General features: G+C 37.8%; 2 protein-coding genes and 1 pseudogene across 4 annotated transcripts; 2 read left to right on the plus strand and 1 right to left on the minus strand.

Moving 5' to 3' along the window:
• Positions 1-2,588: 2,588 nt before the first annotated feature.
• EMB2016 (mRNA methyltransferase EMB2016) lies at positions 2,589-39,472 on the plus strand. Of its 3 annotated transcripts, none has more exons than XM_059606225.2 (28): positions 2,589-2,852; positions 3,081-3,169; positions 3,510-3,633; positions 5,415-6,074; positions 6,200-6,568; positions 6,650-6,754; positions 6,892-7,074; positions 8,378-8,519; positions 8,596-8,777; positions 8,891-8,976; positions 9,065-9,113; positions 9,735-9,801; positions 10,653-11,131; positions 11,208-11,307; positions 11,738-11,871; positions 15,819-15,886; positions 15,967-16,183; positions 16,651-16,866; positions 16,979-17,134; positions 17,214-17,267; positions 17,413-17,627; positions 17,720-17,789; positions 18,138-18,460; positions 35,721-35,904; positions 35,994-37,394; positions 37,498-38,247; positions 38,343-38,414; positions 38,995-39,472. In XM_059606225.2, exons 1-28 carry the CDS (start codon positions 2,778-2,780, stop codon positions 39,016-39,018), a joined length of 6,594 nt encoding a protein of 2,197 aa, XP_059462208.2. In that variant the 5' UTR covers positions 2,589-2,777; the 3' UTR covers positions 39,019-39,472. The 3 variants fall into 3 exon arrangements, with proteins under 3 accessions (XP_059462208.2, XP_059462209.2, XP_059462211.2); XM_059606226.2 differs by having other exon boundaries at positions 35,736-35,904; XM_059606228.2 differs by lacking the exons at positions 2,589-2,852; positions 3,081-3,169; positions 3,510-3,633 and adding an exon at positions 5,031-5,048.
• Positions 39,473-42,110: 2,638 nt separating this feature from the next.
• On the plus strand, positions 42,111-42,905 carry LOC132162246 (dof zinc finger protein DOF3.5-like). Its single transcript, XM_059572507.2, has one exon. It carries the CDS (start codon positions 42,111-42,113, stop codon positions 42,903-42,905), a length of 795 nt encoding a protein of 264 aa, XP_059428490.2.
• A 7,689-nt stretch (positions 42,906-50,594) lies between these two features.
• LOC132162110 (E3 ubiquitin-protein ligase PUB23 pseudogene) lies at positions 50,595-51,797 on the minus strand (annotated as a pseudogene).
• Positions 51,798-71,446: the final 19,649 nt, after the last annotated feature.

The raw sequence follows: 71,446 nt of genomic DNA on the forward strand, positions 1-71,446 counted from the left end.
AAAAAAAGAAAAAAAATTTGGGGGTGGCTCTTGGCCATTTGGGGGGTGGCCGTGCCACCCGTAAACCTACTAGGGTGGTTTCGGCCACCCCTTGAGCTCAAGTAAGCAAAATTTGCAATGGAGGAGCTCAAGGCACCCAAATTTTTTCACAAAAATCCCAAACCCCACAAACCCAATTCTCTTAATTTTAGCACATATTTCTTGGCCTCACCAAATTCTTGGACTTTGAAGCACAAGAATGTGAGCATGGTGGGTAGTCGTAGAGTTGGTGCGGTTAGGGTTTCAACTACGGTTGCTGCAGTAGAGAAGTCATCTACGGTACCGGAGATCGTGTTGCAACCCATCAAAGAGATCTTCGATGCTATCACACTGTCGGGGTCCAAGTCCCTGTCGAGTCAGATTCTGCTTCTGGCTGCTCTCTCTGAGGTAGACAATCAATTGAATGCTTGTGTGTAACTCTAGTTTTCTTGTTCTGTAGTCAAGGAACTTGGTTTGGGTATATCTGGGTTTTTTGGGTGCCCTAGATAGTGTAGAAAAATGCAGGAGAGTTTGAAAATTTGATTGCATTTTAGGTTCTTCTAGCTCTTCTCCCCTCTCCCATGGCTAAAAAGGGTGTCGGCCACCCCCTAAATGGCCTAGCCACCCCCAAATTTTGTTTTTTTTTTTCTTTTGAAAAAAGATAATTTTTTAATCTTTTTAATTTTTTTTTAAAAAATTTATTATATAATACGTAACGACATTTTATTGTCGCTGACTTGACATTCCGTTAAGTTTTTGACAGAATTTTAACGGAGGTACCATCTTGGTATTTATGAAATCTACAAGTACCTATTGTTATAAAAATGAAACCTTAAGGGGAAAAAAATGAACTGTTGAAATCCTAAGAAGCAAAAGAGTATTTAACCCTTATATTTATTGTTTGGTATTTGATTCAATTGTTTTATAATTTACCATTGCAACCATATTTGATTGGTGGTCATTACAAATGGCATTGCTAGTAATATGGGCTACCCGAGGTCGGACGCAGTCAAGTGACTAGTTAATGATGGTATGAGCGCTTAACCAGAGCATCAATTCTGTATTACACATTTCATAAGACAAGACAAACTTTGTCAAAATGGGTTTAAGGGCTCAAATAGACTAAGAACGTACATGTTAATAACTGCTAACCGCATAACTGTTTTGGTGTGCAATTTTTGGGGTATGTAGAGGGAGTAATGCTACAAGTCTCTCTTGTGTGCCTCGTGAGTCCCTCAAAGAATGATGTGGCTATTAAAATTACCATTGAGTTTGTGATTGATTATTATTGGATTTTGATCAAATTGTGATTTTAATAGCTATATCATTCTTGGAGAGACTTAAGAGGGACTTATAAAATTACTCATGTAGAGGTGGTTGATAACCACTAACAACATCGCCGAATGCTTTTATAATGCATAATTTATATAGAAAATATTCCGAAAACAAAATAGGCACAAAAGGCTAATACGTACCCAACATGCTTATTAATTGATTATGTTTTCATCTAAAACACTCAAACTTTTTTTTTTAAAGGCCTGGACACAGTCCCAAAATCATCTAAAATATGCCCCTAAAGGGAGGCCAAAGGAAGGCTTAAAACACCAAAATAGACCCAAAATGCCCATACTTGAAAGCCAGTTGTGATATTTGGGTTTTGAATATGACATAGTTTTCTTTCAAACTTGGTCAGAAGAATTTATTCCAACATATTTTTATAATAATAACATGTGTCCTTTTTGTGAGTATTTTTTGAAAAGTGTGTTAGTTGTAGGAGTAAATCTGAAAATATGTTTGAACATATGAATCGGGAGTGTTTGGCAAATCCCTCAATCCTCTTGTTACTGTCCACACATCATTTTCTCAAAAAAATTAATATCAAAACATTGTAATTTTTTTTTAAATTTTTTTTATCATATAATTTACTTTTTATTACTATTCAAAGAAAAAGATCACTATTAAACAAAACTTTTGCACTTTTCAATACGAAAAATTCATAACTTTATACCATCACATCAATCATTTTCAGCTGCACTAACAAACGGAAAAAGGGTTGCCAAACACACCTAATATTTGATAAGAGTTTTGAACATTTGAGAAATGAAAATAATTTTTAAAAAAGTTTTCAAAACATAACATATGAGATAAGATAACACAATTTAAAATATCAAAATTTTATCTTGAGAATTAAGAGTTTTTTTTTTTTTTTTTGGTTTCTAAATTCATAGAGTAAAAATAATTTAAAGTAGCATTTTAAGTTCATTTCGTAAAACATGGTGCTTAATAGTTTGAATCTTATGCTCAAAAATCCCCGCACAATGACATTGATTTGTAATTAAGTTTTTTTTTTTTGTTGGTATAGAAAAATAACAAATAAGTTTATACAATTATACTATCAATTTTTGAATAGATTTGGCCGAGTAGGGACTTATTTATTATTTTTTCATTATAGAAAAGTTTTTAAAATATTTTTATACTAAAAAATAAATAAGAGTAACCACGAAACTGATATTGCATTTTGCACCCCCACAAAGAAAAAAAAAAAAAAACATAATTGTAGACGTAAAAAAGGGGAGACAAATTGTTTCTTCCCTCTCAGAGTCCACTCTTTTCTTTCTTCTTCGTTCGGGGTCGGCAAACAAAACCTGTAAAACCCCCCAAAAACATGAGTCTCAGAGTGAGACACTCGAAACCCTAGAATTCAAATCCAACGCTTGCTTGCTCGGAGAACCCGATTCCAAGACACGCAAAAGCACCAAATGGGTCGACCCGAACCCTACGTCTTGTTCTCCCAGACCTTCAACCACCCCCATCTCGACGAGTACGTCGACGAGGTAACCTACTCCCACTTTCTCAGAGTTTCGTTTCCTTAGTTTCCAAATTAAAATTAAATTATACGGAATCGTCTTTTGTTGTTGTTGTTGAATTTTTATATGTTTTGTGTGATGCTTATGTGGCTCCCTAATGAGCAATTTAGCATAGGTAATTACTTAGCGCACTCTGTTTTACGGGCATGTTAATAGTTGAATGCTGCCTTTTGCTAATGCATTGTTCTTATCCAGGTATTGTTTTCTGAACCCATTGTAATAACTGCGTGCGAGTTCCTTGAACAAAATGCTTCCTCGGCTGCTCAAGCCGTAACGCTTCTTGGGTACGCGGCGCTTCTAACCTATATGATTGTTTTAACTTATCCGCTTTAATGAGTTAAACTATTATAAATTTGGTCCGAACTAACAAACTATTGATTTTTTGAAATAATTGTCCAAATGGGTTTATGTTAAATGTGGTGGTATGTATACTCCGGGTAAAAAAAGCTCCAGTTGTATTACAACATTAATATTGGGCTTAAGAAGTTGGGAATATAATTCAATTTTAGAAGTTTTTTTGTGATGTTTGAAGTATTGGCTATTGGAACAAACTTGCTCCTAGTCAGTATTTGATGATGCATGATAGGGATTTTGTTTGTAGTGACTATTTGAATTATTTTACAGGGCTACTTCGCCTCCTTCATTTGCTTTGGAAGTATTTGTTAAATGTGAGGGGGAGACAAGGTTTAGGCGTCTCTGCCAGCCTTTTCTTTATTCTCATTCTTCATCAAATGTTCTAGAAGTTGAGGTAATCTGATTTTTGTTGCCATTTTGCTAACTCATTTGTCTATTTATTCGAAACGTCATATTGCCTGCAAATTTCAGTAAATTTATGTCGAGTTCTATTTGTCTCTTATATTATTTTTACTTCGTGTGATATGTTTTTATTCTTTTTAATCATACTTATATGAATTTTGATTCAATGGGTCATTTGTATGTGATGGGAAAAGTTTAGGAAAAGGCTTTAACCACCTGCCTCTTTTCTGGGCGTCTGAAGAGTACGGACATGGTTATACTCTTGTTTTGTGGGAAATTTGAATACAGTATTGATCCACCCAGGTAGAGAGAAAAAGAGAGATCAAAGTGGCAGGAAGGCTGTATGAGATTAACATGCTTTCTGTGATGAACTTTGAACTGACCTTTCAGTGGTCAGTGGTGAGAGAGAGAGAGATCAAAGTGGCTGGAAGGCTGTATGAGATTAACATGCTTTCTGTGATGAACTTTGAACCGAGCTCCCAGTGGTCACTGGTGAGTAGATGGAATGATGGATTCCAGCTGCTGAGTTAAGGCTGTGAAGTTGGAATTGATGACAGGCAAATGGAGCAGATTGGACATTTCTTGGGAGTTAAGAGAAGTAAACTTATTGGGGGATTCGTGTGCAAGAATGTGCTAGCGAGTGTTGTGGGATCTGCATTTTCTTCTCTAAATGAAGTTTTACTTGTATTTAATTTGTGACATGGATGATATGTGTTCTTTATCCCAAACAGCATAAAAGATGTTAAGCCTCATATGTTGTATAACCTAAGCCAAATTGGTCATCAAGGTCATTGAAGGTTTTATCCTTTTTTGGGGATACAATAATGATGAACTACACCTGATCCCTGGATATCACTCCTTGCGATGGCCTTGGGATGGTAATAGAGAGTTTTTATTTATAAAAAGAGAAGGGTTACGTGAGTTTGGGGTGTAGGGATAATATATATGCTTTGGGGCTTTTTACCATATGCTGAAATTTTCAGAGGTGATGTTTGGATTTTCTCAGGCTTTTGCAACTCTTGAGATGGGTATTAGAAAGATGACTTTTTTTTTTTCCGAGGAGTTTAGTTTGTTAGGAATTCTAAGGAATGACTGGTTAGGAGTTTTGGACTTCGTGTGTAGTTGCTTTTTTTTTTTCAACATTAAATTTTATAAGGGTGTAAATGAAGTTTAATTATCCACCACCACGTGACTTATCAAAAAAAAAAAAAAAAAAAAAAAGAATTATCCACAGCACGTGAGAACTTAGAATTATAAAATAATTAAATCTAGTTGGAGATTGGGAATTTGTTTGAGTAGAGGTTCTTTGATAATCTTTTTAATGAATGTTATTCCTCGCATTACAGTTTTTTGTAGATGTGGACTGCATATAAAGTCATCTCGGAAGACTATTTTTCTTTATAAATGGTATAGTTGTTTTCAATGAAGATGCATTGTATTATTATTATTATTTTTTTTAATTTCATAATTTTTTAATTCACAACTATTGTTGATGTCTGTTGATCAAAAGAACATATATTATCTTAGTGATATAGTCACTAAAAGCTGTAGACAAGCTGTATAGCTTGAAAATTGAATAGAAATCCATTTTGGTATAGGTGCGATAGAGTTCCCAATCAGGGGTCAATTTAGGCATTCCTTTCGATGGACTATCCCCTCAGTTTGCCTAGATATTTTGATTAATTTCTATTGTTGTTTGCCCTGTTAGACCCTTTTACATTTGTATTTTGGTGGATTTAATCACATATTAAAGAAGTCATAACTTTTTTACAGGCTGTTGTAACTAATCATCTGGTTGTAAGGGGCAGCTACCGCAGTCTAAGTTTGGTCATTTATGGAAACACGGCAGAGGATTTGGGGCAGTTCAATATCGAATTTGATGATAACTCGCTGAGAAATTTAGTTGGTTCTGCTGAGGGGAAGCTTGAAGACCTCCCACTGGCTTTGCACTCAACTAACCTTACAATTGAGGAATCTATATCCTCTTTGAATGCGTTATCCATTCCAGTTGCTCCATTGGATATAGCTATTGAGGTGAAGAGGTTTTTACAGCTATTGTTCAAGATTTTGGAGTTGTCGAATCTTGGGGATGCAGTACATGAAGTTGTAAGTACTGTGGTTTCAGCAAGCTCTTCATTTGTTACCAGTGAGTTACATTATGCTGCAGACAGTGAGAATAATCTTACATGGGGCAAGTCAAAAAGTGGTGAGGAGTTGCATGGTGTTATTGGTGAGGCCAGAGAAGAGCTTCTTCAGTTGTATAAAGTGTTTCAACATGAATTAGGGAATGGATTTGCTGACTTGTCGGCAGAATGCACTTTTCTTGATTTTGAGGCTGATTTGGTTAATTCCAAAGAGTTGGTGGATATGTTTAGCCAGTACTTCAATTTTCGTGGCGACTCCTCAAATCTTGGACATCACCAGCTTTCACAGGTGATTTATGCACTATCTTCTTCTCTCATTTGTCATACCAGGCCAAAAAAAAGGGTCTCTCTCTCTCCCCTCTCTCCCCTTCCTGTTATTAATCTTCTCTACTCTAATCTCTTACATAATTTCAGAAAGAAAATGTTGTTCTGGGGTTGAGTGTGGCTCTCTTCTTGTGCTCTGGTAGAGAGAGCTGCTTTCACTTTGTCAATAGTGGAGGAATGGAGCAGCTTGCACACATTTTTTGTCATGACAAGCCAAATTCCACTTCTACCACATTACTGCTACTTGGAGTTCTTGAGCAGGCTACTCGGTATTCAATTGGGTGTGAGGGATTTTTTGGTTGGTGGCCTCGTGAAGATGAAAATGTCCCTAATGGTACTAGTGAAGGTTACAGTCAATTGTTGAAGTTGTTATTGCAAAAACCGCGCCATGATGTTGCCTCTCTCGCAACTTATGTCCTCCACCGTCTACGATTTTATGAATTTGCTTCAAGATATGAGGTATGCTTTGAGCTTTGTGTGCTTATCTCTCTCTGTCTCTCTGCTTTGTGGGTATCGTGTGGTAACTTGATTCCTTTCCAGTGTGCAGTTCTGTCTGTTTTGGGAGGTCTCTCTGCTGTTGGTAGGGTTGCAGGTGTTACCTTGAACATGCTTATCAATGCTAAATCTCAACTCAAGAGGCTCCTGGTCAGTTGGAATAGTTTATTGTATTATTTTCTGCTAGCATGTGAGACATGCAGTAGTTAGTACTTTAGCATATTGAAGTGTCAAAGTTTTGCAATATGAGATTCTTATTTAATGTTGATTGACAAGTATTAATGCAGAAGTTGATAAATTCACATGGTCCAATTGAAGATCCTTCTCCAGTGGCTCGCGCAAGCAGATCATTGATTCTTGGTCAAACAGAAGGATTATTGTCATATAAAGCAACCAGTACCTTGATTGCTTCATCAAATTGTTGCTTTTCAAACTTCGATATTGACTTGCATTTGCTGGAACTTCTTAAGGTATATTGGTGTATTATGCATGTATGTGTGTGAGTCTGTATATGTATGTTGAATGTGTGTAACATATATGCATGGAGGTAGGTATGAGGATTTTTACATGTGTAACATATATACATTGACTTCAACGCTCACGGAATTTTTAGACCTTTGTGCGTCATTTTCAGTTTAAAGCTTATGTAGTGGGCTCTTTTGTATACTTCCTGTGTACATGGGTTGCGGCCCTTGCGCTTTTTAATACATTGACTTTACTTATAAAAAAAAAAAAAACATATATTCATGTGTCAGCCATGTTAGAGGCACAAATGTTGTCATATTGGTGTAGTTTGAGGATTTTAGCCATTGCACGTTAAAGGCTAAAATAAATCTTAACCTTATAAAGGTTTATGCTGGTATGCAGATATATTTACTCCTTGACAACATTTTGTCTAAGGTTTCTTCTACTGCCCTTGTCGCAATGTTCTCTCAATCTTTCAATTTGGTTAATGTACCCTACTGATCTACCATTGGGGTTGCAATGTTCCCTTTCCGCGATCCAAAATGACAAAAATACGTTGCCCAAGATAAAAATTTCTGAAAAAACCAAAAAAAAGAGACTATTTAGAAAAACAAAGAAAGGCACCACTTCGGTCTATTCTGAATTTTTTGTTTTAGTTTTTTGAATTTTTTTTTTCTGTTTTTGTTTTTTTTTTTTTTTATGCAGGGTATTTTTGTCATTTTAGGGCGGAAGGGGAACATTGCAACCCCAATGGTAGATTGGTAGGGTACATTGACCAACTTGGAAGATTTGGGGACGTTGTAGTTTGGGTAGTAAATTGAGGGGGTAAGTGTAGTTTACCTGAAAGGAAAACACCGGTTACAAATTCATCTTTATATTTTCTCATGAGATGAAAGAAACCATGTAAAATGATGAGAATGAGAAACTCTGTGAGAAGTGAGGTGCTAAGGGAAAAGCATTGCTCCTACCTTTTCAGCTTCTTTGTTGCATAGAATAAGATTAATAATGTTTCTACTGTGGTCACAATGGATGGGCCAATCTGCTTTGACCATTGCTAGCCCATCAACTGGAAGGTATTACTACAGAAGCCTTGGCCATTGATCAAGACTAAACAGGACTAAGCCGGATATCTCTGTCAGGGCATGCTCCGGTTATTAATTTTATAAATTTCAACTAGTAATTAATTGGTGGAACTTTTCTTTTTCTCTGAGCTGCAATTGGTATTCTGATGTCCATTCACTTATATCTTTGGGGAACTTTGATAAATTCCTAGCCACATTAAAATTCAACATGTTTATGTGGAAGCAGGAGAGGGGATTTCTTGCCTTGTCAGCTGCCCTTTTGTCATCATCAACATTGCGATCAGAAGTTGGACATGCCATGAACGCATTTGTGGATATTGCCTCGTCAATTGAGGCCATAATCTTTTCGCTTCTTTCTTGTCGCTCAGGTACTGTACCGTGTGCTATTATTATCAATCGGACTTGTGAATTGTTGCGATTCTCATTGCATGTTTTCTTTTTCAGGGTTAATATTCTTACTAAATCACCCAGAACTTTCAGCTACTGTAATCAATGCACTACGGGGTGGTCATGATGCGAATAAGGAAGAGTTTCTTCCTCTCCGGTATGCATCTGTTTTAATATCCAAGCGCTTCTTTTTCAGCCCTCAGGAAGTTGGCATGATTGTTGGGGTGCATTTGAGGGTGGTTAGTACCATTTCTTATCCAAAACTGCAATTGCTCAGTCCTGTTTCTTACTTTCTCCACTTCCATTGTGGGATTGTTCCTAACTATAGTGATTTTCGTGTGCTTTGGTGTAGGTTAATGCCATAGATCGTTTGCTTACATCAACTCCAAACTCGGAAGAATTTTTATGGCTGTTGTGGGAACTTTGTGGTCTGTCTAGGTAGAACTGATTGTCTCATTTTGAAATTCTGGATTTTTTATACAACTTTAATATTTTTTTGACTCAGACTTGTCTAAATGATTTCCAGGTCTGACTGTGGACAGCAGGCTCTTTTGGCTCTCGGATATTTTCCAGAGGTAGAGATGAGAATGCTATGTTAGCAATGTTCACTGTGACATTTTAGAAGCTTCATTTCAGTTCCATCAATACAGTCACCGTGTTACAAGAGACGTATTAGCATGATTTAATATGATATTTTCAGGGTTATTGTTATGATTCTGTTGTCATTGATTTGCCAGATACTTCTCTTGCGCTGAAATATATTTATTAAATTTGTTACATATCTATGTTGTGTTATATATCATATTAGACAGCATATGTTTTACTTGCTCAATATTATTTTACTTTTGGGGGCTAGCAAAAAATTAGATGTTTGTAAGTTGGTATCAAGATGGGCTTTGAACCTAGGACTTTAATATGATGCCTTTTGAGGCTTTAACACATAATCTAGGTGGATTGTAATTTTAGAGGTTTGCTTAGGTGATGTTATAATTTACTTGGAGAAGGTTTTAGTACTAACCTGTTGTAACTGGTGCAATCAATGTAAATAATATAGAATTCCCTGAAAGCTAGTTATTGTAACATTCTGTTCAGTTGTATGTTGCCGTGTTTTCATTGTTGTTGTTTATTAGTTCTCTAATATGTAGCATCACGCTTCAGTAATATTTTGTAACACTTTATAATTATCTTTTTTGTAGGCTGTTTCAGTATTAATTGAAGCATTACATTCTGTCAAGGAATCGGAGCCAGATGCCAAGATTAGTGGTAGTCCAAAACTCTGGTTAATCTTGAAATAGGGAAAAGTACAAATAAGGCATACTTTTCTCAAGAAAGGACCAATAAGCCCCACAAGAAGTTTATGGGACAAATTAGTTCTACAACTATATTTCTTTCCAAGCAAGTTCAACCCCTCTATGAATAAAGTGCTGATTTTTGTTATTTTATAATTCCTATTTTAATGTTAATGTTTTAACCACGTACCAAATTTTAAAATAAAATTTTGCATTAATTATCATGGTATTAATCTATGAGAAACTAATTTTTTTTTTTTTTTTTTTTTTTTTTTTTTTTTTTTTTCTGTTGGACAAGGGTAAACTCAGTTGACATCTCTGAACAACTACAGTCAATGTATTGAAATTAATATTTTAAAGATGAAATGCTAAGTTTACTAGCATCATTAAATTAGGCGATTTTAACATGCATTATTCTTCTAATGAGGTCTTTTTTTGGCAGATCAATGCTATGATAGATTTTAATAATTTACGTTTGGCCATCAGTCACCTTTTTTTCTTTATTTGGTTGGGTAATTGTTTTCTCAAAGCTTTATATGTGGTTAGTGGATTGAATTGAAATTGTTTTTTTTTTTATAAGTAATCGACAAATATTATTAATAGTATAAATGCTCCCCTAATTACAAAGGAAGTATGCAAAAGGTAAAAATTGAATAGTGAAAACAAATATGTTATCAAACCTTTGCCTTGGGATGGTTGAACTTGCTCAAAAGTAAATTTAGATAGAGAAAAGCAGGCCTTACTGGTACTTTTTCCCTTTGAACTATTTGCATTTTACGAAGTAGTAAGTATGTGCTTACTTGGGTGTAATATTTGAATATTCAGGTGTTTTACCTTTAAATCTTGCTATATCTCACTCAGCCGCTGAGATTCTTGAAGTCATTGTTACTGATTCAACAGCATTTTCTCTGAGTTCTTGGATTGGACATGCTTTGGAAATCCATAGGGCTCTACTTTCCTCCTCTCCAGGGTCCAATAGAAAAGATGCTCCTACACGGCTGTTGGAATGGATCGATGCTGGTGTAGTTTATCATAAAAATGGGGCTACTGGTCTTTTACGGTATGCTGCTGTGTTAGCTTCTGGTGGAGATGCCCACTTAACTTCAACCAGCATTCTTGTGTCAGATCTGACAGATGTTGAGAATGCTGTTGGAGATTCTTCCGGTGGTTCTGATATTAATGTTATGGAGACTCTTGGAAAATTTATTTCTGAGAAGTCGTTTGATGGTGTTACCCTCCGTGATTCTTCCGTGGCACAGTTGACGACAGCATTTCGAATTTTGGCATTTATTTCCGAGAACTCAGTATGTAATTGTCTGTATTTGATGTGTGGTATAGTTAGAAAAATTTGACTTAGTTCATTATATTCTTTTGATGTAGACTGTAGCTGCTGCACTATATGATGAAGGTGCCATAGCAGTTATCTATGCAGTTCTGGTTAGCTGCAGGTTCATGCTTGAGAGGTCTTCAAATAATTATGGTAAGTTAGTATTTATTGTTTTTATTGGGTTCCTAATATGGATACTAACCGAAAAAAAAGTGTTGCTCATATGGGATTATGTGTATATGCGTAATAACTTGTGGAGGTAATTATATAAAGGCTTATAATCAGGTATCATGAGCTGTTGGATTTTATAATTTTGTTTGAGACCTTATGTGTTACTGCTATATGGATGATTGGTTTTATTTTTAATTTTTTATGCTGGTGAACACTTGTTGTGAATCGAATATTGTTCTTATCATCATTTGAAGTCTGGAGTTGTATTGCTTATTAATTTGTTCGTGTTAAAACTGGCTGTTGACATTGCACTATCATATACATTTCATAGTTTCAATTAACAATTTCTGCTGTGTTTGATCATCATCCTCTTTTCTCATGTTTGAAACATGTGGTTTTGTTCTCTCAACAGATTACCTTGTCGATGAGGGTACAGAATGCAATTCTACGTCAGATTTACTATTAGAACGTAATCGTGAGCAAAGCTTAGTTGATCTTTTGGTTCCTTCTTTGGTACTACTGATCAACCTTTTGCAAAAATTACAGGTAGGCCTTAAAATCTAGCCTGTTAATTATGTAACACTCCCTCTGTCTCAATTAAAATGCCTTTACTTTTCTTTTTGGAGTGTCAGAAAATACATGTCCACTTTCTAAAAGGGAAAGCTCTTACTTTTTCAATTTCTTATATACTTTACCTATTCTTTTTTTATTTATTAAAAAAACAATCAAAATTTGTATTAAGGTCATGCTACCTTTAATATAAAGTGAAGAACATTTTTGGAAGATTCCTACAATTTTATCATTTTATTGATAATCATTTCATCTTAAACCGAGGCATATAAATTGGGGCCGATGGAGAATGTTCTTTGAAAATTCTTTTATGTCCTTACTACTGGATTTCTGTGGGGGAATACATGAGATTTGTCATTTCAAACATGTGAAGCATCTATGTTGGACATGGGACCTGCGGTTTGGTGTATGGGATATTTGCATGACACAACTAATGTTGTATGAGAAACCCTCCTACGCGGTCATGCTGCAAAAGTAGGGTTTTGCAGCACCCAATAAAAGGACACCTCACATAAAGGGAAAAAAAAGCCAAAAAAAAAAGCGAGTAATGCTAAGTACTATCTTTTTATCCTCATAAAATCCTCCTAAAGCTGATGTGGCTTTTAAAATCACCATTGGATTCAAATTCAAGTATGATTTATCTAAAATTTAATGGTGATTTTAAAAGCCACATCAGCTTTAGGAGGATTTTAGGAAAATAAAAAGATGGTACCTAGCATTACTCAAAAAAAACCTACACCCTAATGCACATGATTTTCAACTAAAGAAGAAAGAAAAGAGAAAGAAGAGAAAGAAGAAGATCGTGGGTCTACAGACCCAGGGTGCAGACCCACAGCCGGCCTGAATCTGGCCAGCCACCGAGACCCACGGCTGGGTCTCGCCGGCTGTGGATCTGCTGAAATGCTGGCCGCATGGGTCTTGCTCTGGTGGGTCTGATTTTTTGGTTTTTTCTGATGGGTCTTGCTCCGGTTTGGGTCTGGTTTTTTGGTTTTTTCTTTGGTTTTTCACATGGCTCCAGCACCGTGAGTGATAGCATGGCTCTGGTTTTAGGGTGATAAAATCCTAAAAAGGGTTAACCTTCCCCTCTTGGTTTTAGTTTTGAATCCAAAATTGAATTTTGAGGGTGACGAGCCAGCATTTGTTGAGCATAAAATCTCCAGCGACGAAAAGATGGCATTGATGGCAGGACTCTGCGAGCTGGAAAGAGCCGAAGGGGAGAGGAGAGAAAACGCTTCCTCTAAAGGAATCGCAGCAGCAACTGATAGGCCTCCCAAGAAGCAACCCAAGACGTTCGGCAACCAAAAAGACCCATAAACCTTGGAGAATTGGGCTGGACTGGAAGCTGTGCAGAGAAAGGCGACAACATAGGGGCTGAAAAAGCATAAGAGACACCAACAGCAACACCAGATCTCGCCGGGTTGACCCAACCTCCGACAACCCCATAGCCAGACCTGCCACCCATAACAAACTAACCAGCTTCTCTGTCGAGACCTCTGGCAAAGAGCACAGCTCTGAAGACCCAAATTCAAAAACCCAACGCCTGTGGATAATTCTTGGAATTGGGCTCAAAACCTAGACTTGAGTCGACAGAACCAAATCCAAAGACCTTGCTGACCTGCTTGGGCTTAAAAGAGTGCATCCTATGAACCTTGAAACCTTTGGGCTTTAAGCCCAACTCAATAGGATGACCCAACCAGCCTTTGACCTGGTCCAGCTCAGAAGAGATGCGCCCTAGAAGCTTTTTCAGGTAGCGAATAACGAAGAAAACTTTCATCCCCTTCTTCGCTGTGATGCTAGTGATTGCTGCCGATGAACCAGGGCAACCAAGTTCAAGCTCGAAGCAATTCACTGGCGTTCTCACGTTCTCATCGCCATTCGCCAGTTTAGAACAAATCGCTACCAGGAGCAGATCAAGAGGACTCACAGACAGCGGCTTCAACCCACTAGACGCCGAGGATAGGATAGCCGCATAGGAGTGACCGGATGAAAGGACACCCTCCAACTGCTTCCCCTCCTGAGAGAACACCTCAGAAACTAGCGGCCGATCCTTTGTTCCGAAGAACTCCCAACATCGGCCACAACTAACTCATGAAATGATGCCAACCCCACCCTTCACGGCCCTCAGGGAGCCAAATAACCCCTTTTCGGCCTCCCTCAACGTAGACAACCACCTCTAAAAAACGGCCGGCCTTGTTACCACCCCTACGGACCATCAAAACCTTCACATCCTCACGAAAGGATTTGACAAAATCCTTCTTACCCGGAGACATCAACGCCTCCTCCACCATGGCCACCAACCATACAGAACACTGAAGACCCAGAAAAATAAACCCAATGAACCCCTTCCTCTTTTTCTCCAAGCGAAGCTTTGGCCTTCCTGCCTTCGCCAAAAAGGAGAAGGCTTTAGCTTCCACCGAGAAATGACGCTCCATCTCAGACTTGCCTGGTAGACCTAAACAGCTCATGAAGCCATTCCAGCAGCAAAATGTTGGAAAGACCGGCAAGACCGAAGCAGAAACAAAGCACAAGAGTCTGACAAACCAAGAGCCGACGAACCAGAACTGAGCTCTAACGGGATGCGCCTGCATACGCCTCCGCCAGAGGAGAGAGAGAAAGAGAAGAGCGGAAGACAAAGGAGAGAGAATGGAGAAAAGAGTTTGTCAATATATATATATATATAAAATTGAAATATCATTAAAAAGCGCTAATGTGCAATTCAAGTACACTGAGAGTATAGAAGAGAAACACTAGAGAAAGCAAGTCAAGAAAATCATAAAAACTTAGCAAATTAGGATCTATGGCAGCTGTCCAGTGATAGAGTTTTGAAAAAGAACGAAACTTTTACTTGATATATTAAGTGGAAAGTTGATTTCTTTCTGGCATTAGAAGTGGAGACAGATTAAAAGAAAAATGTTGACCAGTTTGATAATGAAGCGATCCTTTTGTCTTGAGACTCAAGGATTACATGAATTGGACACCTAGACACGCAAGTCATGGGGCAAAATTGAGTCCACATAACTTACATCGACTAAGTTTCTTTCTCATCTGAGAGCCTAGGATTGAAGCTTTGGAATTGCTCTAGAGAAGCAGGTAAGTTTTTATATGATATCTGCTAGAAAAGGTGTTTATTCGGGAATGCTGTTTACTAGAAATGGGTGACTGATGTAGTTTTAGATCTGTTGAGATGCTGGCCAGTTGATTTCTTGTAACCGTTAACTGAGACATAAGTTGTTGAGAAGTGCTACACTTATCAAAATTTTTTCTCCAAAGTTAGTTCTCTAATGATGTGTCATCATGGATGAGATCTATTATTTTGGAAAGTGTGAGATGGTGACACATCACTTGAGAATCAACTTTTGGGAAACTTTCTTTTGGGAAGTGTAGCATTTCTCTAAGTTGTTTGATTGGCCGTTAACTATCAAGTAGTTAAGTGCATGCAAGTTATTCTTGAGATTATGGCCAAGGCAGCTTTGTTCTTAGTATTCTTATCTTATGTGTGTTTTGTATTCAGACCAGATAGTATGAGGGATGTCTTGGATTGACAGGTAGTCGTAGAGCTTTATTCTTCTATTATTTATGGTACAGAAAGCGTGCAAGCATTTGTTTTTAATAATATTCTTGTTTAGTGCACAAGATTTGTTTGTCTTCTTTTAGTATCACCTTTATCTTTGGTCTCTTCTACTTGCTTATTCCTGTTTGTTGGTCTGCCATCCCTCTTTGTTCTGATGGTTTACTGGGAGCAAGGTGTCCCATAGTTTCTTTACACATGTAATACTTCAAGACTGCCTACATGGCTATATAAGAATTGGCTTGGCTTATATGAGATCTAATGCTTATCCTGTTTGATTCTATTAGTACTACCTGTTCACATATACCTTTATCAAAGCCTCATTTGAATAGAATCTGTTTTGCCATGCCTATAGGAAGCTAAGGAGCAGCACAGAAATACAAAACTAATGAATGCTCTTTTACGATTGCATCGAGAAGTAAGGTAATTGGAATTTCCTTCTGTTTTGCATTTGATAGTTGTGGGGAAGTTTTCTATCTATAATTGAATATTTATGATTGCAGTCCAAAGCTAGCTGCATGTGCGGCAGACTTATCCTCTCCTTATCCAGATTCTGCACTTGGTTTTGGAGCTGTGTGCCATCTTATTGTGTCAGCACTTGCTTGTTGGCCGGTTTATGGCTGGATTCCTGGCCTTTTCAATACTCTGCTTGCTAGTGTTCACGCTGCCTCTTTGCTGGCCTTAGGTCCAAAAGAAACCTGCAGTTTGCTATGTCTTTTGGTATGCAAGTTTTCCATTCTCAAGGAGTCTTTTTTTTTATTCTTTTTATAACAAGGAGGACCCTATACATGGTTAATCAATTAAGTGTTGTACTGTGCTAGTGCACGAGTAAACCCAAGGTGCTTGGATCTTCCCTCGCACAAGCACTGAGTAAGCCCAGGGATTTGAACCTTGGCTAACAATGTGGGGGGCATACCCACTTGCCATCCAGGCAGCCCTGGGGGGACAAGGAATCTCATTGATGTTATGATTATCAGCACTATAAAACATAGAATTGGGTGTAGATATGTTTTTGTTGTTTTGTTGTTGACTAGATGAATCTGAATTTTTGGTGTTCTCGATTCTGATTCATTTAATTAGTTGATATGTGTCATGTTTTTTCTTGTATCAGCAATACAATTATGTTGACAGTTTTCAAGTGCAATGTTTGACTAGTTTTTCTTCCTAAATTTCTTTTGTATTGCAAGAATGATTTATTTCCTGAAGAAGGTATCTGGCTTTGGAAAAACGGAATGCCCTTGTTGAGTGCCTTTAGAACATTAGCCATTGGGACGCTACTGGGGCCTCAGAAGGAGAGACAGGTCAATTGGTATCTGGAGCCTGCACACCTTGAAAAGCTGCTTAGCCAATTGATGCCACAGCTTGACAAGCTTGCTCAGATTATCCAACACTATGCTATATCTGTATGTCACTTTCCCTTGGATTGTTCTCTTTCTTCTTTGGCATTGTTAGGAAAAGATGGATTGGGATTCGGGTTCTTCTTTGTTGTCTATTTCTGATTGTACTTTCAAATAGGCACTGGTGGTCATTCAAGACATGCTACGAGTTTTAATAATTCGTATTGCTTGCCAAAATGCTGAAAATGCTTGTGTACTTCTGCGACCCATATTATCATGGATTCGTGATTGTGTTTCTGAGTCATCTTCTCCATCAGACATGGAAGCTTACAAGGTGAACATTTTCTGTCATTATTACAGTCTAGAGTTTTAGTCTGGTAACTTGGATGTAATTCTTTTTTATCTGTTTTCAGGTTTACAGATTTCTTGATTTTCTTGCTGGCTTAATGGAGCATCCCTGTGGCAAGGTTTTTTTTTTTTTTTTTTTTTTTTCTAATTTTTAGTAATTTTTTTTTCTTCTAATTTTTGTATTATGTTTTAAACTATATATGCCATTAGGTTCAACACCTCATGGGTGCAATGGTTTTTACTTGCAATGACATTCTTTTTCAGGCACTATTGTTAAAGGAAGGTGCTGTTCAGATCCTTATACAAATGCTGGAGAGGGGTTTTGATTCCATTGATTTGGATGCAAAACAGATTCTAGATGGTAAATCTTCAGCTAAATGCGGGTTTACTTCGCTCAGTTGGTGCACCCCTGTATTCAAGTCCATCTCACTACTTTGTAATGCACGAACAGCACGACAATACCCTGGCAGACCCAATCTGTGAGTAGATAATTCATTCTTTATATTGATTCTTTCCTCTTAAGTGGAGAATCTAACCGTGTAAATCTCAAATTTCTTGGATGGTTTATCAGGTGCAAATTTGAAAATTTGAGTCCTGAAGACTGTTTGCTGATTTTATGTTATCTCCTTAAGTTTTCTCTGGTAACTACTAGCTCCTTACCAAATAAATGAAGTTTTTTTGTCCAAGTTATTCAGCTGCTTTGTATATGTGGTTAATTCTTAGAAGTTTTTGTTGTTTTTCATGAAATGCATTTCTTCTGAGAAGGAAAATGCATGACCTTGTGACAAATTGAGTATCAAAGATTACTAGTCCGGAAAAAAGAGAGAGTATCAAAGATCACCATCAGTCATAAGATGTTTGCTTCCTGTTATGTATTAGGTCACATTGATATTTGTTATGTAGAATTTAAATCAACTTCACATTTTCTTAAATAAATTGGGTAAACATTTAAGAATTGATAGTGATGGAGAATATCCTTGGTTTTCCAGGTCCTACCGGTTGGAAAAGAGTTGCTTGCGTGTCTTACAGCCTTTAGTGAAATAGGTTCTAGGAATGAAGGTCGAAGTGCTCTGGCAGCTATTTCCATTCACATCCAATCTGCTATTCAGGAACCTGAATTAGGGAGAAGACATGAAAGGGATGCGATATATGATCTTCTTAGTGAATTTGAGTGGAGGAATTCCCCCCCTTTGCTATGTTGCTGGAAAAAGCTGTTCAGTTCTGTTGATATAAAAGATTTGTCAACTTATGCAATTGAGGCTGTTGATGCATTGTCTTTGGGTGCTTTGCACTTTTGCACGGATGGGAAAAGGTGAGTTTTTGTCATGCATTATATGGATTTTGTGTGCATGTATTTGTATATAGACTTATTCATCTAGATGACTAGGATTATCATCATTAGCAAGTCACTTTAGTTATGTATATGTGGATCTTAATCTTGTTTACTTTCCCTCTTACATTCCTCATCAATCTTGTTTGCTTTTGAATGCTGTTATAATCTTTAGGTGGTACTTTCTCTCTCTCTTCCCTGTAGGCGGCTTGTGTAGGCACGTCTCACCATCTATTTGTGCTTGTGTGGTGACTCTCTTTGCTTTTTAGCTTCTACGAGGCTATGGCTGTCTAGTTAGTTGTCTTTGTCATTGTCTGAGGAGGTTGCTGCAAGGTTAACGTTTCGTTGAGTCTGTTAGTGTTGCAAAGGTGGTGGTTGCTCTGCGATCGGATTTTCTGGTCATATATTTGTGTAAGCTGAATCATTTGTGTTTTCGGTAGAGGTAGGAGATTTAGTGTTAAAAATTGTTGAAAGGAGCATGGGTGTCTCTTGTGCAGTTTATTTGGAAAAGGTGAGTGTGGCATGGGCATGAGCCTAGGCTTGTACAAGCGGGGCGGTTAACCCTTTTTTTAGGCGGTTATAAAAACCTGTTAAATGCCTAAGGCGGGGGCGGTTTTAAGGGTAGAGGTAAGCGGTTAATAACCGCTAATTGCCTACCCTTATATATAATAATATATATTTTTAATATAACATCAAAACGGCTCCGTTTTGGTGTTTAACATATATATATATATTAGGGGTGAAAAGGCGGTCTGCTAACTGTAATTGTCTAGGCGGTTAGTAAAATCCACTAACCGCCTAGCCGGTTAACCGGCGGTTAGCGCTTAGTAGAGTTACTAACCGCTAACCGCTTTTCAAAAAAAAAAATTAAAAAAAAAAAAACCAAAACGATGTTGTTTCTATGGTAATAAGATAATATCACTACATACGACATCGTTTCATGTGTGTGTGTGTGTATATATATATATATATATATATATATATATATATATCCATTGACCATCTACTCCTGCATTGTGAGGTTGCAACTAAGATATGGAATGTGTTTCTTTAACTTTTTGGAGTTAGTTGAGTTATGCAACGAAAAGTGGGTGATTGCTTGGGGAGTTGGAGGGGACAGTTGGGTAATCGGCTTGCTTTGCACATATGGAGTCTGATTCCATTGTGTGATGTGGTGCCTATGGTGAGAACGGAATGCACGCAGCTTTGAGGATCGTGAGAGCGGCATGATTGAGTTGAGGAAATTGGCGTTAAATACTGTCCCAAAAAAGTGGCACAAAGAAGGCCCAAAACACCATCAAAAGGCCCAAAAGCCCATATATAAAAAGTGGTTATCAACCGCCTGTTATTGGTTTTAATAATTGCTAACCACCGATTATAAAATAACCGTTAACCGCCTAAGCGTACTAGTTGCAATAACTGTTTTAGGCGGTTGCGGTTAGTGGTTAGAGCCAATCGCCCACCATAACTGCTTGTACAGGCGTAGGCATGGCTATCGAAGAAGCACGGATCCGTGGTGGTGGGCTGAAGAAGTTTGTGAAATCTTGGAGGGTTGACAACATTGCTTTTATTGTATAGAAATGCTCAAACCGCCACGGTTGATATCTGGTGTTGACGGAATATGGTGGTAGTGGCTGGCATAGTTTCATCGGTATACTAGAGGGTTGAGAAGGAAAAGGGTGGAACAATTGGGCTCTCAAGTTGCGAAACGTCACACCTCTCTTTGGTGTGTTATTTGGTGGTGGATGAAGAGGTGGAACAAGTGTGCCTCTCCAACCATTGTTTGGTGGTGGTAATAGAGCAACTTGTTTGGGGGAAGCTCTTCATGGGAACACATTGACAAATAATGTGGTGCGGCCTCCAACATCCATGAAGCTAATGGGTTTGGGTGGCTTAGAGACATAAAAGGTGACCAGTCAGTTGGATAGCTTTGTTGATGAGGTAGTCTCTAATTTTTCTGACTCTTTTGATTGGGCAAAGGTGGTAAAAGGAAAAGGATTTCGTTGGGATTGACTTTACCTCTTTTGGTGGGTAAGGAGATGGGTCATTAGAATAAGGACAAGGAAAGCAGGTTGATTGCCGGGGTGGGTGATGCAAGTTGTTTGGGTGGCAAAGATTCTACTAGTTTGGTTGGGCTTGATGTGTGTTATGCAGAAGGGAATGGTCTATCAGGTCCAGAATTGGTGCTATGCACTCCGGAGGAATCCTTTGTTTGTGAGCCTCTAAGTTTTTGTCCCCCTAGTGTGTTTGCCAAACTTGAGTGTTTAGGGCCAACGACTTCAAGTTGGTTCCTACAAAAAGTGAAGGACATCCACCATTTTGTTGGTCTATCATGTGAAGGGTTTTAAGGGGTGCAATGTTTACAGCCATTGAAGTGAGTCATAATTAGGAGGGATGAACTTCCAACTCCCAATGAGGCATCAGAATTAAAAGAGAACTAAAAAGATTATTTGGCTCTATCAATTATGATTCTATGGGTGGCACTCAAGCCGAAGTAGAGTGAAGTGGAGGGGTATTTCAGTTTGTCCATGAAGCCTAAATTGTTATCATGGAATGTAAGAGGGTGAAACAAGGTAGAGAAGCGCCTTGCCTTGGAGTTAGAAACTTGCTTGGGAATGAAAGTGGTAGGGGGAACTTTACTTGCCCCCACCCGAGCAAGCGAACTGTCAATGGTTTTGCAATTATAACCTCGAATTATCGAAACTTGCTATATCAAGTTCTCTATTATTAGCCCCTTTTAATTGCACCAATTTGTTAGATTTTTTTTTTTGATAAATAAGTGATTCATTGAAAAGTGCAGAGGGGCGCAACCCTAGTACACAGGAAGTATACAAAGAAAGGCCCCACTAAAGGCAAAAAGAAGAACATAAAGATAAAAATTGAGGCACATTAAAAGCTTCGGCCCAATGGAACAGAGTTTGAATAAACAACTTTTTGAGCTCTTCCATTGACCTTTCTTGATCTTCAAAACATCTTCCATTTTGGTCTCGCCAAATAATCCACATGACGCATAGTGGTGCAATTCGCCATACCTCCTTAGCTGAAATATTGTCTCGCTGACTGCGCCAACAAGCTAACAAGTCTACCACGCCTCTAGGCATGACCCAATTAACGGCAAAAAGAGAGAAAACCATACTCCATAAAGCTCGGGCCACTTCACAGTGAAGGAGAAGATGGTTTACAGACTCACCACTGTGCTTGCACATACAATACCATCCCATCACAATGATACCTCTTTCACACAAATTATCCAAGGTCAAAATCTTTCCAAGAGTCGCTGTCCACACAAAGAAACTAACTCTCAATGAAACTTTTACTTTTCATGTACTCCTCCACAGGAAAGAGGATGTCCCGAAGGACGAAAGCTTATGAAAAAAAGACTTGACCTCAAAGATATGTCGTTTAGAAGGAGTCCACTGCATACAATCCGACACCCCCATGTGATTACGGAAAGTATATAACTTCCCAAAAAAAGCCATCACCACCTCTACCTCCCAATCCTGTACCGCCCGTGAAAAAGGAACATTTCACTGTATAACACCATTAACCAGTTGCATATGATCCCTAACCCATGCCTCCTTATTACTTGCAATTCGAAATAATGCAGGAAATGCTTCCTTTAAGGACTGATCCCCACATCAAATATCGTGCCAAAATCTAATGTGGGAGCCATCTCCTACTTCGAAGGTAATAAATTTTGAGAAAACTTACCACCCTCTCTGAATATGTTTCCACACCCCAACTCCATGAGGGGGCCCTCCACCACCTTGGTACACCATCCACCGTTCATACACCCATACTTAACTTCTACTACCAACCTCCAATACGTTTCCCTTTCCATTGCATATCGCCATAACCTTTTACCCAATAAAGCGAGATTGAAAGTGCGCAAGTTTCGAATTCCTAAACCACAATCTTGCATGGGAGAACAGATCTGAGCCCATTTCACTAGATGGAACTTGGGCTCCTCATTTAGACCACCCCACAAGAAATCTCTTTGTAGCTTCTCCAATCTATTCGCCACACTCACAGGAATAGGAAATAAAGACAAGAAATACGTAGGGAGATTGGACAGAGTACTTTTGATAAGTGTAAGCCTCCCATCCTTTGATAAATACATTTTCTTCCAACCTGCCAATTTCCTTCCCATCTTCTCGATAATATCATTCCAAATGGTTATAGACCTGTAAGGCGCCCCCAGAGGAAGACCCAAATATGTCATAGGTAATCCTGCCACCCTACACCCAAAAATGTTTGCCAACCTATCAATATCCTCTACCTCACCAATTGGAACAATCTCAGACTTTGACAAGTTAATTTTCAGCCCCGAGACCGCTTCAAAACATGGAAAAAGACGCTGCAGATTTCTGAGATGTTCCTCATCGGCCCCACAAAGAATGAATGTGTCATCAGCAAACAACAAATGTGATACACTGAGACCAGGATTGTTCCTTGATCCCACTGAAAAACCAGCCACAAGACCACTAGCTTCAGTAGCCTCCATCATTGTACTTAGCGCCTCCATCACAATAACAAACAGAAAAGGAGATAGTGGATCCCCTTGTCTTGTACCCCGAGAGCTACTAAAAAAACCTGAGGGTTCTCCATTAATCAAAACTGAATATCGAACTGTAGAAATACAGAACGCTATCCAATTTCTTCATTTCTGCCCAAACCTACTTCGTTGCAATATGAATAGCAAAAACTCCCAATTCACGTGATCATATGCCTTCTCTAAGTCCAATTTACATAACAAACCAGGTTCACCAGATCTAAGCCGGCTATCAATACATTCATTAGCTATCAGAACTTAATCTAGAATCTGTCTCCTCTTGATATACGCATTTTGAGACTTCGATATTATCTTATCTAACACATTTTTCAATCGATTCGCTAGCACTTTGGAAATCAATTTATACACAATGCCCACCAAACTAATAGGTCGTAAGTCCTTTAGCTCCTCCGCCCCTTCTTTCTTTGGAATGTGTGCTATGAATGTTGCATTAAGGCTTTTTTGAAACCTTCCCTTGTGAAAATCTCTGAAAACAGCCATTATATCTTCTTTAAGTACTTCCCAACATGTTTGCACAAAACCCAATGAGAAACCATCGGGGCCTGGGGATTTATCTCCTTGTAACTCCTGTACCACCTCTAGTACCTCACTTTCTTCAAAATCCCTTTCTAACCACAAACCATCCTCACTTCCAATAGACTGAAACGATAAACCATCTGGTATAGGCCTCCGACTACAACTTTAAGTGAACAATTGTGTATAGAACTGAACAATGTGCGCCTTGATATCAGTGGCTTCCAAAGACAAAGAACCATTGGTAATTAAAGACTCAATGACATTGTTTCTCTTGTTTGAATTTGCCACTCTGTGAAAGAATTTGGTATTCTTGTCCCCCTCCCTTAACCATAGAGCCCAAGATTTTTGACGCCAGCTTGTCTCCTCACATAACAACAATCTCTCCAACTCCGAAGATAACTCATCTTTGCGCCTCCTTTCCTCCTCGTTCAACCCTCTACCTTCCCCATAGATGTCAAGCTCCCTTATGCCATCCAATAACACCTTCCGTTTACTGACATGCCCAAAAACTTCATTATTCCATCGTCGTAGGTCACCTTTCAAAGCTTTCAATTTGCATGATAACACATAGCTGGGACTCCCATTAAATTGATAAGATTGCCACCAGGTTTTCACCTGATCCACAAACCCCTCAGATTTTAACCACATATTCTCAAACTTGAAGTATCCTCCTCTTCTCTTCCTTTCTCCACAATCAAGTAAAATAGGAGAGTGATCCAACAATAGACAATGTAGTCTTCTCTGAACCACATCAGGAAACCTTTCTTCCCATCTAGGAGATAAAAGAAATCTATCGAGTCTAGACCAGCAATGATTATTTGACCATGTGTACTGTCCACCCACCAAAGGGATGTCCATTAGGCCCTGATCAAAAATGAAGCTAGAGAATTCCCCTATAGGACTGGAAGACCGAGCAGCACCTACCCTTTCACTCGGATATCTAATGGCATTAAAGTCTCCACCAATGCACCAAGACACTTCCCACAAACTCATGATGCTTACCAATTCATCCCACAATAGCTGCCTATCATTATCATCATTGGGACCATACACACTTGTGAAAGCCCATTCGAAGTTATCACTGACACTTTTAATTTCGTTTTTTTGTTGTTCATTATTCTAATTTCGTTTTGTTACTCTTTTCGCTCTTCTCTCTCATCCTCTCCCGCCTTGTGTCGAAGCGTGGGTGGCGCGTGAGAGTGGTCTGGGGTCGGTGTTGGCTGTAACATGGCACAACCGAGGAGGTGGTCGGTGGAATCCAAGGAGTTTGAAGTGCTGATTAAGGTAGGGGCATCAGGGGTGAGGATTTTTGAGAGGAGCAAAAGACTTCAAAGGTCCATCTTCTTGAAGAAAGATGAGCTAGCTTGGGTGGTGCGAATTGTGAAGGATTTGATTGCAGTGGATAACTCAGAAGTCTTTTGGGATCAGTCTAGAGTTGGGTATCCGAGAATTATTGCTCAGAAATGTGCTAATAGGCATGGTTGTTTTCTTACGGTTGAGGAATTTTTGATGGAAGAAGGTGTGGCTCCATCATCATTCCAGAAGGTAGGCGTGGAATAGGCTGGGATCGTTCCAGTGAGGAGGTGAGAGTGGCAAACTCTTCTCTACGGGAACCTATTGTGATCAATGAGCATGGCGTGTTCAGGGGAGAACAGAGGGATAAGGAGATCAAGGGATGCAGGAGCTACGCGGAGGTAGCGGGTCTTTCGTCGAAGCAAACTAAGGAGGGCTGTAACTCCGGGCAGGAACAGTTCGAAAAGGTGCAGAGATGGACGAAAAATGTTTCTGGTCATATGGGACAGAAAACCCATGAATTTGACAGGAAAGGTTTGGTTTCGACGAAGACCTTTAACTCGGAGAGGGCTTGCGGCGATCCCGGGGTGATTCCGACGAGGATTTTACGTTCGGCGAAGATCGATCAAGCATGTGCAGAATCTGGAAGACGAGGCGCGATGGATGATGGTTGTTTGGGGTGCTCGTTTAGAGCTTCGGCGAGTAACTCACAAACGCCGGCGACATCGCAGGTCTCGATGACTGTTTCTGATCGCATGACGGGACAGGGAGGGAAGGGGCACCATGCTGCTGGGCAGACCTACTCCAAGGCAAGTTTTGAGCTCCTCAAAGTCAGGGAGCTGTTGAAGCGTCTGCAACAAGATTGTGACGTGGGGCTGTCGCAGATCGATATGGCGCTCAAGGCTATGGAGGGAAGTGGGCTTGGGCTTGGGCTGGGTGACAAAAACCTAGTGGGTCAGAGGAAGCCTACTTCGAAAGGGATAGAGGGGTCTGGGCTGAAAAGGAAATTTATAAAGCCTAAAAAATGGTGGAGGTTGAAGAAGACTTCGGTCTTTAAACCTAAAGGGATGTTGGTTTCGGGTATGGGTTTGAGTAACCCAGGACAGGATGGCCCATTACGAGAAGGTTGCTCAGAAGAGAAGGCATCGACGAAGAAGGAGAGGTTTACGTTTGGCGTGCGCCCTGACTCAGATAGGTCGGCAATCCCATCGCCGGTGGCCGCAAAGGTCTCATCAGAGGTCAAGGGGGTTGGGTCAGCGGCTGAAGAAGTTTCCAAGGTGGTCGCCGACACTGGCGGCAAGGATTTTATAAGTCCGGCGAGAGAGGCACAGTCCATCGGAAAAGAAAAAGCGGTGGTGACTTATAGGAGGAAACGCGGGCCGCAAAGGTGGAAAGCCGCATTGGTTGGCTCGCAAGAAGCCTTTTTTTCGGCTTCTGGGTAGGCAAAAGGAATTCTAGGGTTGTGGCCGGGAACTAGCCAGAAGGTGCCGGAGACGCTTTTCTCGCCAGAGAACACACAGAGTGTGCCGGAGCGCCGTATGGAGATTGGAGATGCTGGTGGGGGTTCGTCAGAGTGCTCTGTGGAGATAGGCGGTGCAGGTGAGGACATGGGCTCTGCCCCAGACTAGTCTTCGGTGGTTTTTTCACCTCGTCGGTGTTCTGGGATGTTGACAGGGGTATGTAGGGGGGAGACTACGAATCTGTTGCAATCAGTTCATAGTGGTCAAAAAGAAATTGGAATTGGGACTGGGTCAAATAGGGAGGAGGACAGTATCTCAGCAACTATCGATTTGGAGGAACTCAAATCAGATAAGTGTTCTCCTAAATGGGTAGTAGAAAGTTGTCTCAATTTTTGCCCAAAAATAGGTGTGTCAGATGAGGGAAAGAAGGAGGAGTTGGCAGCTCTGTTCAAGTCTATTGAAGATGCCAGGAAGTAGTTTGACTCTGACTTAGGGGATTTTTCAGGTAGTGCAGTTTTTGTTGACAGGAACCAGACGATCTCTATGCAAGGTAGGGGTCGTGGGAAGGGTCAAATTGGTGGATCATGAAGCTTAACATCGTAGCATGGAACGTGAGAGGGTTGAATGCCCTTAAAAAAGGTTGCGTATTAGGGGTCTTTTGAAGGAATGGAAAGCAGATATAGTTTGTTTGATTGAGACCAAGATGGAGACTTATCTCCCGGGAGGTGGTTCACAGTCTTTGGGGTGGTCAACATGTGGGGTGGAAGTATAAAGGGTCTAATGGTTTGTCGGGGGGGATGTTAATGATGTGGGATAGGAGGGTGGTGGAGTGTAAGGAGTGTGTGGGGCAGTACACCTTGGCATCCTCTTTTCAAAATGTGGAGGACAACTGGGTGTGGGCGTTTGGAGGGGTTTATGGTTCGAATGAGGATGTGGAGAGGAGGGTCCTTTGGGAAGAGTTGGCTGGTTTGTTGAATATGTGGGAGGTTCCTTGGTGTTTTGGTGGGGATTTTAATATTGTTCGATTCCCTAGTGAGCGCTCTAGTGCTTCTTATTACTTTGCAGGCATGATGGACTTCTCGGACTTCATCTCGGAGAACAATTTGGTGGACTTTCCGATGATGGGGGGACAATTTACTTGGTCCAATAATCAAGAAAATGAGACCTGGTCCAGAATAGATCGGTTCTTGCTCTCCTCGGATTGGGAAGATCATTTCCCAGCAGTGTCACAAAAAAGACTTCAACGCATGTTCTCCGATCATTTCCCTATTGCTATGGATTTTGGGGCTCATTGCGGAGGTAAAAATTATTTCAAATTTGAGAACATGTGGCTTAAAGCCGAAGGTTTTCTCGACAAGGTTAGCTCTTGGTGGGGATCTTATTCTTTCGAGGGTCTTCCTAGCTATGTGTTAGCTAATAAATTGAAATCCCTCAAAATGGAATGAGGAGGAGTTTGGCGATATTGGGAGGAAAAAGGAGTTGATGGGAGGCATTCAAGAGTTGGATGAATTGGCAGAATCGAGAGGGTTAGATCAAGAGGAGAAGACTTGAAAGGCAGATATGTTGAAAGTTTTGGAGAACACTTTGTTGTGTGAAGAGATTCACTGGTGCCAGAAATCAAGAACTTTGTGGCTCAAGGAGGGGGACCGAAATACTCGCTTCTTTCACAAGATGGCGAATTCTCATTGTAGGTACAATCGTGTGGAAGTGCTTCGTATTAATGGCGTTTTATCCAATGATTTAGTTGAGGTTAAAGATCACATGGTGTAGTATTATCAAAATTTACACTCGGAGCAAAGTTCATGGTGGCCTAGAATGGACAACCAGCCTTTCTTGTCTATTGATGAGGAGGATTGTAGGTGGTTGGAAAGAGAGTTTGAGGAAAAGGAGGTTTGGGAGGTGATAAAAGGTATGGATGGTGATAAGGCACCGGGTCCAGATGGTTTCTCCATGGCTTTTTTTCAAGCTTGTTGGGGTGTTGTTAAACAAGATGTTATGGCGGTTTTTGATGAGTTCCATCGCAGACGGCAGTTGGTGAAGAGCTTGAATGCTACTTTCATTTCTTTGATTTCGAAAAAGGCGGATGCGGTGGAGATGAAGGATTTTCGGCCCATAAGCTTGGTGGGAGGGGTGTACAAAATTGTTTCTAAGGTTCTCGCCTTTAGGTTGAGAACTGTCTTGGGCAAGGTTATTTCATACTCTCAAAATGCTTTCTTAGGGGGCCAACAAATCCTAGATTCGGTTCTTATTGCAAACGAATGTGTGGATAGTCGCATGAAGCAAGGGGTGCCAGGTGTTATTTGTAAGTTGGACCTGGAAAAGGCGTACGATCATGTAAATTGGGACTTTATTTTGTACTTGCTGCATAGGTGTGGTTTTGGGGAAAGGTGGAAGGCTTGGATAGAGTGGTGTGTTACGTTAGTAAGATTCTCCATTCCAGTGAATGGCTCTCCGGAAGGGTTCTTTAGCAGTTCGAGGAGAATTTGGCAAGGGAATCCCCTTTCTCCGTTACTTTTTGTGCTTGTTATGGAGGCATTGAGTAAGATGGTGAATGCTACGGTTGATCAAGGACTTTTGACAGGCTTCTCGGTGGGAGATAGGGTTGTCTCGGATTTGGAGGTCTCTCACTTCTTATTTGCTGATGATACCTTGATTTTTTGTGAAGCTTCTCTCGAGCAAATCCGGTATGTGCGCCTCATTCTTTTATGTTTTGAAGCTGTGTCGGGTTTGAGAGTTAATCTTGGAAAGTCTAAAATTGTGGCTATTGAAGAGGTGGAGAACATTGGGGTGTTAGCTAATATCCTTGGGTGTAGTGTTGCCGATTTGCCCATGAAGTATTTGGGTCTCCCTCTTGGGGCGCCGTATAAGGACACGATTATGCGGAATGATGTGATTGAGAAGATGGAGCGTCAAATGGCAGGTTGGAAGAGGATATACCTCTCTAAAGGAGGCCGTTTAACTCTCATCAAGAGTACGTTGTCTAATCTTCCGACTTACTTATTGTCTTTTTTTCCGATTCCCATGAGTGTAGCTAAAAGGCTTGAGAAGGTCCAAAGAGATTTCTTGTGGGGAGAAATGGGAGATGAGGCTATGTTGCATCTTGTAAAGTGGGATCAAGTTTGCTGTCCCTTACATTACGGTGGTCTTGGTATTCGAAAGTTGCATCAGTTTAATCAAGCTCTCTTGGGGAAATGGCTTTGGAGATATGCAAATGAGAGTGAGGCTTTTTGGTGCAACGTTATCAAAGCCAAGTACGAAGAACAGGAAGGCGGGTGGTGCACGAAGGAGGTTTCGGGTTCTCATGTTGTGGGTGTATGGAAGCATGTTCGTCAAGGTTGGAGTTTCTTTGCCAAAGGTTGTCGGTTTAAGGTGGGGGTGGGTTTGAAAGTTCGTTTCTGGCATGATACTTGGTGTGGGGAAACTCCGTTGAAGCAAGACTTTCCATCTTTGTTCAGCATTGCTAGACACAAAGAAGCTTGGGTGAAGGACAATTTAACTTGGAGGAGTGGGGTTATAGAGTGGAATGTCACTTTTGTGCGACATGTTCGGGATTGGGAGATGGATTTGGTTGCTTCTTTTTTTGATCGGTTGTACTCGTGCAAGATCTCTGTAGGTACGGTGGATCGTATTTGCTGGGCCTCGTCTAGGAAAGGTAAGTTCGAGGTTAAGTCGCTCTTCAAGGCCTTGTCTAATTTTGGCCATGAGATGTTTCCTTGGAAGAGTATTTGGCGCACTAAGGTGCCTTTGAGAGGCTTTTTTTGGGTGGACCGCGGCCTTAGGCAAAATTTTGACTCATGATAATCTGCGGAAAAGGAACCTTGTGGTGGTGAAGTGGTGTTGTATGTGCAAAAAGTCAGGAGAGTCAGTAGATCATCTTCTTCTCCATTGTGAAACCGCAAGAGCTCTTTGGCACACTATTTTCAGTCGGTTTGGGTTGCATTGGGTTATGCCTTGCAGAGTAAGGGACTTGTTCTATTGCTGGTGGTCGGGAGGTCGTGCTCGAAGTGCGGTAGTTTGGAAGATGATCCCTCTATGTCTTATGTGGTGTATATGGATTGAAAGAAATGCTAGATGTTTTGAGAACTCTACTAGGACTATAGAGGAACTGACTCATCTTTTCTTCTTTACTCTTTACTCTTGGACGGCTGCTTGGCTAGCTCTTTTAGTAATTAGTTTCTCTGATTTCCTCTTTCACTTCTCTCCCTCTTAGGCGCTCTCTTTTATACTTCCCGTGTATATGGGTTGCGCCCCTCTGCGCTTTTGATATATAATTTTTTAGTTATCAAAAAAAAAAAAAAAATGCCCCACACAAACTTCCCAACTTTTCCACCACCCTTCTATCCCACATAAGCAAAATACCTCTTGAAGCTCCTTGATAAATAACACCAATCCATATGTGCACAACTCCACAAGCTCCTGGCTATCTCCCTAGTTACATGCTGCAATTTAGTCTCTTGTAAGCACACAATATCCGCTTTCCATTCCCCTATGAGGCCCTTAATCTTCATTTGTTTTTCCTCCAAGTTCAACCCCCTTACATTCCAAGATAAAATGTTTGGCTTCATTAAATCACTGTTAAGCCCCGCCTTTTCCCATTGACTTTGGTTGCAATTCCTTTCTTTCCATCATAATTAATAGAATATGACAAACGCTGTAACTCTCGTTTACCTTTGGAGCTTGTTGTTGTAGGTTCCACTACTAAGTCAACCACATGAGGACTTGTTTTGTTCTTTCGATCAGCTTCAATAGCTCTAAATATCGCCATCATCTCTTCCTCATGCCCTTCAAGTGACAATCCGACAACATGACAAAAACCTTTCACTCTTTCCACAACCCACTCACAAGCCTCTTTCTGATTCAACTCCTCACCCTTCATCATGTCCTCCATTTGCACTACCAAAGGCTCACAATCCACCACTTCTTAATCTTCAAACTGTATTAATTCCATACCAGTGACAAAATGTGTGCTTAGGACACATACATCATTTGTTTGCTGATTTGTCACGCAGAAGCTTCCCTGTTTGCATCCATTTCTTCATTTTGCCGAATGTTTTCCCCTTCGGCGAAGAACACTAATTGTGATAAAACAACTGGCTCACTGTCCATTGGGGTCCACTGACGTTTTGTAGTCTCCAGAGCTACCCCTGTCAGCTTTTCCCCCTTATCCTCACTGCCTGGTTGCATCGTAGGACAACCCCCTACCCTAATTGCTGTTAGTGTCCAGTTTGGTGCACAGCTCCTCTGTGCAGCCTTCCTCGCAAATGCTTGCCCAAACTGCTTTTCCAACTCTGTCTCTGTTCAACCTAAGTCTGACTTTTCCTCCATCTCTGGTCTACCATTGGCGATCTTGATAGTCCACGGATCTCCATTCTTGTGCTCCTGTGTTTGCCTAGTGGCCTGGACGGCTCTATCTGAATCTTCTGTGCTGGTTAAAGCAGGCTCCCGTACCCACCGCCGCTCACTATCTAGCGCCATCGAGCTCATTTCGTCCTCCTCTACGGTCTGCATAAGTCCATCCCCGATCGTCCTCTCTGCACAGATGGTTTGGGCTACTTGGTCTGGCCCATTTAAGCCCAGTTTCAGTTTCGACGGCATGCTCCGGCCGCATTCCAGCAGGTTGTCCGTCATCTTGTCCTCCTCTACGGGCTGCATAACGCTATCTCCGGTTCTCCTCTCTGCACAGATGGTTTGGGTGGCTTGGTTTGGTTCATTTAAGCCCAGTTTCAGTTCCGACGACATGCTCCAGCTGCTATCCGGCAGGTTCTCCGCCAGTTGTTACTTCGCTGTAGGTTGCATACCACCATCGCTAGTCCTCCTCTCTGCATAGATTGTTTGGGCAGCTTGGTTTGGTTCATTTAAGCCATGTTCCATTTCAGGCGACCTGCTCTGGCTACTCTTCGGCAACTTTTTCACGCGCTAGCGGAACAGTCTCCTGGGTGATCGCCTACGTCGATAAGTTTTCCTGAACCGATGTATGGATTGGGCTCTATTCTCCACTGGGTCCAGTTTGGACTGAATTTGAATTAGCCCACCCTCCTTATTATTCGCTGGTATCTCCTAGCCCACTTTTTCGTTAGTAACAGAGCCCATCTGCATTCTTTCCCCCCAAGTTTTCCAGCCCATCTCAATTTTGTGCATACAGCTGTCTATCTCCCTCTTTAAGGAAAGTAGTATCTCTTTCAATGGCTGAATATTTCCTTCCCAAGTGTGAGCAGACTGCATCTCTAAATTTGGAATGGCGCGATCTCCGGGAGCAAAACAATGGCGCCTTGTGCTTCGCACTTTCCAGAATAAGCCTTGTCTCTTCTTCGCCGGTGGCCTGATTACCGGTGATGAGTTCTTCATCCACTTGAGAAGAATTTTCCTCCATGACCATGGCTGGAATCTTACCCCTCTCGATGGTTCTCTTCCCCATCACCACCTTCGCATACAACTCCCTGTTCTGTGCCCATTGTGATCCTTGCAGTACCTTCCCCGTTTGCACCTCCCCCTTCTGCCCTTCCAGTTGCTTTTCCGGCAGCCCTCGAACCAGCGGCATGACTACGTGTTGCTTGTCAAAATGCGTTTTCAAACGTCGTAATTGAACCCTACATTCCACCCAGCCTTTCCTGTCATTACCCTCAGGGATAATCACAAAACTTCTCTGCCCTTTGCCTCCGTATTCAGACAACTCCAAGAAATTCCCGTAAGAATTGTTTCTTCTCTGCACCACATACGCAAAGCTGCCAAAGCAAAACGTTCTCCAATTCTCATGCACTGTTTCTTCTGCGGTCAGAAAATCCCATGCATTCACCAGCCAAAACACGGTTGGCCACACCATGATCACTGATCTATAGACCCTTTTACTCTGTTCAGCCATTTGAACGCCTCTGTTCACGTTGGAACGAATCTCAAACGATTTAGAATCCACGTAGAAAAAGCCCAAGTATCCCATCGTTAACACTAGAGCCTAAAACAAAAGAACAAGCTCAACTACTACCGATTACAACCTGCTTTCGATGATGACCGGAAATGACATCGTTGAATATCAAGCTCTCTATGATACCAACATGGCATATAGGATGCCAAAATTCCCAAAATATTCCTATTTTTAAATGAGAAATGTTACACATCTCAAATTTTCCCCCAAATATAGTAGTTTCCAAATGATGTGTCACAATCCTATGCAATCTATTATTTTGGGAAATGTGTTACCATCTTATGGGATTGTGACACATCATTTGGGAACCATATTTGGATGAAAAAATTTGGAAAGTATAGCATTTCTATTTTTAAATTAAAAAAAAAAAAGAACATTTGGTGACCCATGGATAGGTCATTTAGTTCTCTCCTTTTTTTTTTTTTTTTTAAGGGAAAATTTGTATTTTTATAAATTATACAGGAGTATAAGTGCTTGCTAGCTGTTTGATTAAACGCAAAACTCGAATGGAACGGGTAAAATTAAAAGAAGCTGATAATTGAGAACCCCGACATTGCAAGTTTTGAAAATTCGTGATTACGATTGCAAAACCTTTGAGAGTTCTTTTTTTTTTGGGGGTGGGTGGGGGGAATATCCCCAAAATGTTATTTAACTATAGGAGGCTAAATTAGAGGGGCTTTTTCTTATTTGCTCATGTGGGATCGGAGGGCGGTGGAGAAAATCAAAGTGTGTGTGTGGGTGAGTTCTTAGTTGTTTCTTTTGGAAATGTTGAAGATCAATTTTCTTAGGCTTTGTGGGTGTTTATATTTATAGCCTTGATGCCGATTGTGATTGAAGGTTTTTATGAGATGAATTGGTTGATTTGCTAAGTTGGTAGAACTTACCATAATGCATTTGTTGGGGGTGTTTTCAGATTTCGTTTTTTGAGCTGGGGCTCATGGACATTCTTCTTGTGGGGGGCTCTTTTATGTGCTCTAGTAATAGGAACCCTCCCTCGTGGTCTAGAATTTATAGATTCCTTGTTTCCCCATATTGGGAAGCCCAATTCCCTCATTTGACCCATAAAAGGTTCCCTAGACTATGCTCAAATCCTTTTCCTATTTGAGAGAAAAAACCTAGGGCACTGTGATTAAGAAAGGGTGAGAAGCGCACAAAGTTCTTTCTAGCTAACAGGTTGACAATGATAGTGGAGAAGATCATTTCCAAGCTTCATAACCCTCTCATCAAGGGTAGCCAGATTCTAGACTCTGTTCTCATTGTAAATGAGTGCCTTGACAACATTATTAGATTTGAGGAACTACGTATGTTGTGCAAGTTGGATATTGAAAAGGGTAATGACCATGTCAATTGGCACTTTCTATTGTATATGGTGAGGAGATGTGGTTTTGGGGAAAAGTGGTGTAAGTGGATGGCATATCATATTTCTTTGGTGCACTTTTCTGTAGTGATGAATGCACTGCAAGTGATTTTTTTAGTAGCTCACGTGACTTGAGATAGGAGATCCATTGCTCCCTTTCTATTGCTTCCTTTCTATTTGTTATTGTTATAATAGCGTTAAGTAAATAATTGATGCTATAGTGAATGGATGTTTTTTATTAGGCTTCTCGGTGGAGTTGCCGAGTAGTGGTTCCATCAATATTTCTCACCTTTTGTTTGCGGACAACACCTTTATATTTTGCAGGGCAAATCCAGATCATCTTCGCAACTTGCCTTGTTTGTTTTTATGCTTTGAAGTGGTTTTTGGTTTGAGGATCAACTTGGCTAAATTAGAGTTTGCCCCCGTTGGGAATGTCATTAATGTTGAAGGTCTGGCTAGCATTGTGGTTGCAGTGTATCTTCTTTGCCTATGAAATACCTAGGTCTTCCCTTGGGAGCTTCGTTTAAGGCCAAATCGGATGACATTATTGAGAAGATAAGAGTGTCGTTTGGCTGGATGGAAGAAGATATACTTGTCAAAGGGTGGCAAAGTTACATTAATTAAAATCACTTTATCTAATATGCCTAATTCATTTATCTTTTTCCCCTCCCGATTGGCATAGAGAAGTTGCAGTGTGATTTTTTGTGGGGTGATATTGGTAAAGAGTTCAAATTCCACTTAGTTAGCTGGCCTAAGGTTGTACTCTTATCTCTGAATGAGAGTTGGGGGTCCATAATTTATTTTTGTCCAACCGAGCTCTTTTGGGAAGTAGCATTGGCACTACGCTCATGACGCTCATGAGAAAGAGGCCTTATAGACATCTTGAAGTGACTTTTGAGATGTCTCTTGGTTTTCTGTATGTGCATAGGCTTTATCAGGTGTTAACTTTAGTTACTGCTACAAATTCTTCGTATGTAGATGATAGAGTAATCTTTGATCATTGTTATGATTGTCATTTTTCTGTATGTTGATTCTCTGAAATTGATTTGACTAGTTAGACTTTTTTTTTTTTTTTTTTGATAAGTGATTTGACTAGTCAGACTTACAATTTGCTTGTTGGTTAGTTTGAACTTGGACAGTGTTGTTGCATTGAAATACCTTTTTGGGCTTCCTGATGATACGCATGGGACTGGCGGCTTTTCTGAAGAAAACATCAATTACATAAAGGAATTGATTACTCTGTTGGGTTCAAATATCACTGCTGATGACCATGTAGCCGCCTCTGTCATGGACACAACTTTGCATCGGGTCAGTTAATTTGAAATTTAGCCTTTCTTGCTTTCTTTGTTTTCCTCTCAACTACTTGTTTACTACCTGACTTTACCATTGGTGTATAGGTCACAGAATCTGCAAAGTCATTGTTGTTATTGTTGCAGAAGCCTACTGGTTCTGTTAAGGTGGAAGATATTCTTTCTAGTAAAGGTGTTCTTTTATTATCGAATGATGTTCTGGTTTCATCAAAGATACATCGGATGACAGATGGCATTGCTGAAAAGGATGATGATTATCTCTGCCTAGGGGGACTAGGAGACAAGTTCCTGTGGGAATGTCCTGATGATAGATCGTCACAGACAGCTCTTCCTGGAAAGAGGAAAGTCTCTTCAGTAGATGGTCTAAGTAAGCGTGCTAGAGGAGAAAATTCACCGGCTGAGATTGTTGCTCAAGGTGCATTTTCACGGGGATCAGGACCATCTAATGCCCCTTCTGGTTCTACTCGCAGGGACAACTTCAGGGGGCGGAAACCAAATACCAGCCGGCCGCCCTCTATGCATGTGGATGATTATGTTGCAAGAGAAAGAAGTATTGATAATACTAGTAATTCTAACGTGATATCTATCCCACGAATAGGATCTACTGGTGGAAGGCCACCCTCAATACACGTGGATAAATTTATGGCCTTAGAAAGGGAACGCCAGAATCCAGTGGCAGCAGTTGTTGGGGATGCGGCAGCACAAGTGAAGAATGTAGCTCCTGAGAATGGCACTGATGTGGAGAAGTTCAAATCTAAGCAATTGAAAACAGAGCTAGATGATGATCTTCAGGGAATTGATATAGTTTTTGATGGAGAGGAGTCCGAATCTGATGACAAATTGCCCTTTCCTCAGCCAGATGATAATCTACAGCAGCCTGCCCCGGTCATAGTTGACCAAAGTTCTCCCCACTCTATTGTTGAAGAGACAGAGAGTGATATCCATGAAAGCAGCCAATTTTCTCACATGGGTACACCAATCACATCTAATGTTGATGAAAACACCCAAAGTGAGTTTTCTTCGAGGATGTCAGTTTCGCGTCCCGAAATGCGATTGACTCGAGAATCAAGTGTTTCTTCAGATAAGAAGTATCTTGAGCAGTCTGATGAGACAAAAAATGTTTTTCCTGTTAAAACCTCCAATAGGTTTGATTCTGCAGCAGCAACAAGTAGTTCTGGTTTTCCTGCCTCTGTTTACAATAGCGCATCAGCATCATCTGTACAATTACCAGTTGAGCCTAGGATAACTCCACAAAATATGTATCTAAAGAACAGTCCACATACTGCTGTTAATGTACCTGTAGCGACAGGATCTCAGGGACTGTACGACCAGAGGTTTCCCCCAAACCAACCACCTTTACCTCCAATGCCACCTCCTCCAACAATTTCACCTGTAATATCTCAAGCTTCTGATCTAGTTCAAAGTCAGTCATCCTTATTTATTAACCCTGTAACTGATGTACAGCAGTCGCTTCCCATGGCCTTCCAAGTAAGCAAAATAGGTTCACAATTTTGCTACAGCATTTCCATCCACTGCTGTTTTGTTTTTTTTATCTGGATTTATTTTATTTAATGTCTTTTCTTCTTTGCAGGTTCTGTCAGATTACCTACCATTCAACAACAGTTCAACATCATTGGCATCTTCCCTTCCCATGCCAGATTCCAAGTATTCACGGTCTTCTATCTCTTCTCCCAGATCTGCTAGGCCTCCTCCTCCACTTCCTCCTACACCACCTCCATTCTCATCTAGCCCCTATAATTTACCATCTATGAAAACTTCTACTTCCTCATCCTCACCGTACAATCCGACAATTGCCGGAACAAGTTCTTATCCACCACCTCCCTTGATGTCATCTTTGGGTTTCAATAGACCAGCTTCAAATCCCATGACTCTTTACGGAAGCACCCCAAACCAGCAGCTGGGTGAAAACCCGCCAAGTATCTTGCAGAGTCTCACCATTCCCCAGCCTTCCATGCCGTCAATACATTCCATTGCTCAGCTGCAGCCACTGCAGCCCCCCCAGCTTCCACGTCCTCCACAGCCACCTCAGCATCCTAGGCCACCTATTAAAGCTTCTCAACAGTTAGAGCAAGGGGCGTCTTTGCAAAATCAAATTCAAATGCAAATGCATCCGCTGCAGATGCTGCAACATTCACAAATGTCTTCAATAACTACCTATTATCAATCTCAACAGCAAGAGTTTTCACATGCACAACAACAGAGGCAAATTGAACATGCCCAACAGCAAGTTCTACATCAGCAAGGGGAGGTGGCAATCCAGCAGCAAACGGATTCAGGAATGTCATTACATGAGTACTTTAAATCTCCAGAAGCTATTCAGGTATTTTTACATGTAATTCAAGTCAAAGAACTCAATATATGGGATTACCAGTATTGCTTTTGTTCATTATAATTATTGTTATTCTTTCATGGCAGTCTTTATTAAGTGACCGGGATAAACTTTGCCAGCTTCTGGAGCAGCATCCGAAACTAATGCAGATGCTTCAGGTTATATATATAGCATTATTTTAAAGATTTACACTTCACATCTATTAACTTTCTTCTACTTTGCTAGCATTCATTGCTGATCAACAATGAAGAAGATAAGAGAATATTGTACTACATGTGTTTGATAGTGTTATTCATTAAAAAAAAAACCAGTGTCTTCTTTTAGCTTTATATTTTAGGTTTGTTCTCCTTGTTGCATATACTGTTGTTAGTGGCTTCTTCTGAGACTTTATTTTTTATTTTGAATTGTTATCTTTGGTTGACAATAGAAAGGGTAGCCAAGTTAGAAAGTTTTCTCTCGAAATCCCATTTATTACTTCACATCTTGTCCTAATTTTCTAGTATCATGCTGTGGGACCTTTATCACTATCATTTCTGGTCTGCTGCAATTTCTATTACTTTGGAGGGTCATGAATTAGCCTCTTTGATGCCTTTATCATTTTACGCACATCATCATTAGAAGTTTTGGTTTCTCTGGCACTTATCAAAAAGTTTTGGTTTATCTGGCAGTATATTATAATATTTTATATACTATTTTTACTCTAATTAGAGTTTTTTTTTTTTTTTGGTGGTTTAACAGGAAAGGTTGGGTGGTCAGCTATAGCAAGGTGGTAGAGGAATTGAAGGATGAACTTTTATCTGTCCTGGGTTTACTTCATACGATGGAAACTACTGGTCGAGTATGTATGAAGTCATTGCCCCAGTAGCCATTGTTCTATGCTGCAAGAATTACAAATGTCTGCCGGCGTCGTTCTTCTGTTCATCATGTCCAAGTGCATTATTTTTTTCATTTATGTACGATATACATGTATCTTTTTAGTTTACATTTGAATTAAATTGCCTCCCAATCATCTGAGTTTCTTAGGGGTGTATTAAGCTGAAGATGTGGCTTTTGACAAGCTGCAAGGTGGAGGATTGCTATCCGCTTGAAACAGGTGTATGGTATCATTGTTTGTTGTATTGTGACTGTAGAGAGCAACATTCCTTCTAGTAACTCAAAATGTATATAGAAAATTTTATGGTGAAGGTTATGGTGCATAGATTTTCCCATTGTTTTCCATGTGATAGCCACAGAAGTCAAAGGTTTAGTTTGTGAAAGGATTGGAGTAGGTCCGAGTTCAGAGGAATAGGATCCTCTCCATTTCATAGTATCCAGTTAATGTATTTTAGAGGTGTAAAATTGTCTAAAAAATTAAAATGAAAATTTTACCTCTCAAAAATACATTAATTGAATATTATCTATTTCAAATGAAATGTAGAGGATCGTTTTCTGAGTTTTCAGAGTGGTATTGCGTAGGAATATTATGGCACAGTTGTCTGGGATACATCCCCAAATACGTTGTGTTGGTCTTTTTTTCAGAGAATGTTTTCATTTTATTCTAGGTGTTTGATATATGAATCAATGAGTATATATCAGGTATATGGAAGACTATAAGATACTCATATAGAAGTGTATAATCCAATCAATCAAGCAAATGTGTGTATATATATATATATATATATATATATATATATATATATATAGCATGTGTTTAGAGGGTTATTACTTCGTGTAAAGTAGTGGGTTTTTGTCTGCCCCAGTTACATTAACAATCAATCCTCAATCCTGATTTGGTTGGTGTTTGGGAGCTGATCCAAAGTCTTTTTATTTGTATTTTTTACCCAATACGGGGAAAGGAAAAAAGGGACTAAAAAGGAGGGTTTTTAGCCGCTCTTAATTCTCAAAGAAGAAAGAAAATGAGAATTTTTAGAAAGGACAATTTCCTTTAACTTAGTCTATAAAAGCGACGTGTTTTTTGAACATGTGAAAAACACGTGTTTTTTTAATAGTAGGGATAAAGTTAGAATAAATTTAATTAAAAACTCATGTGCACCTCACATGTTATTAAAAAAATGGATACATAACTTTTATGAGAGTTTTCCTCCAAATTGGGTTGGAGGAATTTTTTTCAACTTATTCTATAAAAGTAACTGATATCCAATTTTTTAATAACATGTGAGGTGCACATGCGTTTTTAATAAGATTTATTTCAACTGTCTCTGTTATTAAAAAAACATGTGCTTTTCATATGTTTAAAGAACATATATCACTTTTATAGAATAGGTTGAAGGAAATTCTTTCAACCCAGTTTGGAGAAAAACTCTATCCTTTCAGAACTGCTTGCAAGTGCAAGGCGAAAATCGGCCTATTTTACTACCAAGTATGCACAAGAGTTGACACAATTGCTGATGGATGTTGGAGACTTTTTGAGCACACGGCGAATTTATGAATAGATGACCTTTATTGATAGCTAGTATACTTAGCTGGAAATCTCCTTCAAGATGGAGAGAGAAACATCTAAAATTGATGACAACGCGTGAAGCTAGGAGGGTTGCCTAGGCAAAACAATTAAAATGAGTGGCCGGCAAGGCATGAAGCTAGGAGTGCTGCCTCATTATCTCCAAATCCCCACTGAGGCTTCCGACACATGTCTCATTATTAATTAATCTCTATTAATTAGGATTTAAGCTTAGTCCAAGTATAGTTTGGGTTTTTATCTTTTATTTTGTTTTTTATCATCAGCCTCATTATTATATATGAGACTATTTTTGGGTGTTTAACAAAAATTCATTAGCTGCCTTCACGATTGACAATCCCATTATCTCCATAAAATCATCATCATCATCATATATATATCCACCGCATATATATGAATGAAAGTATGAAACGTAGAATATAAATTCTATGATCCAAGAAGCTCATGATCCTAGAAATCCTTCGTTATTTTACAAATACAACAACTGACTAATGAGACATTCATTTTCAAGGAACTTATACACGTGTCTCGCCCCAAATACAAATGTCAACCCAAAAGGAAAAAAAAAAAGAAAAAAAAAAAAGAGATTCCCTTTAAAAGAATCAAATTAACACTATTAAGAGTATACATTTAGAGAAAGTAAAATTAAATTTGAAATTTACCGCACCTAAGCCAAACCCTTATCTTAATAGTTAATAGTATGGTACCTACCTAGTGGAAAGAAAGAAAGATAATTCTATTATCTAAGGGCTCGTTTGAGTTTGCAATTTCAAAATGTGCGAATTGAAAATGCAATTTTTAAAAACCCAATTAAACGTTTAATAAAATTGTAGTTTGATATTTAAAATTACAGTTTAGTATTCAAAATCACGCACTTTTAAACAGACGTCTCTTTGATTGCGATTTGAAAATACAAATTCTTCTACGTTTTCAAATCAAATATATCTATATATATATATATATTTGCAATCTAATTTAAAATCACATTTAGTCGCATTACTCAATAGATGACATTGAAAGTCTCATATATAGCAATATATGCACTTACTTTAATCTCTAATGTCTGCCATTTGAAGAAACTTAAGAAAATGAGCCACTCGACTCTCGAGGCATTTGCTTCCTCTATCACCCTCATTTCCATCATTACCGTCGTGCCACGTATTGCAACACCGACACCCTGTATCAGCCTACGGGGCTGTGACACACCTCCACAAAGTCCCAATTTCTCTCCTACACATACACATTCACACTCTCATGCATGTGCATGGGGGGCATGCACATTTCCAATGCAAAGTCATGTGCATGAGAGTGCATATAACTCTTTTGCCCACAAACAGTGAAACAAAAAAGGGCTTTTGAATCTTCATGAAGCCTATGAGGTGGTGTGAGCCGACTGGCCATGGAAAGAGAATGGAAACCAAACGTTGAGATATCCCCAAACTGCCCCCGATGTGGTTCTTGCAACACCAAATTCTGCTACTACAACAACTACAGCTTGACACAGCCGAGGTACTTCTGCAAGGGCTGTAGAAGGTACTGGACCAAAGGCGGATCGTTACGGAATGTGCCCGTCGGCGGCGGCTGCCGGAAAAACAGACGGGGCGCGGGGAAGCTGTTAAGAAGTAGTGTGGCTAATGGGAGGCTTCCAAATAACCCAATGGGGAATTCATTGGCTGGAACATCTACTACCTCCACAATCATGCCTGATGGCTCACACATTGATCTTGCCCTTGTCTATGCAAACTTCTTGAGCCAAAAGCCGGATTCAAAGATGGCGCCGTTCGAGTTGCCGGAATTGCCGGCCAATTTTGTGAGCTCTGGTGCTGATCAATTGGTGGAGGAAAATAGTTTTTTTGGATGCCACAATCTTTCTGAATTGGCAGGGGAAATTTGTCCAGATGCTAGTGACTACCAGATGTGTTTGAGTGGATCTGATTCAATCCGGAAGCAGCAAGATAGAAGAGGGTATGACTCATCAAGCAATTACTATGCATTGCCACCATTGCCGGGAGAAGACATAGCCACCTCTGATCAAGAAGTGGTGTGGTCGTGTTCTCAGGCAATGATGGTGAATCATGGATTTCAAGGAACACAGCTGCCAATTGGACAAGAAGCTGAAGATCCAAATTCGTTGATTTCTAATTGGAGCCTGTTCGATTTGTCAAGTGATCATGATACTTTCTCAAGAACATGATCAGGGAGTGCGATTTTCTTTGTTGTTTTCTATTATTTCACTCACTATATATGATTATAAATATTGTATAGAATAGGATGGGGAAATTGCCTTTGAAATAATCTTTTAAGTGTATTGAGTGTTATATATATATATATCAAGAATATCACTCCTATAGCCAAGTTTGAGATTCATGATCCATTTGTAAAAAACTTTATGTATCCCATGGCCAACAGCTTATAAAAACACCTTTTTTTTTTTTTCGTTGCATGATCGTGCACGAACAAACGATTTGTATAGTGGATGTCACGTTTTTTTTTTTAAATGCAGAACTAGTTCTTGTGGTTGTACCCATTTATAATTTAGCTCTTTGTGGTTGCACCAATAAACATCTCAGTCATTGATCGATGAGGTAACATACATTGTGTCTAAAGGAAAGCTAAACACAAAGTTTTGGTCTTTCAAATTACACCATCATATATATTTTTTGAGTTATTGAGGCAAAATATATATTGTGTCTAAAATCACAAATCTTTTGGTAATGTTTATCACACAAGTTTTATGGATGCATCGTTATAATTATGTATGCGAACTCCAGACGAATTTGAAGTGTAAGGAGACAAATGACGCCTTGGAATAAAAGACAATACATATATTATGATTCAACTGTTTATAATAAATAAGAAAATAAAGCCATTAATTCTTAATATTACAACTAAGAATTTCATGAATAGAGCTCATTCTTGGCGTATGATGAATGCTAGCTGATCATGGCATGCTTAATCAACACATTCAAATGGCATTATACAGATTAATTACAACATAATTAATTAAAAAAAAAAAGAGGGGATTATTCTACATGCATGCCTACAACTTTGATTCTAGTCCATGTATTCTTTGCCAACTAGTATGACCAATCTCAGATTCTCAGCTGATCTGCAACCAATGATTCCTCCATCAGCTTTGATTGCGGGCCAATAAAAGTTCAACATGCAGCACAGGCATTCAAGCTCTCATGGCAGGTAGGTAGGTAGCTAGCTAGGGTTGGGGCTGCCATAGTTTTAGATATTAATATTGCAACTGGGACGACAATAAACCAAATGGAAAAGACATCCTTATAAAATTCAAATACACGTTGTGAGTAACTTCAAACTCCAAACCAACGGGAAACTAGAATTGGAATCCTACAATATCCTAGAGAAGAAAAGTACTTGGTATTCGAAAAATTAGAGGGCAAAAGACTACAATCCTGTCTAGATCATATTGACATGCAATTTTGTTATATATATATATATATACACGTGGCATATATGATATAATTCAATTATGTCTCTTTCGATCCTAGCTAGAAGCCTAGAAGATGTTATTTATAAATATTGAAGGTTTTAGAATATTTTGGTATTATTTTTATATATGTATTGTCTTTTATTATCATAAACGGAAATATTCTCCACCTAAATTATGATAGTATTTGCTACCAAATATATTTCTTATTGTAAATATGCTAAGAATATTATGTGACTTTATAATTATTGTATTTCTAATTTTTTTTAATTAATTCTTATTTAACTATAAATAAATTATTCCATTATTGCAGTAGTACATTTTTGCACATGACGGAACTATAGAAGTCATATAGCACAAAATAGGCAACACTTACGTCTTTTTCTACAAAGGTACGTAGAAGAAGTTATCAAGAAGTAGAAGTATACCAAATTAAGGGTGCAAATTGCAAAGATCGATCGTGGAAGGTCCCTCGGACGTACGTGGACCTGCATTATAATTAATTTAGTGAGAATTTTCTAGTATGTTTTGACCTTAGAATCATGCATATTCAAAACCCTATATATAAAGTAAAGCCATTAATAAATGCTACGTGGAATTTGTATGAACCACGTGTTCTAGGTGGCACTCAAGACCATATTAATTATTAAGTCAGCCTTGAAATTTGTGGTTCAAAATTAACACAAAATTCCTTTTTCAGACCACATGTTCCAGCTTCCAGGTGCCCGTCAAAACCATGAAAAATTTTAGATGCCAAAATCAACTCCTTTTATTATTATTATTATTTTTGTTTGGTTGGAAAATTCAAGATAAGCACGTGATCCAAGAAAATAACTCCCATCATCGGAATTACGAATCCTCTCTATCGTCTCGGCTAAAGGGTCTAAAATTCGGTCTGATAAAATCCAATATCTTTAAATTAAATTATAAAAAAAAAGCACCCAGTCAAATGGTAGAATATTATATGAATTAAAAAGTTCGGTTAGAATATAATATATAAATGCAGAGTAATATTAATTTAAGGGATCGCTCATCTTGGCAACGTGGTAGACGACGTGAGGGTTAAATTACTCACCTTCTCCCCTTCGCATGGCGTGCAACAATAGTGGGGGGCGTGGATTGTGAAGACACATGACATGGTCACCCAATATGACGTAGACGATCAACTAGGAGAAAATTAATTTAATTATTGGCATCTAGAGGTGTTTGTGGTAGGAGTTAAAAAGCGGGTGATTGCAGTTAATAACCGCCCGTCGACCCCTAATCGCTAACTGTCTAGATAGTTACGGTTTTATGTTTAAAGTTTTGAAAAAATCATTAATCGTTATTTGTCTTTATGTATATTATATAATATATATTATAGTTATATAATATAAAAGTTTAAGCCGATAAAAAATACTTATTTAATATTCCATTAAATATTATGGTAAACGGTACATCGGATATGTTAGATATATTAGATGTAAGTAACACGCAACATAAAGTAGTTGTAATTTGAACTTAGAAAAGATGCTCTCAATCAAGTACATTTGAGGGTAGATTCCAAAGTCTAATTTAGAGTAAGCCATCCCTAGTAGGAGTGTAAAACAAATCTCCTCCACACACTACAAAAATGGGGCTAGTTTTTGACTAGAGGTTTTTGACGTGTCAATGGTATTGACACGTCAAAAACCTCTTTTGACGCGTCGTTTTTGACGTTTATCGACCGTTAAAAGGGTAGGTGTCAAAAAACTGGGGTTTTTGACGTGTCTACAGTGACACGTCAAAAACTTTTGACGTGTCGGGAGTAACACGTCAAAAAAAATATTTTTGACGTGCTGAATTTTAGCACGTCAAAAATTTTTTGACGTGGCAACACTACCACGTCAAAAATATTTTTGACGTGGCAAAATTGACACGTCAAAAAATTTTTGACGTGTCAGTTTTGCCACGTCAAAAATTTTGGCCATTAAAAAAATATTTTAATTAAATTTTTTTTTTAATTAAAAAATTTATTAATTTAAATTATTTTTCAATTAAATGGTCAGCTCTCTCTCCCCCCCCCCCCCCCCAGCTCTCTCCTCTCTTCTTTTCTCTTTTCTCCATTTTCGTTACCCACCCCCCCCCCCCCAGCTCTCTCCCTCTCTTCTTTTCTCCATTTTCTTACTCTCTCTCTTCTTTCTTCTTTTTCATTTTCGTTACTGCCCCCCCCCCCCCCCCCTCCCCCCCAGCTCTCTCCCTCTCTTCTTTTCTCCATTTTCTTACTCTCTCTTCTTTCCTTCATTTTCAAAAACTCAAAACCAAAAAATCTTCAAAAATCAAAAACCAAATAAAAAAATTAACCTGAAAAATAAAAAACCCAAACCCAAAAAATCTTCTTATCTTCTATTCTTCTTCTTCTCTTTTCCTTTTTTTTTTTTTTTTTTTGCAGATCTACTTCTCTTCTCCTTTTATTTTTCTTCTTTTTCTTCTTCCCTCTAGAGGGAGTTGGCCGGCTGCAGAGAGAAGCTAGGGAGATTGAGAGAGGAGAGAGAGAGAGAGAGAGAGAGAGTTGAGTCTGGAAATGAGAGAAAGAACCAAAGATATAAAAGAATTATAAAGGGAAAAAAAGAGGGAAAGAAGATAGGAAAAAGAGGGAAAAAAAGTTAAAAATCCTGCTTTTTTTTTAGTGACGTGTTAACATTTAGCACGTCAAAAATTTTTGACGTGCTAAAAGTTACACGTCAAAAATAAACCAGATTTTTTTTTTAATAAAAAAAAAAAAAAAAAATATTTTGAAACAGTAATAATTTTTGACGTGCTGGGTTTTGGCACGTCAAAAATTTCTGACGTGCCAAAACCCAGCACGTCAAAAACTCTATCTATATATATATATATATATATATATAATATCGTTTATATGTGATATATATAATTAAAAGAATTTAAAATAATAACTTTTATTAGCCTTTTGACGTGCCATGCATGGCACGTCAAAAGACTAATAAAAAATATATTTTATTTATATATGTATATTTCTGATTTAATATATATATATATAATTTCATATATAATTATAATAAAACAAAAATAATATGATTCATTATATTATATTTTTAATTATATAATATAATGAATTTATAATATATTATAAAAATATTATAAATATATAATATTTTTGACGTGCCATGTGTGGCACGTCAAAAACTTATAATATATATATATATATATATATATATATAATCTTATTTAAATTATTATAAATTTTATTTATTTAAATTTTATTAAAATTATATTTACTCTATCATATATTTACTCTATCCAATTAAAATTAATTAGAGAATAAATAAATTAATATTCTAGATGTATAGATAATTAGATGTATCAACTAACCGACCACATATGTTGTGTTTGTCGAGTTCATATGAGGTTTGCGGATCTTATAAAATAAATGTATCAAGTATGTTTTATATATTTTTACAAAATTAATATGACTAGCTATCATATTAATATTACTAGACTGATCAATTTAACATTAAGTGTTGTTTATTACATATTTTTTTATATCATAATTAAAATTATTTTTGATATATATATATATATATATATATATATAATTAAAATTAATATAAGTTTTTGACGTGTCATGCTTGACACGTCAAAAGTTTTTGACGTGCCATGCATGACACGTCAAAAGTTTTTGACGTGCCAAACATGGCACGTCAAAAACTTATAATATATATATATATATATATATATATATTATCTTATTTAAACTATTTTCATAAAATTTTATTTATTTAAATGTTATTAAAATAGTATTTACTCTATCATATATATATATATATTTATTCTCTCCAATTAAAATTAATTAGAGAATAAATAAATAAACAAATTAATATTCTAGATGTATAGATATATAATTAAATGTATCAACTAACCGGCCGCATATGTTGTGTTTGTCGAATCCATATGAGGTTTGCAGGTCTTATAAAATAAATGTAACAAGTATGTTTTATATATTTTTATAAGAATAATATGGGTAGCTATCATATTAATATTACTAGGCTGATCAATTAACGCATGCATACATATATACTAATGATAATAAACTATAATTTATACTAATGACAATAAAAATTAATTTTTTATGCCAATTAACATTAATTGTTTGTTAATGCATATTTGTTTATATCAAAATTATTGTTAATTTTTTTTTTATTAAAAAAAGTTTTTGACATGTGGAATTGACACGTCAAAAGTTTTTGACGTGTGAAATTTACACGTCAAAAGTTTTTGACGTGTCAAATTGACACGTCAAAAGTTTTTGACGTGTTGATTCCACACGTCAAAAACTTTTGACGTGTCAATTCCACACGTCAAAAAACTTTTGACGTGTAAAAAAAGACACGTCAACAAAATTTTTTTTGACGTGCTTGCTTAGACACGTCAAAAGTTTTTGACGTGGCAAACATAAGTTACTGTTTGCCACGTCAAAAAACACACATTTTTTTGTAGTGACATATTAAGGGTGGGTGATAGGAGATGATATTGAAAAGGCAATGCTAGCTGTTGACAATTGAGAAATGTGATTGACTGCTGTGGAAAAGTCATACTAATTTCCTTGTAACTTTCGACTTCAAAAATTTTAGAGGTTAAAACTATTCTTTAATATATAATATAGAATAATACTGGTCGAGACTTGTGGTATTAATGAGCATCACCTCATAAATTTAGATCTCAAATTCGAGACTTGAAAGGTGCAAACTTTCTTTTAGAGCCACATCTTTCGGTGTAAAAGTTAGTGATTTATCCTGATCCGTGTACAAAAACTTTTGAGGGTGCAATGCACGAATCCGAAGTTTATTCTGCATGAGTGAATCCAAAAGGACTTGCTTATTGAGTTTCCCCATCATACTTCATAAATTAATGCAGATTCTAGAGGTTCTAGTACCACTAATAGAGGCATGCAGGACTATTTAATCTTGTGGTTTAGAAAAGGTTAAAGAAATGAGAAAGTCTATAGTCTAAAGGGTGGAGTACTTTTTCCTTCTTAATTGGGTGATGGAGTTGGACCGCTCCTCAATTACGTGAAAAGAAAACCACCAAATTTGTTGGTTTTAAAACCTGGTCTAAACCTGCAGGCTGCAGCAATATACAGACTGCATGCAGGGGTCGCCGCCGGTAGAGAGAAAATTGAGAAGAGAAATTAAGAAAATTAGGCCAATGGCAGGACTTGCGCGTTTCGGCCATACTGACCTTATTTCCTTTACAAAATATAAAATTTAAAGATTTCCATCTTTATCGTAAAAGGTTTTCATAAGAGTGAGATAATTATTAATTATGATCATAACAAAGTGTATTTTAAGGATATTGTAACTTTTAGGAGAAATTTCATGAAATTCTTAATATATATATATATATATATATATATATATATATATATATATATATATACTACCCTTCAAGGTTAAAAACTTTGAATTAAGGGTATCCAACTTTCAATAACCCATTTTCGTTATGATTTTCTGTTAATTTTTGTCAAAATGTCCAAAATACTCTTTTTTTTTTTTTTTTCTCTTTCTTTTTATTATTATTATTATTATTATTATTTTATAAAAAACAAAAAAATTGCAAAGATGTTGCAAATTTGTTTTTGTTTTCGTTTAGTTTTTCTTTTCTTTTTTTTTTTTTGAAAAAAAAAATGCCTAAATCTTTACAATTTTTTATTTTATTTGTTTATAATAAAAAAACATTGGTATTTTGGAAATTTTAACAAGATTTAATGAAAAATTCTAACGGAAGGGGTAATTAAAAAAAATTAAAAGTTTGATGGCCTTAGTTGAGAGTTTTTTTAACTTTGAAGGCACTTTTCAAAATACGTAAAAGTTCATAAAGATTTTGTGAAGTTTCCCCTAACTTTATTATAATTTTTTTTTTTTACAATTAATGTTGCAATTTATAATTGGTGAATTAATTAAGCAAAAATTATGATTTGTCAATTTAATTAATTAATGACCCATTTGCATGTCAACCATATATGCTCATGTGCTTATCAATCTTCTGCAACCCTTGAAAGCCATACTTCCAAGTTCCAAGCACAAGCACAAGCACACCCAAGAAATTAAGGCTCCCAATATCCTCCAAAATTAAAGAAAGAATCAATACTTCTGCTTGACCTAATTAAGTGTCATGTCCTACATTGTTGAAGCATATATGTTTTTGCCGATGATATTTCATGGTTTCAAACAATTTGTACTACAAGAACCAAGCCCTAGAATTAAGGAAAACGAGCGAGCAAAAGATTAATTCGAAGCGATTAATGAAAAATAACACAGCTTAATTGTAATTTGAAATGATCTTATATTCCACCAATGTTTTATGGAACTAAATCATATTTATATATGTACACAGAAAAGGGATCCCAATTAAAAAGGGAAATTAATTCTCTCCCCCTCTCTCTCTCTCTCAAGATGGATAAGAAGAGAGCAAGTTTTTTGGTATACATGAAGAACTCCTCCATGCCCTAGCGTGCAGCATAAGTATCTCTCTAGCTTTCTCTTTAGCCTTGTTCTCACAGTCCATTTGAAACATCAAACATAGCTTTGCCACCACACCCAACTGCAACATTTCTTGAACAACCGCTGGAGTCGCCGAGAACTTCGAAACCGACAGGAGAATTCTCACCGCCTTGTTGGTCGCCACCTGCGAAACCCTCATAATTTTCTTTGACACGATGGCGAGCCCCGCCGCGTGCTCCAAGAGCTCCGCCCGCCCCTCGGCACATCCACATAGAATGTCCACCGCCATCAACATCATCTCGCAAGCCCTTCGCTCGGAAGAATCAAGAAGAAGTCCTATCAAAACAGAAACTGCGCCTCCATTGACGGCTTTGATTCTGTTTCTCCCCCACGGGGAAAGCTGGATTAGCAATTTCAATGCGGCGCTTGAGGCCTGCTGGGAGATCTGATCATGCAAAACCTGCACTATTTCGACGAAGAATTCGGTTTCCAACCGGATCATCTGCATCGGATCAGCCACTGCCATCATGGATTTCAACAACAAAATCGAATAAGCACGAGATTCGTAGCTGCCACGTTGCATGACTCGTATCAAGGATTTGATAAATTCGCCATTTTTCCCGATGAGATTCTTCAGAGCGGCTTCTGAAAGCTGGAGACTGCAGAGGATGCTTAAGGCGTCGGCGCTTGAAGCTTCTTCTACTGTTGTTGAGCTCACAATGGAAGCTAAGAACTCAACGGCTCCCGCAGCTTCCATGCAACGTTTGTTGGCGGCGCCCTCCGAAGCGATTGAGCGGAGTTTTTGCAAACACTTGCTATTCAAGTGTGGGGATTTGGCGTCGTTGAGTAGCTTGGCAATCTGGGTTTTGCTAATCGGAGGCTTCGGGGTCGGAATCCTTTCGACGCCGTGGGAAGCGTTCATGGTGCACCATGACTGGATCAATCGCCTGAGAGTGTGGTTTGGCGTGAGATCACAGTCGTTAGGAAGTGCTTGTTTTGTAGCCGGACAGGTGTTGTTCTTCCGGGAAAACAACCACTTTTCGATGCTTTCGCGGTCGTAGGTTATTCCGGTGGAGACTGTGACGGGGTCTTTCATGAGCTCCAGAGAAATGGGGCAGAGAAAGAAGGGAGGAACGTCGATCTCGTCCATTGAGTTTGATCAGATATGAGATAAAAAGTTTGAAGGTGTTAGAGAAGGCGCTAGCACTGTGAATTGGTTTGAAGATGTTGGGAGAGAAGATCAGGGGTGGTTTTATATACGCGTTGAGGAGTGAGGTTTCCAAAATGAGAAAGTCAAAACACGGACAAAATAAGAGCGTTGAGAGAGAGAGAGAGAGAGAGAGAGAGATGACTTTCCAAGCTATTAAGAGTCGGTCATCGATGGTTGTGGGATTTAGGAAACGATGTCACTCCATGGTTCTACTTGGCCAACCTTTTTCAAATGGGGAAATTGAGTTGCATAACTTGAATTTGTCCGCATGATTGAATATATGATTAGGGTAAGTAAGGGGGAAAATGATTCAACGTTTGCCTTTGTCAACCCAACCCCCATTGCAACTTGCAATGGCCGTACGAAGTATTCCATGTTTTTTTAGGTATGAAGTATTCTATGTACATTCCATAGATTTTGGGACTTAAAAAAAGAAAAGAAATATTTATTTTAATTTTAAACTTAAAAAGTAGTTAACAGTACTCATGAAGAACAGTATTTAGTTGCGTTGAAAATTCTAGCTCTCACACAAAGAGATTAGAACAACAATGAAAAACGTGTTCCAAGAAAGCCCCATCCCATGTATATTTTATTGAATCTGAAAATTAACAATCAAGAAGAAAAAAGATAAGACAAAAGAGCATGGTGTCATGACTTATCTCATAAAATTGTTGTTGTCGGCCATGATATCAAGTCGTCTTACGTGGCAAAAAAAGCCCAGGTAGTCCAAGTCAGACAGTAAGGGTGCGTTTGGGAGTGCTTTTTTAAAAAAATAATCTGCGATTTTAAACCAAATCGCAACTTTAGGGTGTTTGGAATTGCGATTTTAAAAATGCAAATTTGAAAATCGCAAAAAAATCTGCGATTTCCATAAGCTGATTAGAGGGTGCTTATTTGAAAAAGTGCGAATTTAAAACAAAATCACGATTTCTATTAAAAAGATATTTGGCGCAATAGTTACCTTTTTTATAACGGAAATAAAAAAAAATACCAAGAATATCCACATAAAATATATTAAAACCCTTTTTTTTTTTTTTTTTTTTCTTCCTCCTCTCTGTTTTGTTCATCATTATTGGTAATTTGGTCATGAAACCGCAATTATATGCTAATGTTATCCAAACACTCAATTGATAAAAAAAGTACTTTTTAGTATGTTTTACCAAACGCCTGTGCGATTTTAAAAAGTAACAATTTTAAAAATACAATCTTTAAAAACGCAATTTTTAAAATCGCACTTATTGAAATCGCACTCCCAAACGGGCCCTAAGAATAGTTATGGCTGTGCCATGCATATCCACATGGCAAAATTTCAAAGCCGCCATCGCCAGCCAACTCCTCTTTGAGAGGCTGACCTGTCCTTATCCTCTACTTCCACCCTACAGGCTTCCACAGTTCCACGAGCCCTTCCTTGTCATTAAGAAGCCATGTGAGAGCAGCGTAGCCGTAGATCGCTCTGGTCGTCCTCCTGGCCGTAGATTGCTCCGCAGTACGTACCCATGGTTTACGAAATTCTTTTCTTAATTGGTAGTTGGATGTTTTATTTCTACTTTTGTATGCTTTTTCTGTTTAATGTGAAGTCAACCGCCAAGCCCACCATCACGTCTCACCCGTGGCAGTAATTTAAGGAATTTACTTATTTATTTTCACATTTATAATATATTAATATATTTTTATAAAAAAAAAAAAATGGGGAAACTTCATTAAGGACCTCCAAACTTTCACCCGTTTTGAAATATCTCCCATGAACTTTAAAATCTCTCAATTTAATCCATTGAACTTTCAATTGCTTTCAATTTGGACCCCTCCGTCAGATTTTAAACATCACATGACGTTTATACCCCTGACTTTTGTATAAAATTTCAACTTCTAAAACGTTTTTTCATTTAAAAAAAAAACAAAAATCATGGATATTTTGATCTTTTTTTTTTGAATTTTTAACTGCTAAAATTAACGGAATGGTCCAAATTGAGAGCAATTGAAAGTTCATGGGACTAAATTGAGAGATTTTGAAGTTCAGGAAGGTATTTCAAAATGGGTGAAAGTTTGAGGTCCCTTAGTGAAATTTCCTCAAAAAATATTTACTTTAAGTTACTATCGCGTACAATTTTATTTACACCTCTTTAAAAAGTGACATTTGGAGGCGTAAAATTAATCACTTTTATTTACCCTTCATATTACTATCACCTATCAAATGAGTTACTCTTTTATTTTATTTTTTTTTTAGAATATTCTTGATGTTATTAAAAAATAAATATAATTTCACGTACACAAAATAGTAACATGGGTTCAGGTCTTGAGGTTACTTTTTCCTGCTTGAAGGCATACAGTAAAAAGGCTCGAATATTAAGTAAATGTAGCGGTTGTTAGAAGGTTTTTGTTTTGTTTTGTTTTTGTTTTTTGTTTTTTTTTTTGTAAAGAAATATATACGGCATTAACCTTGACTAAGATCTGTGCATTAATTAAAGAGGCGAAGACTACCTTTATAATTCAATGTAATCACCACCCGATCGACGAAGCATATATAGGACAGAGAGTTAAGAAGAATGAGAGTGCAATGGATGACTGCCCATATTACGTGAAACATGTTATTCATTGAATCTGTTATATTTAATTATTCTGTAATACATGATCAAAGCCGGATTAGGGTTTGATAGAGGGAATTTATTTTATAGTTTAAATTAAATTTTACATATTTAATATTATATATATTACAACGTGAAGCAAGGTGGCGTAGAGGGTTCGTAATAGCAAACAACAATAGAATCACAACTCTTCTTAAACCAAGATTCTATCAAAAAATCAAGGCAAAAGGGATAGAAAATCACTCACTCTCTGTTTCATACTGATAAATTGATCAAAATACATAAAATCTGTCTCTTACATAATAGGTTGACTGTATTTATAACAATAAGCAAACTTAGAGCAAAAGTAAACCTAAGCTTATTTTTTTGAAGGAATATTATAAATATTCATTATTTCAATAGACCTGTCAAAAGATCACACAAGAAGGGGTAGGTTATTCCCTTAGTACAATATCACCTACACTTGGTGAGACATCCCCCAACCAAGTAGACATAGTGACATGGGTGATAGCCAATTTTGCAAGCATATGCGCTGCATTATTAGCGTCTCTCATTATATGCTTGAAACTGGCGTTTTCCAAAGAAAGCAGCTCGTTCTGTATACATTCTATGAATTGCCCATAGTTGCTTAGACACGACTCTGCTGAAGCAATAGCCTTGACAACTTGCATGGAGTCACCTTCAAAGATAATGTTATCGAAGCCCAATTCCTTACAGAAAATAATAGCATATACCACTGCTAGAGCTTCAGCCGAAGTTGGATCAGTTTGAATGGTCAGAGATAAGCTTTGTGCTGCAACAAACTTACTAGTTGAGTCTCTAACTATGAGTCCCACACCAACATGTTTGTCTTTAGAGTGAATCCCACCGTCCTAATTCATCTTTATCATGTTGCATGGTGGACGTTTCCATACCACCGTCTCTAATCTGCTGTCAGGGGTTAACTCGCAGTGGCTCATGGTATTCACTCTTTGAAATTCTTCCAACAAAGACTGAGCTTCCTGCACTAGCCTGGTCGGATGGCGAAAAGTTTCGCCAAAAATTATAGAGTTCCTCCTCAGCCAAATTTTTCTTGCCAAGGCAACGAACAGTTCAATTTCCTTCGTAGTGCATCGTCCACGAATTGACTCAAAGATATCTGGAAAGCTGGTACCCACTCCACCACATTTTTGCAATTTAATTGGCCAAACTCCCCACACATCATTTGATGATGGACACGTCCAAATGATGTGCGCCATCGTCTCATCTGCAAGTCCACATATGGGGCATAAAGTGTCCAGATCTACTCCCTTCTTAGCCAAGTTCATCCTAGTTGGTAGCAGATTATATAAAGCTTTCCATAAAAGGAGTTTAGCCACATTTGGTATCTTGAGATTCCAACATTCCTTCCATGCTATCCCTTCAACGACTCTAGACGTTCCACTACCTTGCTTGGCCATATTATCCATTTCCAAAAAGTAGGCACTTCGAACGGAAAAAAGTCTATTTTTTGTACCCCACCAGATAAGTCGATCCTTTGTAGGTAAAGGACTGATAGACATATTTCGAATTACCTCAGCTTCGTCATCCAAAAAGATCTGTGCAATAAGGTCACCCTTCCATGTTCTCGTGGCTGGATCAATAAGGTATGAAACGCGAGCATTCCAATCAAGAATCTTCTGTGGTGATTTCACCATGTATGTGGTTGCCTGCGAGATCCATTTATCACCCCAGACGTGAATGTCCTCCCCATTACGAATTCTACAGAAAAGTCAATTTTTGGAACATGATGGGAAATATTTGGCTTTTAAAATTTTTCCAGCCAAATATTCTGGGCATTGTAGAAGTCTCCAAAGTTGCTTTGTTAGAAGTGCTTTGTTAAAATTCCCCAGATCACGAAAACCCAGACCGCCTTGGTCCTTGGAAGTACCCATTCTTGCCTAGCTCATCAAGTGTATTTTAGAAGTGTTTTCCTTATGTCCTCACCAGAAGCACTGTATCAACCCTTGTATTTCATTTCAGAGGGCTACAAGTAATGGGAGGACACTCATACAGCATGTTAGAATAGTTTGTACCACCGCTTTAATTAAAACCTCTTTCCTTGCTTGCGTTAGAAACTTTGTCTTCCAATTATTAAGGCAATTCCAGACTCGGTCTTTTATACTTGCAAAAGCATGTGTCCTCAACTTCCCAACTAGGGTTGGAAGCTCAAGATACTTTTCATAGCTTGGAGTAGCTTGGAGTCTCGAAAGTTGAGTAATTTCCTATCGCTTTTCTAGACTTGTATTCCGGCTAAAGAGGATAGAAATCTTCTCCTTGTTGAGCTTTTGTTCTGAGGCTACTTCATATTTTTTTAGGAGCTTTGTTAATCTTCTCCACTCGACCGAATTTGCTTTGCAGAATATCAGGCTATCATCTGCGAAAAATAAATGACTTAAACAGGGGCTGTTTTTGAAAGTAGGGACCCTTGTCAGCACTCCATTTTTCTCAGCTCAAGATAATAAGGCACTGAGTGACTCAGCACATAAGAGAAAAAGGTATGGGGATAATGAATACCCTTGCCTAAGCCCTCTCGAAGGTTTTATGTGTCCAGCTGGCTGTCCATTGACTAGAATAGCATAGGAGACCGAGCAAACACAACTCATAATCAACCTTTTTCCAGCTCTCCGGGAATTCCGTTTTATGCATCACTGCTTCTAGAAAAGCCCATTCCACTCAGTCATATGCCTTACTCATGTCTAGCTTAATCTCCATGTAACCCACCTTACTCTACAATCTCGTATGAATAGAATGTAGAGTTTCGTAAGCCACCACAATATTATCTGAAATTAGCCTTCCAGGAATGAAGGCACTTTGATTTGCAGAAATGACATAAGGAAGGATCAACTTGAGTCGGTTTGCCAATACCTTTGCAATGATTTTGTAAATGACATTGCACAGGCTAATCGGCCTAAAGTCAGATACGCAAACAAGAACTGTCTTCTTTAGGATTAAGGTAATATCTGTCACGTTAATGTTGATATTCAAATCAACTTCATTTAGGAAATGTAACACAACATTACATACCTCCCTTCCAACCGTCTTCCATTGCTGTTGATAGAAATCCTCCGAAAAGCCATCAGGACCTGGCGCTTTTAGGGGTGCCATCTGCATCAAAGCTCTATGGACCTCATCCTCGGAATATGGAGCAAGTAAAGAAGTCTTCATGCCTGCCGATAGTCTTTCTTCAATAGCCCCTATATATTCATCAATATCACGCGGCTCTGCCAATGTAAATAAGTCATGATAAAAGTCAATGAATGCCTGCGCCACCTCATGTTGGGATCTACAAGTACGACCCATTCAGTCATCAATTTGCTCAATCCAATTGCAATGATGTCTCTGATTTGCACAGGCATAGACACATTTGGCATTGCGATCACCATCTCTCAACCAATTTTCCTTTGCCCGTTGTCGCCATTTGAGCTCGTCTTGTTCCAACATGACATTTATTTCTTCTTTGAGCCCTTTTCAGCTTGCATGTTGAGTGGATTGGCCGCTTCTTGAAGTTGCTTTAATTCTGTTGTCTTCTTTAGAATACTTCTCTCTGTCAGTGGCTACTGTTTTTTGACCAATTTCTTGATAACCTTTTGACACCCATGTAGCTTCTGTCTGAAGACCGTCCAAGGTTCCTTAGTAGGATAACACACTGCCCATGCCTCATGAACATTTCTTTGAAAATCCCCATTCTTGGATCATCCCGCTTCATAGCGGAAAGGCCTCCACTTTTGTCTTCTAAAGGTCCCCTTCTTGTTTATAGTAAGAAGAATCGGAAGATGATCTGAACTACAACAAATCAACACATCCACTCTCACATCCCATGTAGGCCTCCACCCTATCCAATCTTTCCAAAGTGTACTCATTACCCGGACGCCCATTATTCCATGTGTACTTTGGGCTCTTGAATCCTAGATCATGAAGTCGACAATCCTCCAAAGTACGTTGAAATTCTTCCATTTGCCCCCTAGGTCGAATAATGAGTCCTTTTTTTTTTTTTTTTTTTTTAGCAAGATTTACTATTTCATTAAAGTCTCCTACAGATACCTATGGAGTGGGTTGGAGGGAGTTGAGATGTCTAAGAAGAGCCAAAGATTCTTTCCGTTTTGCAGTATTCGGATGTCCATAGAACCCGGTGAATTTCCAATCAAGCCATGTACCACAACTACCAATCACCGCATTTATATGTCGGCGGCTATAATTTTGGATGTCAACAGTTAAAGAATTTTTCGAAAGCAACAATAATCCACCACTATGACCCACACTATCAACTCTAAACATATAATCGAAACCCAATTTTATTCGAAGATAATCGCAATTTTTATTTTGCTTTTTGGTTTCCATAAGAAAAACCAAATCGGGTTCCTTTTCCTTTACCAAACGGCGAAGGTCATGAATTGTCCGAGGGTTCCCAAGCCCTCGGCAGTTCCAACTTAATACAATCAATGGTTTGCAGCCCTGCCTGAACAATATGAGCATTAAAAGGTACAATTTTCGAAGTTCTTACTTTTTTCCTTTCAACTGTGTCACCTTGATTGGAGTAGGATTGCAAGCTTTGTTGTTCGTGGAGTTCTGCATGTTTGTAAGTAGCAGAGTTGCGTCTTTTCCTTCCCAGAGAGGGAGTTTTTGTCACAGAGTTTCCCTGGGCCCGTGTGTGTGGACTGTCCAGTGTGGATCCTCCAGATTTTAGCTTCTTGCATGGCCCAGTTTGGTTTGAGGCGCCCACGTGTCCCAGTAGAGGTGATATGGCTTCTCCAACACCCATCAAGCTCTTTTCTTCTCCCATAATATTCCATACCATTTTTTGCTGAATATGGTTCCATTGGCCCATATATAGTTTACCTGATCGCATCACACTTTCTTCCCCATGATATCATGCCAGGTTCATGTTGTTGCTGCCGGAGTGTTCATGCTCTCCCTGCTTGGAAAGAAAATTACTCTCCATTCAATACCCCAAGCAGCTATCTCCTTGAATGACGAGATTGCCTTGCATAGGAGAGTGGGCATCTTCAAGATTCTCCAATAAAGGAGTCTGCCAGGTTTGGTGAGTTTCCACGTTGGCTTCCACTTCCAGAGAGGGAGAGCAAAGATCATTAGGAAATCTCCTTTTTTTTTTTTTCTGACTTTCCCAGCTGGCAAGGACTCTTTGGAGAGGAAAGCGCAGCTTGCTCTTTCCTTGTCTAGACCTTTGGGTATTTCTCTCTCCCCTTATTTCTTTCCATATTGTCCCCAGAGTAACTAATCGCCTCATTATCGCCATCAGCCATCAATGGGTCCTGAGCTTCAAATGGAAACTCCTTCTCTGCTTCGTAACATGCATGGGCGGAAATCCCATCATTGTCTCTAGCGGTTACATTCCTTTTCGAGACCCCAATAATGCCATCCCGCTCCGTCATTTCCGGCGCCTGTGATCGGAAAGCTTCATGGCTCGCCCCCGCCATATGTTCTTCAATCCTTTCTCTCTGCCTTGATTGCCTTTTTCTAGCCAAGGTCGGCTTTTTGGGACTCTAAGCCATGGCCCGTATTCAAAATCTAAACTACCTCCTGGCTTACTTTTCCCATCACCTTTCAAACAATCTACACGGCCATGGCTAATCACACTGCAACTAAAACAAAACCTGGGTATTTTTTCATATTGAAAAGGCACCCATAGAGATTTGTCCTTCAGTTTCGGAGTACTCCCCATCGGAATGGGCTTGGTTAAACTTAAGTGTACCCTAACTCGTAGATACTCACCCCAACCCGTTCCATCCATGTCGGTGTCGACTTCTTCCACCTTTCCCACTATGGATCCAAGTTTGAGTTCTATCTCTCTCTCCATGCATACCAGTAGGAGATCATATATTCGGATCCAGAATAAAGCTGAATCGAACTTCATTTTATTGGGTGGTGTATACCCATCCAACTCTTCAATCGCAAACAGTTGGCCTTCAAAGATCCACGGACGACCTTCTAGTACTCTTGATCGATCCCAATAGTGTTCAAAATCCAAGTGGAATAGATTTTCCCCAATGACTTTGAAGTGTAGTGAACCCGTCGGCTTCCACCCTTTGATTAGGGTACATCGGATATTGTCCTTCCCAATAATCTTGTTTGCAATAAGCTTGCCCAGTAGCCAAGATTGTCCCCTAGATTCCAAGGCCTCAACAACACCTTCAATTGCCTCTATCCCAACGCTCCCCTCCTCTGACAAAGAGAATTTTCCCTACCTCGTCACCAACTCGTCAGTCATTCTTGTTCGAGAAACTCACACTCTCCAAGAGAAGGAAATTTCGTTGTCAATCCCTACACAAACTGTGAAGAAAGAATAGGACAAAAACTCCCTCTCCTCTAGGGTTGTGAAAACGGCGCCCTAGAGTGTAAAACTTATATGAACCTAAGCCTATTATGTGAACTTCTAGAATAATAAAGAAAAAATTACAATTAAATAAAATCATAATTTAAATAATGCAAATAATAAAATAAAAATATATTTGATTGCTGGAATAAAATCTTCATTAAAGTCCCCAATAGAGCAATCAAGTCTTTTCTTATTGGATTATTGCATTTATTTCCGTTCAGCTTTTTAATCTTCCCTTTGCATCCCATTTTGACCTAACAAACATCAGAATTAGCCAAACCTCGTGACACAAGACTTTGTAGATATTTGAATTAGCATTCCAACGCCATCAATCTTGCTCAAATCAGATATCCGAAAATTTGAGATATAACATTTTTAGTAAAACTCATCAGGTGTGAATTTAACCAAAATGGGTAAAACTGGCTTGCATCATTTAAAATTTTAAATTTTAAATAACATCACTATTTCATTTGAAACCAAATAATCCAATTCCAGAAAAGAGAAGGCATTCGTTAGAAAGGTTATAAATTTTGGACAAAAATTTCTTCCGAACCAGTCTGGAGAAAATATCCTCCAACCCATTTAAAATAGTGCCAAGTGTCGTTAAACATTTAAAATGCACATTAAATTCTTAAGGTCATTAATAGCAGTTTACTAATATAGACTAACGTTTTAAATGTTTATAGACATTTGGCATGATTTTAAATGAGTTGGAGATGGAATTGGTGGCTCATATTAATACCAGTGGAAGGCCAAGTAGGCGAGAGCGGAGTGAACATCGCGATCAGTCCGTACAAGTAAGGTTTAGGGTTTTTCTATATATATGTATGATGTAATCCTGAATCATTAAGAGTAAAAATACAGCCGTCTCTCTGTGGACATAGGCAAATTGCCGAACCACGTTAAATCTGTGTTTCGGCTCTCTCTTGATCTCTCTTTCCCTTTGATTCTATATTATTCATCAATTATTGTGTACGGTAACAATATATATATATATATATATGCTGAATCACTCTTTAAAGGTAATCTAGAATTGCGACATGAGGCGTGTGAACTCACTTTTTTTAACGGTTAAACTGGTTTTTTAAGGCATAATTTTTAATCTATTTTTTAATAGTAAACCGGTCATTAAATTAGCTTAATTAAAAGCATTTAATTATATTTCAATAATTTTCCTTATACGTGATTTCATTAAGTTCAAAAATTTAATATACGCTATTTCTCATAATTTATTAATTTCCAAAACTATATAAAGAAAATATTTAGAATTTAAAAACATACTACATTAAATTAATTAACTACTCATAATTGGCCATTTAAGTCATAAAAAATAAATAAAAAATAAAAAAATTCTGCCGTATAGCCCATTTTTTTAAAAGGTTATTTTTTTTTTCTTTATACTTTTCGTTTTAAACCAAGTATATCTATAGGAACAAATTTTTATTATTGGAAAAATGTAAATTCAATCCTTATGGTTTATTTGAATTTGCAATTAATTTTTTGTGGTATCAAAATGAATTCAAACATTCTTGAGGTATGCTAAAAAAATAATTAGTTCCTACAGTCAAATTCCGTTCACTGACTTAACAGATTCTAATAGCCTAAAACATTAGAGCTAATATAATTGTGATACTTGTCCTATTTAAGTCAGTGTCATACTAAGGAAATTTGTTAAATTAGTGGACGGAATTTGATTGTAGAGACTAAATTATATTTTTGACATACCTCAAGGACCTTTGAGTTCATTTTGATACCATAAGAAGTTAATTGTATATTAGGTAAACTACAAAGATTAATTTTGCATTTTTCCCTTTTATTAAAACAAAAAATTGTTTATTTTCCTCTGTATTTTTTTTTTTTCAAATGTTCAAAATTATATGCCTTTGATTTGTACGATATTATTTTCTCAGAATTTATTACTTTCCAAAACTACATAAAGACAATAATTAAAATTTAAAAACATACTACATTAATTAACTATTCATAATCGGCCATTTAAGTTATAAAAAAAAAAATAAAAATTGGCCATATATACAGCCCATTTTTTTGAAAGGCTATTTTTATTTATTTATTTATACTTCTCATTTTAAATTAAGTATATCTATAGGAACAAATTTTTATTAAAAAAAGAAATTTTTTATTTTCCTCTGTATTTTTTTTCAATTGTTCAAAATTTGAAATTGTTTTTGATCATTTGGGAAAAAAAAAATAGATACATTAAATGTTGAGTAAAAAAATGTAGTATTATTTTGTATTCATAAAAAAATATTTTGTTTCTTTTTATCTGTGAATTTTTTTTCTTCTTCGAATGTTCAGAAGTATACGAGTTTTATTTGTATTGAAATATAATAGGCATCACACCAACAATATAATAGATTCTTACTAATTTCTATTAATGGTTTGCAAATCAAAATCCAAGTTTTATTCTTGCTATTTTATTATTATTTTCTTCTCTTTATACTTCTTTTCATTTTAAACAACTCCGACGGGAACAAAATTTTTACCATGTTTTAGTTTATATAAATTAAACTAAATTCAATGGTAGTCTTATGTTTTAATTCATCTGTGTATGATTGTGTCATTAAGTATATGTTCAACACACTTTAAAAAAAAGTGCATGTTCAATAATGTACTGGTATATAACTTTTAGTATGCCATTTCATTAGAATAAGCATGATAGATTTTTTCACTTGAAAAGTAAGATGGGGATACGTTTAAATTTTAAAATTAAATTACATAGAAGAATCCCACGCATAGCACAAGTTATGTGCTAGTTACTATTAATTATCATAATCGAATCCTCTCTAGTCCATTTTGGACTGGAGAGCATCCAACTGATAGCCAGGTTTTCTTAGGATTTCTTCTAAGAAATTTTGAGGTCATAAATGGGACACATATATATCCCACTAATAGAAATAGAATAAAATATTATTTAAAATTTTAAAAAAATTAAAACCTAAAATATTAAAAAACTAATGGGGTGGTTGGCCACCCCATCTTTGCCATAGGGGGTGGCCGCCACCTTGGTTAGGGCTAGGTGTGGATTCAGCCACCTCATGGCCCTAGGGGGTGGTTCGGCCACCCCCAAGGGCCAAAAAAAAAAAAAAAAAAAATTAAAAGATTGGCATTTGGGGGTGGTTCGTCCACCTCCCAAAAGCCTCCGTTAGGGTTGGGTGTGGCTTTAGCCACCCCAAGCTGTGGGGGTGGTTCGGCCACCCGCAAATGCCAATCTTTAATTTTTATTTTTTTATTTGGCCCAACCACCTCCAAAGGCCATGGGGTGGCTGAAGCCACACCCAGCTCCAACCGGGGTGGCCGGCCACCCCTTATGGCAAAGATGGGGTAGCCAGCCACTCAATCAGTTTTTTAATATTTTAGTTTTTAAATTGTAAATAATATTTTATTATATTTTTATTAGTAGGACATGTGTCTTATTTATGGCCCTAAGACTCTTCAATCCATTTTGGACCGGAGAGGATCCGAGTCCTTAATTATCATGATCATATTTAATTACTAATTATATTTACTTTACAACTAATATAATCATTAAAGTTGTTGCGAATGGCATTTAGCCCAAGCTTTAGCAAATAATTTGCTTTCGAAAATTACGTCAGTTTTTGCATGCATCCACGTGGTAATTAAAATTAAAACATGACCACATGGTATAAATAAAATCGTCTAATTGGCTGCACATTGTTTGGATTCTTTTGCCACTAACATCGATATCCAAATCCAATCATGGATATCCAATCAACTTTTTAGGATTTCCATTTGATGGGCTCCTTTAGAGGGGCACACTACACACATCCCTCCTTTTTTTTTTTTTTATTTTTTTTTTTTTATTATAATTATTATTTTTATTTTTTTATTCAAATATGGGAAACGGGTTATAGAGGATCGAACAACAATAATAGGGTGGACACCCTGGCAATATAACCCAAACGAAAAAGACAATACAAACAAATAGAGAAACAATAGGCAATGGTTTCTTTCATAATTCTAAAAGAACCATAAACGAGCTAAACCTTTTTAAGAGCCGCGCGTGGTAACAAACGGCAAAAGAACTCAATGAAGAGCCCGAACCGGTAAAGGCAACAACCATCATGAAATAGTTGTTGTAGGAAACTTACTGCCACAAGCCATAATGGAGCCATTGATGAAGAACGAACACCAACTACAAAAGTCTCTTCCATTGGATCAAATCAAATAAGAACCATGAGACAGTAACCCACAAAAAACAGAAAAATAAATGTAGAAAAAAGAACAGAAAGACAATAAAGGAGAAACAACCACTCCACAAAATAGCTGCTCCAGCTGCCAATTGGACAAGAAGCTGAAGATCCAAATTTGTTGATTTCTAATTGGAGCCTGTTGGATTTGTCAAGTGATGATACTTTCTCAAGAACATGATCAGGGAGTATGAATTTCTTTGTTGTTTTCTTATTATTTAAGTCACTGTGATTATAAATATTGTATAGAATAGGATGGGGAAATTGCATTTGAAATAATCTTTTAAGTGTATTGAGTGTTATATATATATATATATATATATATATATATATATATCAAGAATATCACTTCTATAGCCAAGTTTGAGATTCATGATCCATTTGTAAAAAACGTTATGTATCCCCATGGCCAACAGCTTATAAAAACACTTTATTATTATTTTTTTCTTCGTTGTGTGATCGTGCACGAACAAACGATTCATATGATGGATGTTACGTTTTTGTTTTTTTTGTTTTTTGTTATTTTTTGTTATTTTGTTTTTTTTAATTAATGCAGAACTAGCTCTTGTGGTTTATTTAGCTCTTCATGGTATACAAATTGGTTGAGAATAAAAAAAGCAAATAGCTTTCTAATCCTGACTTCCGTCTAAGATTTAGACACAATCCATTAATGTGGTGCCATGTCTGACAAATCAAATAGTTACATGTGGCTGATTTGATTACTCACTGGCAACAAGGCATGTTAGACTTAACACGTCATTTACTTAAAGCCATGTGTGTTCCATGTCAACTCACCTCTTTTTTCTCACCCTTTTCCTCTGCAATTAACAAAGAGATAAACATTACCAATAAAACATCTCAGTCATTGATGAGGCAACATATACTGTGTCTAAAGGAAAGCTAAACACAAAGTTTTGGTCTTTCAAATTACACCATCAAAAATATTTTTTGAGTTATTGAGGCAAAATATATAGTGTCTAAAATCACAAATCTTTTGGTAACGTTTATCACACACGAGTTTTATGGATGGATGATTATAATTATGTATGCGAACTCCAGGCGAATTTGAAGTGTAATTAAGGAGACAAATGACGCCTGGAATAAAAGACAATATATTATGATCCAACTGTTTATAATAAACAAGAAAATAAAGCCATTAATTCTTAATATTACAACTAATAATTTCATGAATAGAGCTCATTTTTGGCTCATGATGAATGCTAGCTGATCATGGCATGCTTAATTAACACATTCAAATGGCATTATACAAATTAATTACAACATAATTAATTAAAAAAAAAAAGGGATTATTCTACATTCATGCCTACAACTTTGATTCTAGTCCATGTATTCGTTGCCAACTAGATGGACCAATCTCAGCCAATCTGCAACCAATGGCTTCGCTTGCCCCCAGCCAGGGCCGGTACTGTAGCTGGAACGGCACTGTTCTAGCTACAGTACCAGCAGCAAAAATTGACATTTTACTTCAATTTTTATTTTTTTATTTTTTTAAAAGCAAAATATTAAAAAAAAAGAAAAAAGAAAAAAGGAGGAGAAAGATGGGGTGGTTCCAGCCACCCCTTGGCCAAAATGGGGTGGCCGGACCACCCCATTTTTGGCCAAGGGGGTGGTTGGAGCCACTCCCTGGCTGATCTGGGGGTGGTCGAACCACCCCCTTGGCCAAAAAAAAAGAAAAAAGAGGGCTGTATGGGGTGGCCGAAACCACCCCCAGCCCCTTAGGGGTGGTCCGGCCACCCCCAAATGCACCCAGTCCCCTTTTTTTTTTTTATTAGCCAAGGGGGTGGCCGGACCACCCCCTTGGCCATGGGGGTGGTCGAACCACCCCCATTCCGGCCATGGGGGTGGCTCCAGCCACCCCCTTGGCCAAAAATGGGGTGGTTTGGCCACCCCATTTTGGCCAAGGAGCCACCCCGATCGGTTCTTCGATTTTTTTTTTTTAATAATTTTTTTCATTTTCTTTAAAAAAAAAAAAAAAAATTAGTTGGAATTATCGGTTGGGAAGTGAATAAAAAAAGAGGTGTTTTTGAAATTTGAGATGATTTTTTTGACTTGAAGACTGCAATAATCAGCTGGTACTGTAGCTGGAACAATGCCGTTCCAGCTACAGTACCAGCCCTGGCCGGAGGCAAATGAAGCCAATGATTCCTCCATCAGCTTTGATTGCGGGCCAAGAAAAGTTCAACATGCAGCAGCACAGGCATTCAAGCTCTCATGGAAGGTAGCTAGCTAGCTAGGGTTGGGGCTGCCATAGTTTTAGATATTAATATTGCAGCTGGGACGACAATAAACCAAATGGAAAAGACATCCTTATAAAATTCAAATACACGCGACGTTGTGAGTAACTTCAAACTCCAAACCAACGGGAAACTAGAATTGGAATCCTAACATATCCTAGAGAAGAAAAGTACTTGGTATTTGAAAAATTAGAGGGCAAAAGACTACAATCCTGTCTAGATCATATAGACGTGCAATTTTGTTACACACACACATATATATATATATATATATATATATATACACACGTGGCATATATGATATAATTCAATTACAATTACGTCTCTTTCAATCCTAGCTAGAAGCCTAGAAGATGTTATTTATAAATATTGAAGGTTTTTATTTCTTAGAATATTATGTGACTTTGTAATTATTGTATTTCTAATTTTTTTTTATTATTCTTATTCAACTATAAATAGATTATTCTATTATTGCGGCAGTACATGTCTGCACGTCACGGAACTTTAGAAGTCATATAGCACAAAATAGGCAACTCTTATGTCTTTTTCTACAAAGGTACGTAGAAGAAGTTATCAAGAAGTAGGAAGTGTACCAAATTAAGTGTGCAAATTGCAAAGATCGATCGTGGAAACATTAATTTTTGGTCGTGGGAAGTTTCTACCTTTGCTTTGCTGGTCAAAAACTTGGAACAACAACCCCATGGTCCCCATCTCCCAGAATATATATATATATAGAACAACAACCCCATGGTCCCCATCTCCCAGTATATATATATTCTGCCTACAGTATGATTGGTCCCTCGGACGTACGTGGACCTGCATTATAATTAATTTAGTGAGAATTTTCTAGTATGTTTTGAACTCATGCATAAAGTAGGAAGTAAAAGCCTATACATAAAGTAGGAAGTAAAAGCCATTAATAAATGCTGCGTGGAATTTTTATGAACCACGTGTTCTAGGTGGCAGTCAAGACCATATTAATTTTTAAGTCAGCCTTGAAATTTGTGGTTCAAAATTAACACAAAATTCCCTTTTCAGACCACATGTTCCAGGTGCCCGTCAAGACCATGAAAAATTTTAGGTGCCAAAATGAACAATTTTTTTTTTATTATTATTTTTGTTTGGTTGGAAAATTCAAGATATTAGAAATTATTGCTGCAACGCATGATCCCAGAAGCACATGATCCAAGAAAAAAACTCCCATCATCATCATCATCATCATCGGAATTACAAATCCTCTCGATCATCTCAGCTAAAGGGTTTAAAATTCGATTAAAAGAAATTTGGATATGATTTACATGCTGTTATTAAAATAATAGTATACATGTTGTAGTTTAATCAACGGCCATGACTGAATCTTAAAGTTAACTTACTTTTAAAAACTTTTAATAAGAGAAAAAAAATGAAAAGAGAATTTATAAAATTTAATATTGACCGTTGATTAAATTAAAGCATACATGCTGTTATTTTCATAAAATTCAATATCTTTAAATTAAATTATAAAAAAAATAGCACCCAGTCAAATGGTAGAATATTATACAAATTAAAGTTCGGTAGAATATAATATATAAATGCAGAGTAATATTAATTTAAGGGATCGCTCATCTTTTTTTTTTTAAAAGAGATCAATTCTCATTAATCAGAAAGAACATCATCAAGAACAGTATTTCGGACATACAAAGGAAAATCCTCAATCCATAATCGCTCCTTACCCAGAGTAAGAGCTATCTTTGCAAGCCTATGGGATGTCTTATTAGCCTTACGCATTACATGACAAACACTCCACTGTTGGACACATGCAGCAAAAGCTTTGCATCATTAATCAAAGTACCATAACGGCCCCATGTGCATTCCTCCTTTTTCAAAGCTTGAACAACTTCCATAGAATCCCCCTCCAATATAACATTGTCCAACTCCATTCTCACACACAAATCTGCCAACTTCCATGCCGCTAAGGCTTCAGCAGTTGTGGATCAGTAATAAAGATTTTCATCGCCACAAGAGTAGCAACAATAAGGGATCGCTCATCTTGGCAACGTGGTAGACGACGTGAGAGTTAAATTACTCACCTTCTCCCCTTCGCATGGTGTGCAACAATGTGGGGCATGGATTGTGAAGACACATGACATGGTCACCCAATATGACGTAGACGATCAACTAGGAGAAAATTAATTTAATTATTGGCATCTAGAGGTGGGTGTGATGGGGGTGAAAAAACGGGTGGTTGCGGTTAATAATCGCCCGTTGATCGCTAACGGCTAACTGCCTAGATAAATACGATTTTATTTTTAAAATTTTGAAAAAACTGTTAATCATTAACTGTCTTTATGTATATTATATAACTATAATATAATAGTTTAAGCCGATAAAAAATACTTAATTAATATTCCATTAAATATCATGATAAACAGCACATCCGATATATTATATATATTAGATATACGTAATACGTAACACGCAACATAAAGTAGTTGTAATTTGAACTTAGAAAAGATGCTATCAGTCAAGTACATTTGAGGGTAGATTCCAAAGTCTAATTTAGAGTAAAGCCATCCCTAGTTGGAGTGTAAAACAAATCTCCTCCACATACTAAGGGTGGGTGATAGACTTGACAATTGAGAAATGTGATTGGCTGCTGACGATTGAGAAATGTGGAAAAGTCATACTAATTTCCTTGTAACATTCGACTTCAAAAATCTTAGAGGTTAAAACTATTCTTTAATATATAATATAGAATAGTATTGGTTGAGACCTGTCGTACTAGTGAGGATCACCTCATAGATTTAGATCTTAAGTTCGAGATTTGTTAGGTTTAAACTCTCCTTTAGAGCCACATCCCGCGGTGTAAAAGCGAGTGATTTATCCTGATTTGTGTACAAAAACTTTTAAAGGTGCGATGCACGAGTTCGAGGTTTACTCTGCATGAATGAATCCGAAAGGACTTTCCTTGTAGAGTTTCCCCATCATACTACATAAATTAATGCAGATTCTAGAGGTTCTAGTACCACTAATAGAGGCATGCAGGACTATTTAATCTTGTGGTTTAGAAAAGGTTAAAGAAATGAGAAAGTCTAAAGGGTGGAGTACTTTTTCCTTCTTAATTGGGTGATGGAGTTGGACCGCTCCTCAATTACGTGAAAAGAAAACCACCAAATTTGTTGGTTTTAAAACCTGGTCTAAACCTGCAGGCTGCAGCAATATACGGACTGCATGCAGGGGTCGCCGCCGGTAGAGAGAAAATTGAGAAGAGAAATTAAGAAAATTAGGCCAATGGCAGGACTTGCGCGTTTCGGCCATACTGACCTTTTTTTTTTTTTGTAAACAAACTTTCCATAGAAACCAAACCATACTGACCTTATGTCCTTTACAAAATATAAAATTTAAAGATTTCCATCTTTATCGTAAAAGGTTTTCATAAGAGTGAGATAAATATTAATTGTGATCATAACAAAGTGTATTTTAAGGATATTGTAACTTTTAGGAGAAATTTCATGAAATTCTCGATATGTCAAAATTTCAATTTTATATATATGAAATTTCATTAAAAACTCTGAATTAAGAGTATCCAACTTTTAATAACCCATTTTCGTTATGATTTTCTGTCAATTTTTGTCAAAATGCCCAAAATACCCATCTATTTTTTTTTTTTTTTAATCTTTTTATAAAAAACAAAAAAATTGCAAAGATGTTGCATATATATATATTTTGAAAAAAAAATAAATGCCTAAATCTTTACAATTTTTTATTTTATTTGCTTATAATAAAAAAAACATTGGTATTTTGGAAATTTTAACAAGATTTAACGAAAAATTATAACAGAATAGGTAATTGAAAGAAATTAAAAGTTTGATAGCCTTAGTTGAGAGTTTTTCAACTTTGAAGGTACTTCCAAAATGCGTAGAAGTTCATGAGGATTTTGTGAAGTTTCCCCTAACTTTATTATAATTTTTTTTTTTTTACAAATTAATGTTGCAATTTAAAATTGATGAATTAATTAAGCAAAAATTATGATTTGCCAATTTAATTAATTAATGACCCATTTGCATGTCAACCATATATGCTCATGTGCTTATCAATCTTCTGCTACCCTTGAAAGGCATACTTCCAAGTTCCAAGCACAAGCACAAGCACACCCAAGAAATTAAGGCTCCCAATATCCTCCAAAATT

This window comes from Corylus avellana, chromosome 10 (assembly GCF_965113065.1).
Source record: "Corylus avellana chromosome 10, dhCorAvel1.hap1.2, whole genome shotgun sequence".
In the NCBI taxonomy this organism is placed as follows: Eukaryota; Viridiplantae; Streptophyta; class Magnoliopsida; order Fagales; family Betulaceae; genus Corylus; species Corylus avellana.

What these genes read in the sequence shown, in the direction of transcription:
- EMB2016 (XM_059606225.2), top strand. Translation starts at nt 2,778, where the DNA reads ATGGGTCGACCCGAACCCTACGTCTTGTTCTCCCAGACCTTCAACCAC. An exon ending in CTCTCGGATATTTTCCAGAG is followed by an intron (nt 9,114 to 9,734) that starts GTAGAGATGAGA and finishes TCTTTTTTGTAG; the next exon opens with GCTGTTTCAGTATTAATTGA. An exon ending in GCAGTTTGCTATGTCTTTTG is followed by an intron (nt 16,184 to 16,650) that starts GTATGCAAGTTT and finishes TTGTATTGCAAG; the next exon opens with AATGATTTATTTCCTGAAGA.
- LOC132162246 (XM_059572507.2), top strand. Translation starts at nt 42,111, where the DNA reads ATGGAAAGAGAATGGAAACCAAACGTTGAGATATCCCCAAACTGCCCC.